At 40.0% G+C, this 58,840-nt stretch overlaps 1 protein-coding gene and 1 pseudogene across 1 annotated transcript; one reads left to right on the forward strand and one right to left on the reverse strand.

Annotated features, from left to right (window-relative positions):
* Positions 1-9,164: 9,164 nt before the first annotated feature.
* Positions 9,165-33,925, forward strand: SLC25A30 (solute carrier family 25 member 30). Its single transcript, XM_016205439.2, has 10 exons — positions 9,165-9,615; positions 15,515-15,635; positions 17,351-17,498; positions 20,655-20,749; positions 21,622-21,707; positions 25,800-25,895; positions 26,525-26,649; positions 28,640-28,778; positions 30,100-30,180; positions 31,101-33,925. Exons 2-10 carry the CDS (start codon positions 15,572-15,574, stop codon positions 31,140-31,142), a joined length of 876 nt encoding a protein of 291 aa, XP_016060925.1. The 5' UTR covers positions 9,165-9,615; positions 15,515-15,571; the 3' UTR covers positions 31,143-33,925.
* Positions 33,926-38,128: 4,203 nt separating this feature from the next.
* On the reverse strand, positions 38,129-38,690 carry LOC107531342 (tRNA-splicing endonuclease subunit Sen15 pseudogene; annotated as a pseudogene).
* Positions 38,691-58,840: the final 20,150 nt, after the last annotated feature.

The raw sequence follows: 58,840 nt of genomic DNA on the forward strand, positions 1-58,840 counted from the left end.
TGGAAGATATTTTCTCCATGGATTTTTTGAAGAGAGTGGAAGGGAGGGAGAAAGAGAGAAACATCATTGGTTGCCTCCCGCACGAGGCCTGGGCTGGGGACCAAACCTGCAACCCAGGTACGTAAACTTGACCAGGAATCGAACCTGCAACCCTTTGGTGTGTGGGCCGACACTCTAACCACTGAGCAACACCTCCCAGGGCAAAAGTCGCGTACTGCTTTCCTTACACTAGACAGGAAAGCATTCCAATGACTTTTCCCACATGCTGAGGATTGGCCTTTTTTTAAAAAAAACCTTCTGAATATTTTTGAAGAATAGAAGCATTGATGATCAATTTAATAACAACAGACTTACATCATTCAATTATCCAAATTTTACCTTTCAAATCAAAAGTCACCTTGGTTTTACAACTTCTTAGCTACATTTCAGAAAGAAAAGCTAATTTCTGGGAAAACAATAAAATATGAAAACAAGCCTAATATAGATACATACACATTTTATAATTTTTATTTACTGAAAAAAGTTTTGAGAGAGAGAGGAAGGAAGAGGGAGACACACACACACACACACACACACACACACATACACACATCAATTTGTCGTTCCACTTATTTATGCATTCATTGGCTGATTCTTGTATGTGCCCTGACCGGGAACTGAACCCAAAACCCTGGCATATGGGGACGACACTCTAACCAACTGAGCTACCTGCCTAGGACCATACGCACAATCTTAATAAATGCCAGAAGTATGATTAAACAAGTTTAATATGAAAGTAAAATTTTAAAGGGTACTTGCTATTAATATGCTTAAATTTTTTTTTTCAATTATAGTTTACATTCAATATTATTTTGTATTAGTTTCAGGTGTACTGCATAATATCTGAAATATGAACTTCTTTTTATGGCAGGATTCAAATGATACCTCAAATGGGTCCAAATTATTGATTTCAAAAGACTGTGTGGATGTCTGGCCGGGCGTGGCTCAGGGATTGAGCATCGACCTAGGATCCAGGAGATCGTGGTTCGATTCCTGATTAGGGCACATGCCCGGGTTGCAGGCTCAATCCCCAGCCTGGGGCCTGCAGGAGGCAGCCAATCAATGACGACTCTCTCATTGATGTTTCTATCTCTCCCTCCCTCTCCTTTCCTCTCTCTGAAATCAATAAAGATATATTTTTTTAAAAAAGAAAACCTCCTCAGAAGAAACACCTTTACAATGCATATATCAATCATTAAAGCATTAAGCAAAATATTAAAAAACAAAACAAAAAAAACAGGGTGTGGACTAAGCTCCAGGGACTCAGAGTTCAAGTTGGAAAGTAGAAGAGGGGTCGTTGAAGCCCAACCTGAGGTCTGAGCTGGAGAAATAGGAGAACAGGAGGAGAGAATGAGAACAAGATGGCCCTGGACCCTGGTTCTGGCAGAGGCTAGTTAGCTCCTGAAATCTCAGTTCCCTCTTCTGCAACTTGCAGATAACGCCTCTTTGGTTTGAGTAAACCATTGCATGTAAAGACTGCTGGAGGAGCATTTGGCATCAAGAGATGCAGTTTTTATACATATGCATTTACTCTTTGACCCAGCAATTTCACTTCTGGGAATTTACCCTGAAGCTATACCTCCTCCAATAGAAACAATAAATGCAAAAGTTTATTCATCATATCATTATTTGTCATAGCAAAATATTGCAAACAACTTATATGTCACACTGATTAGCTTTCTATTGCTGCACAATACGTTAGCACAAGCTTAAAGCAACACCCATTTGTCAGCTCACAGTTCTGTGGATCAGTGTGGCTGTGTTCTCTGCTCAGGATATCACAAAGCTGAAATCAAGTAGTTGGCCAGGCTTAGTTGTCATCTGGGGAACTAATGTGGATGCACCTGCTTCTAAGCTCATCCTGGCAGAAGTTAATTCCTTATGGTGGCAGGGCTGAGGTTGCTTTGACTTAATGGGTGTCAGCCAGGGGCCACTCGCAGCTCTTAGAGGCCACCTGCATTCTTTACCATGCAACTCTCCCTCTTCAAGCCAGTGTGTCAGATCCTTCCTGTGATTTGAAGCTCTGATTTTCCTTCTGAGACCATCTAGAGAAAACTCTCTGCTTTTAAAAATTAGGAGAGGGAGGCCTACTGGACAATCTCACTATCATAGGGTCAACTGATTTGGGTCTTTAATACATATGCAAAAATCCTTTCACAGCCATACCTAGATTAGTGTTTGACTGAGCAACTGGGAGAGGGTATGTGTACACCAGGGGCCAAGAATCTTGGAGGTCACCTTAGAATTCTGCTGTCACACCATAGAAAGCTGAATGAATACCTCGAGTCCACCCACACAGTGGAGAACTATGCTGCAGTAATAAAGGGCAAGAAAGGTCTTGGTGAACTGCTCTGGAGTGATTTCCAGGATACGTTATATATTGTTATGTGAAAAAAAGCTAGGTGGGGAAAAAAAGTGCTGTCTTTCATGCAAGAAAGGAGAGGTAAGAAAAAAATATTGTGGTAGGCAGCCTCTAAGATGGCCTAGTGAACCTTGCTAATTGTTTTTTATGCCCTTATGTAATCTTTTGCCTTGAGTGTGGCCTCGACTTGTTTCTAGCAAACAGAATATATATAGCAGAAGTAGTGGGATGTCACTAGTAAATTAGGTTACAAAAAGACTGTGGGTTTTATCTTGAAATCTTGTTTTCTCTCTCTTTCCTCTCTCATGAGGGCAAAGCAAGCTACCATGTTATCAGTAGTTTTATGGAGAGGCCACAGTGCAAGAAACTGGTATCTCCAGCCTTTGTGGGTTGAATTGTGACTCCTAAAAAGGTATGTTGAAGTCCTAACCCACCCTGCACCTGTGAATGTGACCTTATTTGGAAATAGGGTCATTGCAGATGTAATTAAGTTAAGATGAGGTCAGACTGGATTAGGGTGGGCCTTAATCCAATGCCTGCTGTCCTTATAAGAAGGAAATTTGGACACACGGAGACACAGATACAGAGGGAAGAATGCCACGTGAAGGCAGATGCAGAAATTGGAGTTATGCTGTTGCAAGCCAAGAATGCCGAGGATAGCTAGCAACTGCTAGGAGAACGCCAGGAGAACAGCAAGGAAGCTAGGATAGCTCTTGAAGCTAGGAGAATGGCAAGGAAGGATTATCCCTTAGAGACTTCAGAAAGAACATGGCCCTGCAGACATTCTGATTTCAGACTGCTGGTCTTCAGATCTGTGAGAGAGTAAATTCCTATTTTTTAAAGCCAGCCAGTTTGTGGTAATTTGTTATAGCAGCCCCAGAAAACTAAGACACTGGCTGACAGCCAGTGAGGTCAGCCAACAGCCACATGAGTGAGCTTGAAAGAGGATCTTCTGAGGTACCTGCCAAGAGCCGGGGTGAGTGAGCTTGGAAGCTGATCCTCCCCCAGTCAAACCTTGAGATGACTGCAATCCCAAGTGCCACCTTCTTTGCATTCTTGCGACAGACCTGGAGCCAAAGGTACCTACCTAAGTTCCTCTGGATTTCTGATCTGCAGAAACGATGAGCTAATAAGTGTTGGTTGTTCTAGGCTACTAAGCTTAGTTGTACAGCAATAGATAACAGACATATATATAGATATCTATTCTTAATTTGGGGAAGGTGGGAGAATAAACTACGAACTAATGACAATGGTTGCTGCTCAGAGGTGTGTAGGAGCAGAATACAAAGAAAAGAAAGGGAGTACTACATTTGAGAATGAAATTGAACAAAAAGAATGAGAAAAGCAAACTCTAAAATTGATGCGAATAGCCCGGCCGCCATGGCTCAGAGGTTGACCATCGACCTAGGATCCAGGAGATCTCAGTTCGATTCCAGGTCAGGGCACATGCCCGGGCTGAGGGCTCGATCCCCAGCAGGGGCCTGCAGGAGGCAGCGAATCAATGACTCTCTCATCATTGATGTTTCTCTCTCTCTCTCTCTCTCTCTCTCTCTCTCTCTCTCTCTCTCCCCCCCTCCCTTTCTCTCTATGAAATCAATAAAGATATATTTTAAAAAAATAAAATAAAATTGATGCAAATAAAAATAAATCTAACAATATATCAAATTAATAACATAACTATATTAAAAACAAATTAGTTTAGGTAAATTTTGAACACACTTCATACCATTTAGGAGGATGTATCTAGGGGTTCAGAGTGAGTTACCTCGAGATGTGCCTCTGTAGTATGCAGACTGTTTTGAGCTAAGGGCATCTAAGACCCTGCTGGCACAAGAGCAAATTTTGCTCCCTACTCACCCTTAACTACCAAGAAGAACTTGAATTAGGGCCTTGCCCATAATAAGGGATTATCAGAGATAACGTTTTTTAGGACCTATCTATAGGGCAGGGCAGGCTTCTAATTACTGAACTGTTTTGTTTTGTTTTTTTTTAAAAAGAATAGTTTATTGAGTTTTATAGAGAGAGGAAGGGAGAGAAACATCAACGTGAAAGCCCAATGTCGATTGGCTGCCTCCTACATGCCTCCCACCGGAGATTGAGCCTGACTGGGAATCGGTTCGTGCCCGGGACAGTGCCCAACCAACTGAACCACACCGGCCAGGGCTGAACTGTTCTTTTTATTTACTCTTCTGCATGACCTTCCTTGCCTCTGAAGCTCCAGGGCACCTTACACCATCCTTAGCTCAGAGTGCCATATTCACCTCATTTTCCTCTTCTGCCCCCAAACTGACCTTGTATATGGGGTCTCTGACTCTCTCATGTATGTGGGGTTCCCATACATATGCAATTAAATTTGGTCATTTTCTCTTGCTAATCTGTCTCGTGTCTTTTTGATTATTTGATTATTAGACCCTTAAGGGTAGAGGAAAGTTTCTTCCTCCTTCACACATCATCAAGATAAAAAGAACTGAAAGGAACTCTTGAACTTAGGTTTGTTGCTGGTGGTAGTCCTGGTGTGTAATCTCAACTATTTTGTGTATATTGTAGGGTAAAATAAATGAGAAAATCTATTGATGCTGACACAAACCAGGGCTTTCACTGTGGTAAAAAGAAGATATAAATATAGAAAGGGAAAGTTTAGAATGAACCCTGCCAACGTAAGAAACGTCCAAATTTGTAGAGAATTTTTATGAGTTTATTTCAGCCAAACTGATGACAATTTCCACATACTTCTTTTACATTGGTGGGTATAGGATAGTAAACAATTAACATCTACAGCACATAAAGATGGTATTTGGGCAACAAGATAGCAGTGAGGGTGAGACAGGCCAGTAAGCCAGGACAAGTGGAATAGGGAAACTGAGACAGGTAGCTGAACAAACTAGCTGAGCAATTTACAGCCAGATACAGAAGGTCACCTCCATAGAGGTAACATCTGGGCCTCAGATGTATTTCAGCTCCAGGCCCACAAAAGCAGCAAAACCAGGTGGGTGGCACCAGGACCAGCTGCACTGACTAACGACCCCCTGTCTTGACCTGACCATTCAGTGAAGATCTCGACCCTGAAAGAACACACCTAGACAACTGTTGAATATTCTGCTAAAACCCTCCCCTGAGACCTCCCTTAAAGTTTCCACCAGGAAGAGAAAGATAAAACCCTTGAGACAGCCCTGGCCAATGTGGCTCAGTTGGTTGGCCTGTCATCTTGTACACCAAAAGTGCGGGTTTGATTTGAGACAAGGGAGGCTTCCCTTACCATTCCCTTCCCTCTCTTCTTCCCCCACAGGCACGCATCTCCTAAACTCTAAGGGACCCCATGAGACTTGCAACCAGGGGAGCAATAGGCAGAGGCAGCTTGTCCCAGGCTTACCCCCCGAACCTGTCTCCAAGGCTCCTTTGTCTCTCTCACTTCTCAGTGAGCCAAAGCAGCCCAGCCTAGACTCTCCTGTTGCTTTTTCTATGCTAAGCCCTCCCTTGTTTCACTGTCCCCAGCTTTAATAAACATTCTCTATAGTCACCTGGACTCGTGCTGTGACACAAAGCCAGGAACCCACACACTACAGCTCGGCCCTAGGCTGACCCACTAAGGGCCAGGTCCCCTGTCAAGTCAAAAGGGGTTCCTGTGGTCTAGTGCTCTGGTGGGAGATTGTGCCCTGAGGGGTTTGGAAAAAGGGGATTACTCTGACATTCTAAAGGTATGTTATCATACATGCAAAAAGACACTAGACTGGCTCAGTTAAGGTAAAGATTGACCTTTGTGACAGAAGATATGGGCCTAGAACATGATCCCCATCCATGACTCACTTATAGGTAGGAATTTTTATGTTCAGACCATCCTATGTAGTTACTTTAGTTCTTTGAGTTTGTAAGGCCTGCCATGCAGGCCTTCTCTGAGCTCATTAGGTTTAGTATGTGACCCCTTTTCCATCCACAACCCCATGGTGCTGCATTTTGAATGGGAGATATCAGTATGAACTCATGATTTAAAACTATATCCAGGTGAAGGGCATACTGTTTACTGTTTTATATCTATATGAATATATATAAGAGAAACTAGGGTTTCTCTGCCTAGGACAGAGAAAATGCAATGAAAGCCCGTAGGAATTTATGTCAGAAAGCAAGGAAGTACTCCACTGGCCAAATATGGGCAATTTGAACACCAAAAATAATAGTATTTAATTATGATAACTGAATTAAAAAGAATCTAGAAGTCCACACCATTATTCAAAACGAAGGAAGAGGGGAGAGGAGGAGAAGAGGAAAAAAAGAGAAAGGGAAAAAAGGGGGAGGGTACACTTCTTTAGGCAGGAATGACTGCTAATAAACACAGAAGGAATAATGGAATTAGAAAATTACTTTAGCCCAGCCGGGCGTGTCTCAGCGGTTGAGCATTGACCTAGGATCCAGGATATCGGGGTTCAATTCCCGATCAGGGCATGTGCCTGGGTTGCGGGCTCGATCCCCAGTTGGGGGCATGCAGGAGGCAGCCGATCAATGACTCTTTCATCATTGATGTTTCCATCTCTCTCTCTCCCTCCCTTTCCTCTCTCTGAAATCAATAAAGATATACTTTTAAAAAAGAAGAAAATTACTTTATAACCAAAGCCATGTATTCAGCGATATGTGTTACTTCCACCTGGTTTCAGCCTATCACTGCAGATACTGTCTGTTGCAGAGGGAGAGAGGTATTTTTGTGGCGAGACCTGCCAGACCACACCTTGACCAAGTGATTGAACTTGGCATCATGGGTAATGGGACAACGCGATGCTGTGCTTCCCTATGAAAGTACACATCACCTTTAACTTTTCTTAGTAAAAAGTTTAACCTGAATCTAATCATAAGGAAACAATTTGATAAATCCAAACTGACACAATCTATGGGACAATTGTCCTGGGCTATTCAAATATGTCAAAGTTAGGAAAGATTTTTTTTTTTTAAATGAGAGGTAGTAGACTAAAGGAGTTTATATAAAGAGGTGTGAAATCAAATGTAACAAGTGACTCTTGGGTAGATCCTGAATTGAAAAAAAAGTGTGTGTTTATGACATTTTGGGACAGCAAAGGAAATTTCAATGTGGATGGTATACTGAATAATATGATGAAATGTTATAAAGTTTCTTGTTTGTGATAATGGTGAGGTATTTAGGGGAAAAGCAGTGTTGTTTTCATCTTTCCAATGGTTCAGGAGAAACAAAACCTGTATAGTGAGAGAGGACACAAATGTTGTGAAACATTAGCATTTAGTGAAGGGTATACTGTTCATGGGACTATGCTTTCAACTCTTCAGCCAGTTTGTAAATTTTGAAACTAAAAAGCTGGGTTAAAAAAAGCCCAGCCCAACCTGTGTGGCTCAGTGGTTGAGCATTGGCCTATCATCCAGGAGATCAAGGTTTGATTCCCTGTCAGGGCACAGGCCTGGGCTGTGGGCTTAATCCCCAGTAGGGGGCATGCAGGAGGCAGCCGATCAATGACTCATCATTGATGTTTCTATCTCTCTCTCTCCCTCTCCCTTTCTCTTTCTTAAATCAATAAAGATATATTTTTAAAAAATACAAATAAAAAAAAAGCACAAAATTGGTGTAACTACTATGGAAAACAGTATGGAGGTTCCTCAAAAAATTTAAAAATAGAAACACTGTATCACCCAGCAATCCCACTTTTGGGTATTTATCCGAATAAATCCAAAAAAATAATTCAAAAGACTATATGCACCCCTATGTTCTTTGGAGCATTATTTACAACAGCCAAGATACGGAGGCAACGTAAGTGCCCACCAATAGATGGATGGATAAAAAAGAACTGGTACATATATATATAATGGAATGTTACTGGGCGATAAAAATGAAGGAAATCTTACCATTCTGGACAACATGGATGAACCTAGATGGTACTATGCTAAGTGAAACAAGTCAGACAGAGAAAGACAAATACCATATGATTTCACTTACATGTGGAATCTAAAAAACAAAAGAAAGGAACAAACAAACTCATGGATACAAAGAACACACTGATGGTTGCCAGATGGGAGGGGGATGGGGGATGGTGAAACAGGTGAAGAGATTAAGAAGTACACATTGGTAGTTACAAAATAGTCAGGGGGATGTAAACAACAGCCTAGGGAATGTAGTCAATAACACTGTAAGAACTGCAAGGCGCCAGGTGGGTACTAGACTTATGGGGGATCACTTCATAAGTTATATAAATGTCTAACCACTATGCTGCACACCTGAAACTGATATAATAAATGCCAACTGTAATTGAAAAAACAAACAAAAAAGAAGTGCAAGTTTACTGTTTCCAACTGGGGACGTTCAGTGGACAGAAAGAATCAGCACCCTGAGGAGGCTCCTTTTCCGTGGCTCCCGTACAGTCCCTAACTTTCTATTTCACCGCCAGCCGAGCTCAGAGGCCGCAGGAGGCGCCCCCAGATCCCATTCCTGCGAGCGGGGAGCCGGCTACAGGGGGAGCCCGCTCCGCGGTGCCCGGCACCTTCGCCCCAAGCCGCCCCCGGCTCCGGTGGGCGTGGCTGGGCGGGGCCGAGTCGAGAGAGGCCAATGGGAGCCAAGCTGCGGGCGGGGCCGGGGCGGGGCTGCGCGCGGGCTTCCGGGCCGCCCCCTGCGCTCCGCAGCCTCTCCCGCAGCTTCCGGGCAGTCGCGGTCTCCCGCCACCCGGTAAGGCCCAGGGGAGGGGAGGAGAGGGCGCCGGGCCGCCGCCGAGTTAGTTCCCGGCCGCTCCGAGCGCGCTCCGGGGCGCCCCCTCCTCCAGCCCGTCCCCCTTCCCTGCGGCGCGGGGAACCGGCTGGCGCTACCCCTCCGGGCGGCCGGGGCTCGGGCTGGGACTGTGGTTGGGGCTGCGGTCCCGGAGAGACCCGGCGCTGCCTCCGACCCGCGGTTCGCGGGCAGGGCCGGGCTCGGCGGGGCGCGAGGTTCCGGAGTCCGGCCCCGCTGCTCTGGCTGCCGCGGCTCGCGGTCGGGCGGGTTCCTCAGGAGCGCCGGCGGCCACCCTCCGCACTTCGTGGTGTTGGGTGACTTCTGTTCCAGCGCCCCTGAGATGCAGGTGTGAGGCCCGCCCGGCGTGTCCGGCCCCCGCCGTGCGTCTCCTGCCTGTGCATCCGTCCCGCTCGCGCTTCGTTCAGCGTGTGCAGCCCGGGCGCCGGCGAGCTTCTGCTGAGGCAAAGGGCACGCTGTACTTTGAATTGCCCCGGGAACACGCCAGGTTGGTTCATGTTCGCAAGGACGGGTTGCATTAATTTGCTCGGGAAGTTAATGCAGCTCTGGATTTTAGCGGCTTTTAGGTGTAAGTAATTTCACGTAAAGCAGTTGTGATGATCAGCATTATTGTTCCTGCGCAAGAATAGCAAAGCAGTGTCGGGACTGCCAGCAGATTCTAGATTCATCCAACTCAGGTAGTGAGAAAGATGGAAAGGCATGAGTTTTGGTCTTGGCTTTGTGGCTGCCAGGTTTTGTGATCATGGGATCAGTTAATTCATGCGAGAGGAGATACAGTTTCTAAGATTCTCACATTTGCAATCTGTGATGAGCTTATTTTTGGTCCTGTACCCTTGAAAAGAATGGCAAGTAGGAAAAGTTCATGGAAGGCAGTACTGCAGGGCACAAAGATTTATGAGTGCACTGAACTTTAGAGACTGTGGTTACAGTTTAGGACTGCAGACTGAAAAGGGAACACAAAATCAAAAGAACTTATCTAGAACTAATTATGTTAGAGAAACTTGGAAAGCTTTCAGAAGTTCTGGTAGCAATGACTGTATTTAATTACCTCTCTTTGCAGCTGTACAAATATGGTAAGGAGAAAATAAATGCTAAGTAAGAAAAAATACAGTTGAGAGGATATGTAACTTAGCATATTTCCTAAGTGTAGGAAGAATCCTTCAGAATTCATAATTTGTATGGACATTTGCACTCAGGAAACCCTTTTTTAAAAAAAACAGTTTTGTATTTCTCCTGCGAGAAAATCTTACATTTATTCTGAATGTTCAGAATTCCCTACCCTTCCACTGGCCAATATTTTTTAACAACCTTTGGAAAATAGTGATTTTCTTTGTAGTACATAGAGGAAAGAGCTTGCCTTGTGTTCTTTCCAAGACCTTAGTTTGATGCTTTGTAGTTGTGTGACTAGGGAAAGTCACTCCTCTCTCAGGTTGTATTTCAGTTGTGAAATGTGGATAATGATACCTGTTTCATGGAGTTGTGATAATTAAATAAAATCCTTTAAGTGGAAAACGTGCAGCAATGCCTCACATATCAGATATTCAATAATGACATCAATTGTTAGTATTGTGTTTAGAAGGCAGCAAAGAGAGGTGGTCTCTGGGTGTTAGGCTAGAGTGTATGCCTGAAGAGAAGTGCAAAGTGGAAAGTGATCGACAGCCACTGCTATCTATCCCTGACACTGGAATTTTGACCAAGTTGTAATCCCTTCCCTGAATCTCAGGCAGAGATGCTTCCCAAACACAGGTGATTGCTAAGAACACATCAGTCTCTCTGTGTTAGTCTGTCAGTCGTTGCACTTCATTAGAGTTGGACTTTTTCCCAGAAATTGTGCTAGGAAGTTAAGGAATGCGTGTGACAGTGAACCCCTCCAAAGAGAGCTCAAAGACAATGGCTTAGTTTACCGAACAGAGATTTCAGCCTAAGATAACTGAAGCCCTGTCACAGCTGGCTGTGGTCAGTATAGTTTACTGGACATTGCAGTCTTTGCTAGAACCTTTTCTTGTTAGGATGTTTGACTATCTACCAATGCTTTCTGGTTATCTAAACCAAATTCTTCCTCCACTTAACGAACATTAACTTGGGAAGGCACAGTAGTCTTAACTGCTCAGGAATCTAGTCTTAGCATTCGGAAAGGAAAGGAAAAGAATTCAAAAGTTTATTTTCCCTCCCTTCCTAGCTAATTTTAAAAAATTATAATTGAACAGAAAGTATTTTCTTAGAGTTTAACTTGGGATGCAGTAGTGGACGCTCATTTGTGGAAGACACATTTATTGTGGTGGTACATTTGAATAGGTACTAATGGGTGGGTGAACCATCCCACGTGATTAAAAACCATGGGGGTGGGGTGGGGCAATTCCACAGCAGTTTTGAGCTCTAGTTGAGTATTTACAGATGAGTATAACGCAGAACCTGTGGGTTGTAATCTAACTAAAAACTTAATATCAAAACCAACAGAAGAAAAAGTAGCCAAATTGCATTAAAACTAAACTAGCAAAAAAAAAGTAGTGGCAGAAAACCAGGAAGTTAATCAGTGAGATGGCATGAGGTCATATGACAATGTAGTCTTTAAAAATTGTTTGCTTTTTTAAATGTTTCTTTATCTTTATTGTTGAGAATATTGTTGAGATGTCCCTTTTTTATCCCCACTGATCCCCTCCACCCCACATCCATCCCACCCCCAGGCTTTCCCCATACCAACGTCTGTGTCCATGGGTTATGCTTATAAACATATAAGTTCTTTAATTAATCTCTCCCTACCCACACCCCCCCTCCTGGCCTTGCCTCTGAGATTCCTCAGTTTGTTCCATGCTTCTTTGTCTCTGGATCCACTTTGTTCATCAGTTTATTTTGTTTATTATATTTCACATATAAGTGAGATCATGTGGTACTTGTCTTTCTCTGACTTGCTTATTTCACTTAGCATAATACTTTCTAGTTCCCTCTGTGCTGTGCCAAAGGCTAAAACGCCCTTCCTCTTTATAGCTGCATAGTATTCCATGGTATAAATGTGCCAAAGCTTTTTTAAAAATTGTCTTGTTTTTAAGTTAGAAGTTAGTATAATCCTATTTCCCATAAATATTTGCTGACATTTTAAAGGATATCTTTGTGTATATATGTGTGTGTATGTCCATATAAATGAATACATAGACACACATAATGTATTCATTGTAGAAAAAGTCATTATTTAATAAGATGAATAAAAAGAATGAACAATATTGTCATCTTCGACAATTTAAGTGATAAGTATTCCAAGGTGTGAATGGGCCACAGTATATTTAACCCACTGATTTTCAGTAGCAAAAATGATGCTTGGGGTGTCCCTGAGATCCTTATTCTGTAGATGGGGCCCTGGTGTCTGTATTTTTAAGAAGCTCCGCCTCCAGGTTAGGAACAACCAATAAGCAGTCCTCTGTGTTCCACACAGATGCTTGATGAATATGTAGAATCACAGCCAAGAAAATAATCATGTGGAGGTTAGGGAAAGGGAGTAATGGGGAGCAACTGCTTAATAGTTTTCTTGTGTAGTGATGGAAATATTTTGGAACTAGATAAAGGTAGTGGTTGCATAACGTTGTAAATGTAGTAAGTGTCACTGAAGTGTTCGCTAAAGTGGTTTATTTTATAGTATGTGACTTTCACCTCAGTAAAACTACCCTGAAAAAAAGAACCATATGTGCACTGCCTTTGTTGTTATGTTGGAAAATAAATTATCCCTGTTTAGATTGACTACATTCTGAATATTGTATTTTCTCTTAATGCTTTTCTCTTAAATTAAGCACATTTGTATTGTTTATAAGATGCATCTTATCAGTAGTACCTTTTGAAGCTTAGTAATATTTCCTCCTTAATTAAAATGCCATCACTCCTTTATGATATTGGAGAGCCTCAGGTGGCAACAGAAAGAGCCCTGTACTTGGAAGCAAAACACGTGGAGTTGGAAGCTCAGCTCTGTCCCTGTCAGCTGAGACAGCTTCCTGGTCTGTTTTTTAGTCCTCCTATCCCAAACTTATTGGGGGGATCTACTGAAATTATTTATATTGAACACTTCCATATGTCATTGTTACGTAGTTACCATTTTTTAATTGATTTCTTAGAGAAAGAGAGAGACATTGATTGGTTGTTTCCACTTATGCAGTCATTGGTTGATTCTTGTATGTAGCCCTGACCTGGGCTCAAACCCGCAACCTTGGCATATCGGGGCGATGCTTTAACCAACTGAGCTACCTGGCCAGGGCCTGTAGTTTCATTTTGTTTTTTAACTTGGATTCAGCAAAGTTCAACAATGGGTTGAGGAAGGTACTACTGTATAGTAAATGAATTATTAGACAGTCTATAACCTACAGTGTTAATCATTATATTATGAATTTATTAAGGCTAAGTACATATAATATCAAGTATTTTAAAGGATAATGGGGAGATGAATTTTCAAGGACGGCTTGTTCGTTCTCGGTAGTGAAATGCATCAAGTATATGATGATTTTCTAGTTCCATGCTTAGGGAGCTTTCTGCCTCACTTACAACCATTCTGAATTTGATTGATGTTCATAAGTGAGGAATAGCTATTGGTAGGTCTATTTAGGGTCCCCTTTGGGTTCCTTGTGTTTTCTCTTAGTTCAAGTAAGCCCTTTGACTTTGTTGAGAACTGACGATCTTGTCAGTAGTAACTTATGGTAGGCCTCTCCTGGGAAATGTAGACTTGGGAAATTCCTAAAACATTCAAAGTAGAAACATTGGGCATTTTGCTTGCCAATAATAACTCTAATAAATTAGAAGTTTTGCCCTGGCTGGTGTTGCACAGTGGTTAGAGAGCATCAGCCCTCGCTCGCACCAAAGGGTCATGGGATATGATTCCCGCTCAAGGGCATGTACCTGGGTTGCAGGTTCATTTTCTGGCCTAGTCAGGCGAGTGCAGGAGGCAACCAGTCGATGTGTCTCTCTCACATTGATGTTTCTCTTTTTCTCTTGCCATCCCTCCCTCCCACTCTCTAAAAAAAAATCAGTGGAAAAATATCCTCTGGTGAGGATTAACAAACAAAAAATAATGCCTCTTATATCACATAATTATAAATAAATTCTACCACATATTAATAAATTAGAAGTTTCTTTTAAACCAACACTAATTATTCTTGATGATATGTATATACACAAAAGTGTGTTAACTTGCATGTATTTCCTGTTAATGAACATGACGCCATATTTACCGACTGGCATGTAAAACTGCAGAACATATAATGAATGTGGGGGGCCTGGCTGTGGCAGGCATGTGAATATATGTCAGTGCACTAGGACCTATAAGGGGAAGGAGAATGGAAGTCAGCGTTTGGTGAGTGTCTTTTGTGCTAGTTTAAGAATATATGTTTAATCCCCACAGTAGGTCTGAAAGATAGGTATTTAGCTTAGTGATTAAAAGTATGGGCTCTACCCCTAATTGATTTTGTTGGCTGCTGTGATGATGACGATGTTGTTGTTAATGAAGAAAAAACAGAGGTTAACAGGAATTTCCCTTGGAAGGAAGTTGTGTGGCTCTGACCCCAGAATCTGCCTCTTTCCTTCACACCAAACTGCCTCCCAGCTGTTACATAGTATGGGTACGAGAAGAGAGCTAACATTTATAGAGTGTAAACTAGAAGTACATTTTGGTAATTTTAAGTAATTGTTATTTTACCTTGCGACACTGGACTGCAGCATTTTTTAATTTTTTGCTCCAGTGCACCTGAGGGACTTTAGTGCCTCTCAGGAGGGACTCACTAAGACAGTGACAAATAGCAAATACTGAAGAACAGAAAGTAGACTACCCAGAATATAGCCTCCATTGTACCACCTTGAATACATATACACATATCAAGGTATCAGTATATTGGATTACTTAAGGCCTGAATGAGAATTAGGCAACTGATAAAGTGAGAATGGTAGTTGCTGATTTGGGGTTTAGTAGATAGGGGTGCTTTGCTTTATTAAGGCAACGTTCCTATTCCACACTCGTTGGGAATTGTTGCAGGGGAGTTTCAGTGATAGCATCTGATAGCATTCTCCAAAGGAAACACAACTCTATTTATTTATTTATTTATTTATTTATTTATTTTTTATTTTTAAAAATATATCTTTATTGATTTCAGAGAGAGGAAAGGAGGGGGAGAGAGAGAGATAGAAACATCAATTATGAGAGAGTCATTGATCGGCTGCAGCCCGCAACCCGGGCATGTGCCCTGACCGGGAATAGAACCCCGATCGCCTGGGATCCTAGGTCGACGCTCAACCGCTGAGCCATGCCGGGCCGGGCGGAAACACAAGTTTAAAGAAGAAACTGCGCCTCCACCCCTGGATACTGGTCCTCATTGGTGTGAGAAGTTCCAACTTTGAAACATCTTTTTTTTTATTTTCAGGAAAAACCCTGTTGGAGGCTGTTTCTGTGAATTAAAGGAGAAGGAACAAGAGTGAGAATGTCAGCCCTCAACTGGAAGCCCTTTGTGTATGGAGGGTTGGCCTCCATCACAGCCGAATGTGGTAAGGAGCCGGGTGCTGGAGTCAGGTCAATTTACCTGCTGTATGTGGCGATGATTAAAATTTAAGGTCACGATTGGTGTTTGATGTGAATGTAGTTCAAGCATAGAATGTGAGATTATGAAACAATCTCAGAATTCAAAATTTTCTACTTTTAGTATGCTTTTTCAGACAAAAGAGTCATTTTTACTACTTATTGGCAGTTTACAGTTCAAAGTTTAGTGGAGAGGAAGTTGAAGTTGTTGATCAAACAGAAATTTTATGAATCACTTTTTAATTACATCAGTACCTAGTTTCCTTGTCTGTTTCCCTACTTTACCCCCACCTTTAACACATTTGACAGTAAAGAAGTTTGAAGAGCCCCAAGGTATTCCCCGAGCCAGAATTGATTGACTGTCATTATGCCGTCACTTTATGCACATGACCCATATCCTATTCATGACTTCTTCAGATTAGTTGAGGTCCACATCAAGTCCTGTTTATTCTTTGTTTATTCCCTGGACTCATTTATTCAACAAATATTGATTGAGCAGCTGCCAAGTGCCAGGTGCTGGGCTGGCCTTTTCATTTGCTTCCAGGGCTCAGTCACTGCTGTCCTGGGACGAAGGCTGCCCCTGAGGAGCCAGTGAGGACCAGTGTCCATGGGTGGAGGCGCAGTAACCACCCACGCACGTTGCTTGTGCGAGTGGGCTCTCCCATTGACACAGTAAATCACATTTACTGAGTATGAGTTTCACATATATGGGTGGACTGCTAGGCATTATGTTAAACTCTTTAATAGATTTACTTTTAGACTGTAGAACACACAGTGAGAACTCCTTTGAAAATGAACTTATCTCTCTTTATTCATAATGAACCCAATTTTAGCCTTCACGTAAGTAAAAAGTAACATTTTATTTTCTTAATTTTTATTTTTTTATTTTAATCCTCACCCGAGGATGGATGAATACACACACACACACACACACACATTTTATTGATTTTAGAGAGAAAGGGAGAGAGGGAGAAAGAGAGAAACATCAATGTGTGAGAGAAACATTGATCAGTTGCCTCCCCACCAGGATTGAACCAGCAACCCAGGTATGTGCCTTGACTGGGAATCAAATCTGCAACCTTTTTGGTGCACAGGATGATGCTCAACCAACTGAGTCACGTAGCTGGGCAAAACTAACTTATATTTTATTTTTTAAAGTTATCTTTATTGTTGAAAGTATTACAGATGCGCCCCCCCATTGACCCCCTCCTTTTCACCTGCCCCAACACAGGCCTTCCTCATACTATTGTCTGTGTCCATGGGTTATGCATATAGGTTCTTTGATTAATCTCTCCCCACCCACTCCCCCACCCCTGCCTTCCCTCTGAGATTCATCAGTCTGTTCCATGCTTCTATGTAAAAATAACTTGTATTTTAAAATGGATTTCTTGGTTGTCTAAATCATTCCATGTATCTACTTTTTATAGCAATGCAGTTTCCTCAAATCTTATGTAGAATAAGATGAAACATAAGTAAAAATGTAAAGAAAGGAAAATATATTTATGCCTTTTTAAAACAAATTTTTTGGTTCCTATTTTTTAATAGAAAAAAGATTGCAAAGTATCTGTCTCTGTTTCTTCGTTTATGTTCTACTTTAAATGTCTCTTCAGTAATATGTCATATGCATCTTTTATTTAGTGGACTTTCTTTTTATTAAATGAAAATATTTCTTTAAAATTTTAAGGTACATTTCCAATTGATTTAACCAAGACCCGGCTCCAGATTCAAGGCCAGACGAATGATGCAAACTTTAAAGAAATTAGGTATCGAGGAATGTTGCATGCATTAGTGAGGATAGGCAGAGAAGAAGGCCTGAAAGCGCTGTATTCGGGGTAAGTGGCCTTTGTATGCTCTATTTTACTGCTGACCTTTCAAATGAAAGTCTTTCAGACTAAGAGTTCGTAGAGAAAAAGTAAAAGTTTGAGTTGTATTTTTAAAAAGCAAGTAACATGGTAGGTTTTTCATTTTTAATATCAACTTTATTGTATTTATAAGTATTTGACATACTGAATATTGTGGTTAAACTATTTTATTATACTTAAATACAGATTATAATATAAAGTTACATTTGTTTTAAAAAATACCCTGTAATTTAGTTTTTTACTCTGAAAATAGCCCTCCCCTGTGGCTATTATGAATTACCAAGTTCTTTGCCATAATGGAAATGGTATAGCATTCCCCATGGGTAAGAATTGCAGTAAACTACTTTTCTTTAATCCAATTTTTAATAAACAGTGTGTAGTAGGTACTAGATAGGAAAGTGAGTAAGACAAGGTCCTGCCTATGTCAGTCAGAGTCCCTGCAAGAAACAGAATTCATTTGGGTGTTTTAAATGGAGAGAGTTTAATTAGGGACTACCTAAGAGTTAAGGGGACAAATGAAGGATATTGAGAACCTAAAAACCAGCAAAGTGAGAAATTGTTACCAACCCAAGGAAGGGAATACTTGAGCAGAGCCTACTGTGGCTGGAGCCTTGAAGGAACAAACAGTAGCTGTCAAGGGATGCTTTGGTAGTGCCCAAGTTGAGGAAGAAGCACCTCTGCTTCTTTCTCCTCCCTCCCCCCCTCCCTCCCATCTTCTGCTGGCTGAATCCCCTTGAAAGTCAGCTGACAGAGGAGACTGGGCGATGTAGTCCATAGACACCAGCCTCTCAGGGCACAGAGCAGAACAGAGAAGGGTGAGAATGGATCTGGGGGAACAAATAGGGATCAGTAGCAGCATGTTGTCCCGAAGGAACTATTGTTTACTGGGGGCTGCAGATGACACACATGGGATTACAGTGGAGTCTGGTAAGTACTAGAGCCTGATAGAGGTATCAGTCCTAGACTGTGGGGATAAGGGAGGAGGCGGGTTTTCAGGAAAGCTGTTTAATTCAGCAGACACTGACTCATCTTGAAGGATCAAGAAGAGTTAGCTAGGTGAAGTTAGAGAAAAACTGTACTCCTACAGAACCAGTAGTATGTGCCAAGAGAGCATGGCACATCTAGAAACTGCAAGTAATTCAGCATGGATTTCATGTAGGAGTAGGTTAATAGCAAGAAATGGAGTTGGAGTGCTAATAAGGGGTTAGGACATGGACAACCTCAGGCCGTGCTAAGCATCTGGATTTTGCCCCATATACCACAGATCACAGACTGGTGCACAGTCCTCCCACCCACCAGTCTCTGAAGGATTTTGCTTTTCAGTTGAGCCAATACTTTTAAATATGAGAAACTGTATATAAAAACCTGAGATTCCATCTTCTCAAGAGAAAACATCTGGGACCACGTTCATTCACTTATGATAATTGTAACTTCAGTTAACAATGCTTTCTCTGATTTTCCAAAACCTCTGCCACTCACATAGTGTGTGTGTATGTGTGCAGTTAGATCCAGCCCACTTTGCTCACTACGGCTTCTATCTAGTACCTGTAAGTACTTGAGTTTGCTACACCTGTGGCAGACAGGAGGCACTGAAGGGTTTTGAGTAGAGGGACTGCTATGATTAGGTTCCATTGTAAAAAGATGCCTGCCTGCCATGGGGAGAAAGAATTAGAGACTAGTAACACTGGAAACAGGTCATCACGTAGGAAGCAGAGACGACAGGGATCTGATCTGGGGGGTTGTCTTGGAGATGGAGAAAAAGAAGACAGCTTAGAAAGCTAGTTAGGGCATAGGATTCACATATCGTTTGACCTAATATATGAGGGAGTTTGTGGGGAAGGAGGAGACACAGCTAATGTCTCGATTTCTGGTTTTGGCCATTATCTAGATGGAATGGAAGTTTCATTCCCTGTCTAGGAAACAGAAGAGGAGAGGTGATTGTTTAGACAGGGAAGATAATTAGTTCAGTGTGGATCACTTGATTTGGAAGTAGGTATATTATGTATGAATTGAGACATTAGGAAGGAGTTGGAAATGTATCTTTGGATCAGTGTTGGAAACATGAATTTAGGAATCATCAGTTAAAGTCATGGGAATAAATAAGCTCACCCAGGCAATATGTGGAGCAAGGGGAAATGAAAAGCATAGGACAGATTCTGGGAAACCCCAGAAGACAGGTAGGGTGCTGTAGAGAAAAGAAAAGAAACAGGAGAGGGCGATATTCTGGCAGCTCAGGGAGAGACAGCTGCAAGTAAGACAAAGGGTGGACTGACCTAGCCAGTTTGGCTCAGCGATTAGAGTGTTGGCCTGTGGACTGAAGGGTTCCAGGTTTGATTCTGACCAAGGGCACATACCTCGGTTGCAGGCTTGCCCTGGTCCGGGTGTATGCAGGAGGCAACCTACCAATGTTCCTCGCTGTCTCTCTCCCCCTTCCACTCTCTCTGAAAAAGCAATGGAAAAAATGTCCTCGGGTGAGGATTAAAAAAAAAAAAAAAAGACAAAGGGTGGACGGTAGTAAATACTGCAAGATGTTATATAAGACGCTAATTGAAAAGCATCTTTTAATTTAGCAACACAGATGTCAGTTGGCCACCTGTTTTGATGGAGAAGGTAGAGGGATGCCAGATTGCATTTTGAGAAGTGGGAAGTGCAGAAAGAGAGCTAGGAGTACAAATGCCACAGGGTGGTTCTAGGGTCAAGGAGGGTAATGGGAAGGAGGGGAAATAACTGAAATGGCCCCCAAGGAGGTAGGAGGTGAGCTCCAGAACATCAGTGCAAGAACGATAGGTGCTTCCAGAGGCCAGATTTCACCAGGCGCATCATATTGAGAAAGGAAAGCTTTTACATTTTAACATGAATGGGCATATAGAGCCACACGTTCACTTATAGTTTCACTGAGATTAAATATGAGGGGCTGAGCTTTCACTTAGTGAGCTAATAATATGCTCAAGTGTTTATTTCCTTTTTGGATTATACCTATGTATTTTTTAAAAACTATGTTTTTGTTGGATTTTTAATTTTCAGACACCTTTTTTAGAGTAGTTTGTGGAAGGCAAATGGGTGATTGTATCTCTGCATGTGAGCCTTCTAGAATTATTTTTGTCCCTTTGTACATTGGTTTGACAGGATTGCCCCTGCGATGTTACGCCAGGCTTCCTATGGCACCATCAAGATAGGCACTTACCAGAGCTTGAAGCGATTATTTGTGGAACGCCCAGAAGGTCAGTGGGAAATCTTTTTTCCACTTATGGACAGGAGATGGGTTGTTGGTTTTTTTATTCAAGTGGTTTTGTATCAGATTTACTTGTGACTTGACTGCTGCTGAGGAGAACTGTAGGTATGAAGTCTAAATGAATTGTGCTATAGCAAGTCAGTTATCAGCTAAATCTAGGGGAGTAACAGTTAAAAAGAGCAAATGTTTTGATTAGTTATCCTCACCTCTAAAATGCCTAGACTATGAGGCTATGTTATAGTTTTAGCCAACTTAAAATTTTCTAAAATCATAGGAATTATCACCTATATTTCAGAAAAACAGTGAATACATTTCTTAGTATTAAGAACTGAGTTCTAATACTCTATTGCTGGTTGACTCTGACTTTGCTTTTATCCGTAGAACGTTATCTGTTTTTACAGAGGGGCAAGCACCAGCTAGCTATTCTGTGAGAGGGGTGAACAGGAGCTAAGATGCCTTGAAAGTCCTTTGTTATACTTCAAATTAAATATATTAAATGTTTTTTAAAACTTTGTCTGCATGTTATCTCATAGGAATATGTCTTTTTTATTCCCCTACCAGACATACCTCATCTTAATTACTACAGCGGTCTGCATTTACACACAAAAGTGAATTGGTAGATGGTTACTCACTTTGTGTGATAATTCATTACTCCTTTTCAGATTGCAAGCAATTTTGCTAAGTAAAATTCCTTTAGCCAACAAAATTCCTAATCCTTTTGAAATTACTTGATTCATAAGGCATAAATTTCTTTATTTTCTTAAGAGGAACAAGTGGTATGTAAATGAATTACACCTGTATTTGTTATTCACATAAAAAGCTCTGTACGTATGAAAAGTTACATAATGTCTTTGTTTACAGATGAAACCCTTCCAATAAATGTGGTCTGTGGAATTCTCTCTGGAGTCATATCCTCAGCCATTGCCAATCCAACTGATGTTTTGAAAGTAAGCAGTACCCCTAGTATCTTCTAGGCACAATCCACATTTTCTTACTGAGAACAATGTTCAGATAATGAAAATCTGCAAATATACCATACGCTGCTGTGTATGTGTGAATCTGTTTATAATTTAAGTGTTGTCAAGACTAACTTATAAATATCCACTAGGTGGATTTCCCACTGATACAGATGAGCTCAAAAGTAGAGCTCATTTTAGAGAAGAGTTTTTTGGTGATTAAGCAGAAAAAAATTTGGGTTTGGATGCATTTGAATTTTTCATTGAAAACCTCCCTTGTTTTATTGGCTCATTAAAAAAAATAGATGGGCTTCACGTTTTATAGAAGTATGCTTATTAATGACCATTTCTGAATGCATTATTTCAGGAAATACTGATGAAAATATTTACTTAACCACAATTAGACATAGCATATTAGACAACCCTGTTGACAATACCAGGGATTATAGCATTCTTAAATCCTGTTTGGAATAAGGCAAGGGAATAAACTAATTAAATAAAATAAAAATTAGTCATGAGTTACTTTAAAAAATTTTTTTATCTTTATTGTTGAAAGTATTACAGGTATCCCATTTTTTCCCCCCATTGACCCTCTCCACCTCGTTCCCACCCCCTCTCCAGGCCTTCACCCCATTATTGTATGTGCCAATGGGTTTTGCATATATGCATATAACCTCTTTGGTTAATCTCTTCCCACCTTCAGCCCCCTTCCCTCTTCCCTCTGAGATATGACCGTCTGTTGCACGCTTCAGTATCTTTGGGTCTAGTTTGTCAGATTCTTTTTTTCATTAGCTTCTTCTTAAAGAAGACCCTTCAACATTTCATGTAGTACTGGTTTGGGGGTGATGAACTCCTTTAGCTTTTTCTTATCTGTGAAGCTCTTTATTTGACCTTCAGTTCTAAATGATAGCTTTGCTGAGAGAGCAATCTTGGTAGTTTCTTGCTTTTCATCACTTTGAATATTTCTTGCCACTCCCTACAAAGTTTCTGTTGAGAAATCAGCTGACAGTCGTATGGATGCTCCCTTCTAGGTAACTAACTGCTTTTCTCCTGTGGCTTTTAAGATTCTCTCTTTGTCTTTAACCTGTGGCATTTTAATTATGATGTGTCTTGCTGTGGGCCTCTTTGGGTTGATTGTTAGGGACTCTCTATGCTTCCTGGACATGTAAGTCTATTTCTTTCACCAGGTAGGGGAAGTTTTCTGTCATTTTTTCAAATAGGTTTTCAATTTTTTGCTCTCTTTCCTCTCCTTCTGGTACTTCCATAATATGAATGTTGGGCTGCTTGAAGTTGTCCCAGAGACTCCTTACAATATCTTCATATTTCTGGATTCCTTTTTCTTTTCGTTGCTCTGATTGGGTGTTTTTGTTTCCTCATATTCCAAATTGCTGATTTGATTCTCCATGTCCTCTGCTCTACTGCTGATTCCCTGAAAATTATTCTTCATTTTAGTTCATGTAGCCTTCATTTCTGATTGGTACTTTATTATTTCATTGATGATCTCACTAGTTTCCTTAATAGTGTTACTGAGATCCTTGAGCATCCTTATAACCATTATTTTGAACTCTGTATCTAGTAGCTTGCTTGGCTCTATTTCATTTAGTTCCTTTTCTAGAGATTTCTTCTCTTCTTTCCTTTGTGACATGTTTCTTTGCCTCCACATTTTGGCTGTTTCCAGGTGTTTGTCTCTATGTATTAGGTAGAGCAGCTACGTCTCCTGGAATTGGTAGAGTGGCTTTGTGTAGTAAGCGTCCTGTAGGAGGGTCCAGTGGCTCAGCCTCCCCAGTCACCTGAGCTGGGCCTTCTAGGTGCTCCCCTGTGAGGGCTGTGTGCACTGTCCTGTTGTAGTTGAGCCTTGGTTGCTGTTTGCGTCACTGGGAGGAATTGGTCGAGTCTGACCACCGGGTGCACTGTCTCTGGGGCCTCCTGGGAGGTGCAAAGTCAGCCTCTGCCTATTCCTTGCCCAGGGCCACCCAGCTTGAGCTACACAGCAAACCATAGATGGCTGTTACTTGTGCTGGGCTTGGAGGTATCCAGGAGAGGCCAAGCTATGAACCAGTCCAGCCTGCCACTAGTGCCAGGCCTGGGGCCACTTATTAAGAGGTATGGGGCATGCTGAAGCCAGCTGCTGCTTGTTTGAGACATTTTAGTAAAGTCCTAAGCATGAGGCTAGAGAGGCCAATTGCATAGAAAAGCCACTGGAAATGGCTTTCATGAACTTGTAAGTAGGGAGGGGTGGGGTCTCCAGGAATCACCAGGGCGGGGCCAAAGGCCTGAGTCAGGTTGATGGCGATTCAGATACGGCACCTGCCTGCCAGCTATGTGGGGAAAGGACTCGCCATAGGAGCAATGGCCTCTGCCCGCTCTTCTCTCTGGGAGAAAGCTGCCCCTCCACCTCTCACCCTGATTTCAGGCAAGCTAGCTCCTCCCTGAATGTCCCAAGTTCCTTTCAAGCTGCTGCCCAGAGTCAGAGCTGAGAGGGTGTGAGTCTGAGTGAGTCCATGTGCCGGCCCTTTATGAGGAAAGCCTGGGACTCCTGCAGCCTCTGCGTCTGTCAGTGACAGTCTCCGCTGGTTTCACAGCCTGAAGTTGTGGGACTTTTCTTCCCAGCCCTGAAGCCCTGAGCTGGGGGCCTGCTGTGGGGCTGGGACCCCTCACTCCTCCGGGAAACCTCCACCACCGAGGTGTCCCTCCCAGGTTTAAACCAAAGCACCGGGTGTGGGCCCTTGGCGGCATCTCCATGATTCAGCCCAGATCTGCCCCGAATCTCCGCCCCTCCTACTGGTCTTGATGCTTCTTCAGTTCCCTTGTTGTAGGGCTTCTGTTCAGCTAGATTTCAGGAGGTTCAGAGTGAAGGTTGTTCTCTCTTTTAGTTGTAGTTTTGATGTGGTTGTGGGAGGAGGCGGGTACCGCAGGTACCTACGCTGCCATCTTGTCTCTCACCTCATGAGTTACTTTTTGAACCCTCTAAGATACTCCTGTTTCTCCCTCTGTCTCCTTTTTTCCCCATATTATTTAACCAGAATTCACTATGCTTGTTCCTTGTGCCAATTAGAGTACTTTTGGTGTTTAGAATCCAAAAATGAGTAAGACAGAGACCCTGCCCTAGGAGTCTTCAATCTGATAAGAGATTCTGACAGCATCAGAACTTTAGCAGCAGCACGTTGAGTACTTTACAGTTATGCATGGTGAGGGGACAGTGTGGGAAGGCACCCTTACCATAATTTTACCCAATGTTGGGGTAAGATTGCTGGAGAAAAATACCTGTACTTCTGTTAATCTCTTAAACACATATCAAGGCTCCAGGAAGGCAGTTCCTGTATTTTGGTTTGTTTTCACTTGTTAGCATGGCAATAACTGTTCCTTTTAAGAAGTTAGAGGTAATGTATTTGCTCCCTAAACCAAAATAAGGTACATATTTTTTAGTAAGAAATATCTTTTCATTAAAAATGCAGAGTGCTACCTGAAACATTATTTTTATGTTGGAATCTTGGTCATGTGAATACTGTGGCTGTTGTAAAGTTCATATGTAAGTTCAAGTGTAACCGAGTGTGACAGGCATCATGTGACTGTCCCCTGGCAAACTCGCCGGCATACCTTTTGGTTCAGAGGGTTGAAAATAATAGTGGGTTGGAGTAACTAAAGAAATATGTTTGTTCTTGCTTAGTGTTGCCAAGTACACTGGATACTCTTACCAATAATGCTAAATTTTTAGAATTACCATCATATTCTCTCCTTCCTACTTAGTAACCTATAGGGGAAAAAGCCATTTTAAAAAAAATAGCCTTTTCAAAGACCATTTTAAAAAACTAATTTCTTTTTGACACTTAGTGAGCTATTTATTATATGCAAGATGTTCTAGACTCTTTTCGATGCTCTTTGTTGAATCCAAAGTGCCTAAGAACCAATCCATATATATTTTAGTCTACTGAGGATATTTTAAACTACCCTTATAGTAATATTTATCATTATAGTTTTTTTCTTTTAATGGTTATTAAATAAGAGATTGGGTGATTTTTCAGAGGTCTGTATTTGGTGAGAAATGTGATAGTTTCTTTCTCATGTTTTTAAAATAATTTCTAGATAAGAATGCAAGCACAGAGCAACGTCATTCAAGGAGGAATGATAGGCAACTTCATTAACATTTATCAGCAAGAGGGAACAAGAGGACTGTGGAAGGTAAGCTTGAAAATGTATCCAAATATTTAGTTCTTTTTTTCCTTTTTGAATTTATTTTTTTTCTATGTCCATCATTTTATTTAATCCAAATGGTATAATGGAGTAAGGGAAGAAGAGTGACATCTGCCCCTGAAGATATTTTATCTGTAAAATGGAAATTTAAGGAATATGTCATGATTTGAAAATATCTTTTGAATAATTCATATATAAGAAATTCTGTGAAAGTTGAACACTTTTTTGTTTGTTTGCTTGCTTTTTTTTTTTTTAAGTTCTTATGGAGAAGGGATTTCTAGTTCCCAGATACGTTGAATTTTTTGATATATGTGGTTTCATGCCTTTTAAGTGAAGATTGTTAATTAGCTTTTTTTAGTATTCTAATGACTTGCCAGTTGCTAGAATAGACCCTAATGGTCACCCAGAACAATCCTGTCTGTACAAGGAAACTGGAGGCTCTGAGAGGTTACTGTCCTGGCCAAGGTCTGGCCAAGGTCGTACAGTTAGTGACAAAATCAGAATTTAACTTTGGAGCGTCTGACTTTTTACACTCTGTTTTTTTCTACTGTGTCTGTATATTTCTACCCACCAGCAGGACAGATGTCTGAATCTCTGTTATTAATGTTTTTACTCAGGGCGTGTCCCTTACTGCTCAGAGGGCCGCTATCGTTGTTGGTGTGGAGCTACCAGTCTACGACCTCACTAAGAAGCATCTGATTCTCTCAGGCCTGATGGGAGACACTGTGTATACTCACTTCCTGTATGTTTATGGATTTTTAAATTAATATTTTAGATACGCATGAGTTTAGGGTAGAAATTTGCTACAGATTTGTAGAAATTTTAAAGCTTATTATAAAAATACTGTATGCTCATATTTGAAAAATTACATTACAGAAATGAACCAGGAAAAAGGAAAAGTCCTTATCCCTTTACATAGGTAGCAGTTGTTAACAACTTAATAAATACCTTTCAGGCATTTTTATGCATATGCAAATATTTCTACAAAAGTATATTACATGTACTTTATTATGCAAAGATTATGCTTTGCATTCCCTTCCTTGATTTTTTAAATTATTTTTATTTTTCGTCTTTATTGAGGCACAATTAACATGTAAAACTGGAAGATATTTGAAGTGTACAATGTGATGATTTAATATGTATACATTGTGAAAGGATTCTTCCCATCAACTTAATTAGCATATCTATCGCCTCACATGTTTACCCTTTTGTGTGTGTGTGAAAACATTTCAGTTCTATTCTCTTAGCAGATTTCAATTATACAGTGCAGTGTTATCAACTGTAGTCACCATGTTACACATTAGACCTTATTCATCTTACAGCTGAAAGTTTGTACCCTTTTACTGTCTCCCTGTTTCCCCCACCCCCTAACCCCTGGCAACCACTTTTCTACTCTTTGTTTCTATGAGTTTGACTAGGTTTTGTTTGTTTGTTTTTAAATTCCCCATATAAGTGATACTATGCAGTAGTTGCCTTTCTTACTTTTTAATCCTCATCCAAGGATATGTTTTTTTATTGATTTATTTGAGAGAGAGAGAGAGAGAGAAACATTGATGTAAGAGAGAAACATTGATTGGTTGCCTCCTGTACTGGCCCCAGCTGGGGATCTAACTCACAACCTAGGTATGTGCCCTGATTGGGATTCGAACCCACAACCTTTTAGTGTGTTGGACAATGCTCCAACTGGTTGAGCCACCTGGCCAGGGCTTGCTTATTTGCTTTTTAAAATTTAATAGTAGCTTTCAAATATCTTTCCATAGCAGTACAAACAAACTTCATTTATTTTCAGTGGCTGCAGATCATTATGGATGTATCATAGTTTAATCCATTGAGGAGTGATTTAGCCCATTGGGGACATTTGGCAGTGGAGACTGGAGACTGTTCCTATAGTTGTGACTAGGGGAGTACTGTTGGCCAAGGAGCTGCTAAACATCTTTCAATAAGACCGACCTACACAGCGAAGAATTATCTGATTCAAAATCTTAGTAGTGCTAAAGTTGAGAAATGCTGCTCTGAGTTAATTGATACAAGTGTGGTGTGTGGCAGTCTTATGAGACTGAAAGTTTAGTAGAACCTAAGACCCTGGTGGACATTATAGTGAGGAAATCTTTTACTCTGATCTTGAAGAAAAATGTGGTTATGATATGGCTAAAGTTACTCTGATATCTACCTGTAGGTGAATAGATGCAGTAGGTCAGCAATTTTCAACTGGTGTGCCACAAGAATTTTTAGAACATGCAGTACCTGATTGTTTAGTCAGGGGTACTGACCTCCATTCCCTTAGATTGTCAAATAAAAAAATGACAACAGCCAGTACAACATTAGCTGTCCGGTGTGAATGAATCAAAATTATACCTATTTATATATTTAATATATATATAATATAATATAATATATTTTTTGGTGTGCTGCAGAATTTTATGTGTGCCATTAGATGAGTAAAGTTGAAAATAGCTACAGTAGACCATCCTTGGAGGATGTTCCTTCATGTTCTATGATTCTTTGACATTTCAGAACCTAAAAGGTATGCTTAGCTGAGGGTGGAATTTATAAGCCAGTATAATCAGTGCTGGTGTTTAAGAAGTTTGTGTAGCTCCCTAGATATGGTCCTCATTTTTGATATATGTCTCCTTATTACATGTTACTTTAACACAGTTTGGGAGGAAGCTGTTTCCTGCCTTTGATAGTGATGGTGGTGACCTTTATGTTTTTCAATGGTATTTTCTTCATAGTTCAAGCTTCGCCTGTGGTCTGGCTGGGGCACTGGCCTCCAACCCTGTGGATGTTGTGAGAACACGTATGATGAATCAGAGAGACCTTCGTGATGGCAGATGCTCTGGGTACACAGGTACCCTGGATTGCTTGTTACAGGTGAGAATGAATGTCCATCTGTGTAGTGTTGGGAATTCCTTTCTTAGCTCATTAGCTTCCATCTGACCCACTTATCATGTTTCTTATCATGATTTAAAAACACAGGGTTTATAGCAAGATAGACCTGTGGGTCTGTTACTTGTAATTGTGTGACTTTGGTCAAGATACAGATTCTATACTTCAGTTTCCTCATAAGTGAAATGGGACAATAATAGCACCTGTATCATAGGATTATTGTAAAAATAATTAAGATAATGCCTTCAAAACAGCATAGTGCCTAGAATAATGTGGTAAGCCCTGTTAGTATAATTCATAATAATAAGGGACAGTATTGTGAAATAAGCAAGTTTATTTTTCTTAATCTTCAACATTCTAGTGATTGCTTCAATCAATGAAACTGTGCCCCAAATTTATGTGTTTATACTTACATACTGTTTATTTACTTAACCTAAGAAGTAACTAAACTTTGAGGCTATTGCAACTAAGATGAGTGATGCTCTAAAGCCCTGAAGTGATAAACAGTTTTTGCCACATGTGCTAACTTTTGTAAATACAAAATCAAGATGAATGTTTAGAAATGAAAGCTCATTTTCTTTATACCTTTGCTCTGCTGTGAATGGTGAAAAATCATATTTTCTGTGATCATAGTAGAACTGTGTCTCCTTCCAAAATATATATCTTTTGTGTTGAGTCAAAGTGGAATGAGTGTCTGTCATTCAGACATCTCACAAAGGAACACATCAATATTACCGTAATTCTTAGTTTAAAAAATAGGGCCTATTGCTCACGAGAGGACAGAAGTTTGCCACTGTCTCCCCTACTAGACTACCAGCAGCCAAAGATTAGGGGCCACTTTTGTGGTCTTAATTTTCCAGCATGATGCTGGCACATTCTAGACTTTAGATATTGCTCTAATGAAGCAAAGATACTTATTTGTAATTCATCCAACAACATGAAATAGTGGTGCTCTGAGTTATATTTTTACCACCATTGGTTTGTTTCTTTATCCCTGAGTTGTTTGTGGACTCAGATGGAAAAGAGGCAAAAGATTCTGGTTGGAATTAAATCTCATTTCTTATTCATTCAATTGTTGTTTTCCTGCTTTGGGTTTGGGATGGTTTGACATGGAGCCTTAGTCTTGAGTCACTTATGCAGAAACCTTTAAAGACCAAAAAGAGGCAGAGGGCAATGATTTCTTAGTCCTTGCAGACGGGATTTTATTTTTAAGAAAAATAGATTGGTTCAGTCAGGATACTATTATTAATGCATTTGACATAAGTGGAAAGTTGGAAGTTAAGTTTTTTTTCTCCCCTTATAACAGACATGGAAGAAAGAAGGATTTTTTGCTCTATATAAAGGGTTTTGGCCAAATTGGTTGAGACTTGGTCCTTGGAATATCATTGTATCCTTTTCTGTTGCAGGAGATCTGAAAAAAGATATAGTTAAAAGAATATTGTTTGTGTAAACTATCATGTTATTATAATTTAGAAGGTTTTTAGTCTTTTATGTTCCTCTGATTCAAGAAATAACTTCAGTTTCTTTTTCAGGAGGTATAAAGTCTGTGCTAGGCCCTATGAATCTTGATTCAATGATGGTGTTATTGAAAGGTAATGATATCAATAAAAAGTTTTATTTAGACTCTGTTCTAAAAGCTGAGAGTACTTAAAATTTCAGAGAGAGCAGGATTGGTTTTATTTCCCCAGCCACCGGTGGGAAGGATGTGGTTTGGCTGCAGTGTTATTTTAGAGAGTGCCTAAAGATAAACAGTTATTAGCTCTAGAATTATTGGGCCTTTCGGCACTATTTCCTATATCCCAAAGTGGGAGGTAGGAAAGAAGTGGCAGTTTATTAGACATGAAAGGGCAGAATTATAAGGTAGGGAATATTGGTGTCACCATCTTCTTGTTTCTCTTTATCTGTGCCTCCCCTCTATGGAGGCCTGCCCAGCAGAAACCCTGGAGGAGAGCTTCCCAGGGCTTGCTGTGTTTCTCTTTCATACAGAACTTAGAGTTCAGTAAAGTCTTCTCAGCACAGTAAAGTCACAAAAGCTAGGCAGTGTGGGTGTAATCTTAGAAAAAACTCCCAGAGCTGTTGCTGGGGGATTTATATATCTCAGCTGTGATCTTTCTGTTCCAAGCTGACTTTGGGAAGGCTAATGGGTAGATCTCTTGGGATGGTTAGGATGGAGCCCCTCGTAGTTAATCATGTTCATGGCATGTGGTCTTCCCAGATGTATTTGCTTGTAGGTTTGCTATTTGTAGATCTGTTTTTATGTGTTAGGGTTCAGATGGTATCTTTGCCAGCCTTAACTGATAACTGTAGTTCTTTGTGACATACGAACAGTTGAAGAAATTGGATTTATGACAAGTCAGGGCTGCATGAGACATGCCTCTGAAAATGCTAACTTCCAAAACAGCAAAGCTTCCTGTGTTTCCCACTGCTTCTCACTGCTTCTCACTGCTTGACTCGTCATGGATTCTGGGGTGTGAGCAACAGATGAAGACTGGGTTAGTTCAGACTGCTGTGTGTTGGCATCCGGCAGTCTGCGTCAAACATTTAATGGCATCAACCGTAACATTCAGACACTAGTCCTTACCATCAAAGTGCCCTTCAACATCAAAGATAATGTGCAATGCATGTTTTTGTTAAAGAAAACTTGCAAGAAGATCAGGAACTGTGAACTGTTTTCTTCAGGGGAGAGTAGCACCTGATGCATCTCAGCTCATAGCTGAGAGTACCAGACTGCTCTGAAGAAGCTCACTGGAACCGTGGATCGAGCCTCCAAGAGGGTATTATTGTTCCTGAACTTGGAGGCTTCTGCTTCTTGTCAGCTGAAGAAATCTCACATGTGGAGACCTAGACGTTTCAGCCTTAGGTATCACCCAACAGTGCAGGAAATAGAGCCCTGGAGTATTGCACTGCTTTATAATTTCCTATTTTGGCAGGATCTTTCACTTATAATAAGTGACTTTAAGCCTTTGAAGACTTGACCTTTGTGAGGAATTGTTACAAAGTATTAATATCATGTTGTCTGTGAAGGTGGCAGTTGTCTATGTTGATGGGAGGTGTTTCAAGCAGCTTGGGCTCTGTCTTAGGTCATGTTAGTAATTTGTTCTATGACTTTTAGCAAAGTTTATTTCCCAGTCTGGAAATGGGGATAATAACATCTACAGAAGTTGAGGGTCAAATGAAGAAAATACTAGTTGCTACTACTGGACTTGTTTGGTAAGGGTGTTTACATGCTGTCATACAGCTGCAATCTGAGAATGTACAGTCTTTGTGTGTGGCAGAGAGTCATTTTATCACGGACTGCTCATAATTCTGAGTGAATCCTGTTAAAGGCCTTGTGAAAAAAGAACACTGTATAAGTTAAGGTTTTATTATGTTTTCCTTAGCAAAATGTTGCAAGTGAATTGAAAAGTTGATTTTTCCAGATTTCCTACTTTTTACTTTAGTTCGGGTCATGTTTGTTAAAATATTTCCTACTTAGCTTGAATGGAAAATAACTTGCGTGAAATTTTAGAAACTATTTCTTTCATACTGCGCCTGTTTATCTAGTTTCTGATAAGAGGTGTGTCTTCCTTCTCTTCTGAAGACAAGATAAATCATTCTTCTTCTTCTTTCTTATCTTCATCTTACTCTTTTCAAAGTAAAAAGTGACTCTGATAGCCCCAAGAACTTGACACTTCTGCAAGACAGCCCCAGGATAGAGAATATATCTATGTACTTGGGTACCTTGTGTTCTACCCTTTGAGAACATTAAATACATACTAACGGGGGCTCTAGGGTACACACTTCTGCAGACATTTCTGTTCCAGTTTGTCTAGATCCTGGGCTGCTTCCTTCCTTGAAGCGCAGTAGAAGGAACACAGGTGTTTCTTGTGGACTGGTCATATTTCCTTCCAGTCACTTTCACCTTCTTTATTAATGTTGATTTTAAAAATTTTGTGAGGCAGAATTTTTTTCCAAAAATAAGAGGTAAGACCAAGTCATTAAAAAGAGAAGTGAAGAGTCTGGGCGGTGTGGCTCAGTGCATTGAGTGTCGTCTCATGCACCAAGAGGTCACTGGTTTGATTCCCGGTCAGGGCACATTCCCAGGTTGTGGACTCCATCCCTAGTAGGGACCATTCGGAAGGCAGCTGATTGATGTTTCTCCCTCACTGATGTTTCTGTCTCTCTCTCCCTCTCCCTTCCTCTCTATCTAAAAATCAATAAAAACATATTTCTTGGGGAAAAAAGAGAAGGGAAGAGTGAAGGGTGGTGGAGTAGCAAGTAGATGTGAATTGCTTCAAGACTAAGATGAAAGTCCAGATCTCCCTGGCACCCTCTAGAGGTGACTCTGGAGAGCTAAACTTGCTCAGTTCTCACTCCTGGTACTGAACCATATCTTCATAAAGAGGAAATTTTTCTTACCAAAACATTCCATGATGTGTTTAGGGCTTTCTATAGAAAGGCTTTCAGTTTTGAGTTCCTTGAGAAATAATTACTTATGAACCACTTTTTTAATGTAGAAAACATTTTCTTTTTTAAGTGTACATATCATTTCTAAGAGTAAATGTCATGCAATATTCATTATATTGATTTATTAAAATTGTGTATATCATACCAGAATGAAAAAAATTCAAAGCTCACTGTAAAATTATGTTTTGAAGAGAAAAATACAGTATTTCTTCAGTGTAAATTTATTAAACACTTTATAAAACAAGATCTTAACCTGTTTTGTTTTTTTTCTGCTTTCTGAGAGCGTTAGTGTTAATTGTTGAAGCTTCTAACCAAGAAAGAACTTAAGGACCTAGCATACTTGCTCCCCTTGTTTTCAGGGATGTGGCTATAAGTCTCCCTGCCCCCTTGTATAGTACTTAAATATGGCAAAAGGATTTTTAATTTTTACGACCTAAATGAAAAAAAATAGATTTTTTTTTGTTTGCTTGTGGGTATGTGTATCATTGATGCTAAATGTTGCTGATCTGTGATATAAAAAATGCCTCCTATGCTCTATATTTATTCTTGGGCTAGAAATAGTATATATCATATAAAAATTATAAAGTTTTCATAAGCCTTTATATTTCAAGCTCTTTATTTAAACATTGTTGGAATATGTGGCATAAACCTTGTTTCATTATTTAATAAACTGGAGTAATATATAATTACAAAATTGATTTGTGGTTATTTCAGATAAATAGAAACATTTGAACTAAGACACGCTCCAGAGAGTCCGGAAGGCTGGAGTAGAAATAGCATTTGTTAAAATGGCTGCAGACATTCCTCTCTGCCTAGAGAAGTTATTGGGATTATCTTATTGCCTGGATACCTGTGTGACTTCCTGTTATCTGAAATACTCTGTAGGTCAGTAGAGGCCAGTGAATTTGCTTCATGGACTGGGTTGGCAAGGCACTGTGGAGATTGAGAACACCAATGTGATGACATCAGTGCCCTGAACTTTCAAGTCCTTCTAATATTTGATGTTAGCTCGAGGCAGGAGCTAGGGTCCTTGGTTAACTGTAGACCAGGCAGAGATACCTCTGGTTGGCATAAAATAGCCAGCAAATGAAATACAAACATGGTTCATTAATTTTTTTTACTTAAAAGTATTTTCTAGGTGCCTGTTTTCTTAACATTTGAATTAAGCATAGTAGTTTATTGAAAAAATTGAATTGGAAAAAAGAGGGAGACTTTGTTTCAGTTCTCCTACCTAAGAGATTAAATGACATACCCATACATGATTGACTTTGTATGAAGGTTAGTGAGAACAGCTGGCTGATAGTGTGTCTCAAATGCCTGAATAGAACTTGCACTTTGATCATTGCACCTGTTAAACACATTTGGCTTTAAATCCAGGCTATTTGTTATTAAAGTGTTAGCTGGGAAAATCTATAAGGTAAATTTTCAGTAAATTATAAGTAGATCATTTGGAAGCAAAGCATTGGAGTAAAAGACAAGGGTTGTGTATAAATCTGTTTCTTGAAAGCTTGATGCAGATAATGGAACCAAAAGCATAGAGAGCAAAAAACTGAAAACAACGTCTACGTCTACATGTCCACCCCCTTCAATAAACAGTCCATCCATATAATGGCTTACTGTGTGGCACATGAGTAGAATGAGTTAGATCTCAGCTTGCTGACCTGGAAAGATGTCCATGACACGTTATAAAGTAGGAAAAAGGTGAGGTGCAGACTCCCATGTATAGCATGATCTCATTTCTTAGAAAAAAAGCATAAACTTTTGTAAGTAGGGAATGAATTTAAACGGTGTGCATTTGGGGTCTCCAGAGAAACAGAACTAATAGGTGTGTGTGTATGTGTGTGTGTATACACATGATTTATTTTAAGGATTAGGCTCATGTGATTGTGGGGGACTGGTAAGTATGAAATCTAGGGCAGTAGGGCAGGTTAGCAGACTGGAAACTCAGCAGGATTTCTATATTACAGCCTTGAGTCAGAATTCCTCTCTGGGAAACCTTGGTTTTTCCCCTTAAATCCTGTAAGTGATTGAATGAGGCCCACTCATATTATGGAGTATAATCTTAAAGTCAACTGATTGCAGATGTTATTCAACATCTATAGAATACCTTCATAGTAACATCTAGACTAGTGTTTGCTGTACAACTAGGCACCTAGCCTCGCCAAGTTGATACAAAATTGAACCATCACAGAGTGGAAAAATTATTAATATTTTCTTTATGCAGAATTGTATTATATTGGTTCTAAAAGCTTACATTTTATGTATTTTTTTTCCAGCCACCACATATTTATTGAGTTTAGTATATATGCCAGTTACTGTGGAAGGTGATGGGATACACAGATGTTTAAAAGAAGATCCAAATGTAAATACAATTACAAAACTATTTGATCACACACCGAAAATCACTGTACCTAGTTTTCCACTAAAATGAAACAGACACAGCTGGGTTGTCTCCCTTTCCAAACTGTTCTGGACCTTTATTCACTTTAGCGGGCTTTGGACAGAACAACTTTGGTCAAATATACAGGGAACATTCTGAAACAGAGTCAACATTCTGAGACATACAATTTTAACAGTTTCTATGAGAAGGCTTTCAGTCAATCCGAAGGACACTTCTGGTCTTGTAGTAATCTGGGAACCACTGGTTATCAGATAGGACACAAATCTAACATTCATTGAGCTTTACATTTCTTTCTAAAGGTGCATCATTTTCCTAGCACTGTGATGGAAAGCCTCAAAAGGAATCAAGTGGTAGAAATCCTAATTAATCGTAAACTATTTTAGACTTCTTAGATCTGAAAACTGACGACTAGAGTTACAGAAACATACTGTTCTGACTTATTACATCTTCAGACTTTCTGGAGGAGCAGAGGGAGTCTAAAAGAGCTGCCAAGGCCTTCCATCAAGAGATTAACCAAAGAACATATATGCATATAAGCATATTCCATGGGCACAGACAATAGTGTGGGGAAGGCCTGGGATGGGGGTGAGCTGGGTGGAGGGGGGCAAAGGGAGAGAAAATGGGGGACATCTGTAATACTGCCAACAATAAATTAAAAAAAATAAACGTGAAATTCAAATGCCATCAAAGGAAAAAAGAAACTACTACAGACCAAGAGTGATGCTTTGATACCATTTTGTAATATTTCTACTTTTTGCCATTTTCCATTTTTGTTATTTTCGTTTTTCTAGAGTAATTAGCCATGACTTGGTTCTAATCAGTAGAATATGGCAAAGGTGAGAGGATGTGTAAGATCATGTTATGTAAGATTATGAGGTCTATCTTGCTGAGAAGCACCTTGTTGGCCTTGAGGAACCAACCAGTTGTGCTGGCAAGGCCCAAATGGCAGAGCTGAGAGTGGCCTCTTGCCAGCAGCCCACTAGGATCTGAGGTCCTCAGTCCAACAGCCAACAGGGAACTGAAAGCTGTTGATAACGGGTGAGGAAGCAGACCCTTCCCCCGCCAAGCCTCAGATGAGACTGCAGTCCTGGCCAGCACCTTGACTGCAGCCTTATAAAAGACTCAACTTTGAGATCTTAAATGGGTGCTGTTTTAAGTTGCAAAATTTGTTATATTACTATGCAATGATAGATAACTAATACAGATCTCAAGATACTTTTTAGAAACATGTTTATTATAAAAGTAATACAAGTAAAAACTCAAGTGTTGAAGAAAGACCAACTCATCCTTTTATTGCCTGCCATCCTGTATAACCATAGTTAGTAATTTATTTTGTCAACTTTTTATATGCTTGGTGTGTTATTTATAGCCACAATCATACCCATTTATACACTTTTATATTTTGCTTTTTTTTACTTAATATTTTCTCATGTTCATTATATTCTTTACTAATTTTTAATAAGTACGTAATGTACCATTCATTGGAGATATACATATGGTTGGCAAACTATGGGCCTGCATTTGTAAGTAAAGTTTTATTAGAACACAGTCATCCATGCCGATTTGTTTACCTATTATTTATTATTTTTGTGCTACAAACTGTAGAGTTGAGATGTGACAGAGACTCTATGGCCTGCAAAGCCTAAAATATTTACTTTCTGGAAAAGTTTATTAACCCCTGCCCTAAACTTTTAAGTGGTTTAATTTGGGCAATTACAAGTAATGTTACTTAGAACATCTTTGTGCAGATAATTTTTATACTTTAGGCAACTTAATTGGGATATAACAAAAGTGGAATAACTGGGCCTACTTCCTAAAGATGTTTTTAAGGCTTACACTGTCCCCCATTGCTTCTCTTTTAATAGTCTACTATGATATAGTGTTGTGGTAACAAGAAGGAAAGGAAGGCTCAGTACTCTGGTAGGTAGCACTTTTTCTGTTCCTTATTAATCCAGACATGTAAGTTAACACTCTGGATGACCATATTTATAGTTCTGATTTAAAGTAAACCAAAGAAGAATGTAACAGTAATTGCAATGGTAAAAACAATTAAAATAAATATTTTACTTTCTATTGGGATGAAAAAGCAGACTGAAGTAAACTCTCCAGGTATCGATATGTGTGTGAAAGGCATTCCAAGCTAGCTGCAGTGGCCAAAGGCATTGAGAGGCTGAGTGAGGGAAAGAGTGGCAGCCTCTAGGATGAGCCTGCAGCAGCAGTGAGCAAAGAGGCAGCTATGAGCGGGGGATGACAGAAGAAACATGAGTTCCACCCCTCTTACCACACTCCAGGCATAAACTTGTACACAACTGTAATTAAACTGTCTCCAGATAAGAAAGTTTTAGAGCAACTACCTCATATATTTGAACAACAAAACATTCTCCTATCTGGGAAAGTTTTATACTTTAGGAAAAAAATTGATGGAATGGGACTAGCTAAGTCAACCCTGACTGTCTCTGAGATAAAAGATTAAGCAGGTTGATGGGTCTCAAGTCCAATCTTGTATAAATAGAGTGAGCACCGGGAAGTTTAGGTGTCCTCTTCTAAGGGAAATATTCTGAGGGTCTGGCAGCATGAATCCATCAGTAAGTTTATAATAGACTATTGTGGAATCGGACTCCACTATGGCCAAAGTAAAGGACATCAGCAAATCTGGATCACCTTGCAATTTTCAAGACCCCTTCAAGATCTCTCTTATCCTATAATGGCCAAGGGAAGCACTGATAGATGTAAGCACCACAGTCTGTAACCCTTCTCCTATCTCAGTACCCACAAGGCAGATGAGCTGGAGACCTGGTAATCCCACACAGTTTACTTCATGCCAACTTTTACTCTCCGTGAGGTCCAGGTAAACCAAGAATGCTATATAAACTTGGGTAGTATCTCCTATGTATAATTCCATCATTTCTAAATACTTTGGGTGGGTGCCCATCCAGCGTCCTCCAGGGCCCATGGGTGGGCGATGCCACTGCTCCACCGCGAGCGCCGCCTGGGCCCACACCGCTGCAGCCCGGGGTTGGCTCCAGCTTGGAGTCGCCGCACTCTTCCATGCGTTACACCTTATATTTTATAAGAAAATCTTTAAAGCAAAAAAGACCTGCTTGGAATTCAGATGTCCAAATTATGGTAAGTGGGGGAAAATGGGAGTTGCAGTAAATATACGATTTATATTTTAATGATATAATATTTCTAAAAGTATATTAACTATCTGTCAAACTTAAAATTGAGCTGAAAGAATAAATGTGAAAGTTTTGCTTTTTATTTCAGTTTTTAGCTATTTTCTTTTAATTCAATGAACTTAATGTTTTATAATTAAAAATTTTTTAACCTTTATTTTTTTTTACAGTGGGGGGAAACCTCTAGATAGAGTCGATCATGTGGACTACGTACCTACCCTGTAAACTCCTGGGGTGTTTTACACAATACTTAGTCTCCCTTTGACTATACTACTTTCAGATTATACTGTTTTCATATGGTAGAGAGAGCTACATTTTCTCCTACGAGGTTTTGCTTCATTAATTGTAATCTTGCAAATATATTTCTGAAACATTCCACAGTACTTTACGGAAAGAGAAGCTGACTAAATATAAGCTATTGCAGATCTCCACAGAATGTATGTGTGAGAGTTCTGATGATTCTAGATTTAAAAGGAATCCACATCTTAGAGGAGAGTTACAGATATCCAAGAACTGCTTAAGGCCACTGGCAGACTTCATCTTGAATTGCATCACTATTCTATTTTGTGCTTTTTAAACAATAATTTGCAGATAGTAGATAATGCAATAAATACTTGTTGCATTAAATGGAAGCAGCCTACAAGATTTGCCCATTACTTCTGGGATTCTTCTTCTTCTTTTTTTTTTTTTTAAGTTTCTTTACCTTTATTGTTGAGAGTATTACAGATGTCCCCTTTTTACCCCCATTGATTCCCTCCACCCCACATCCATCCCACCCCCAGGCCTTCCCCAGACTAGTGTCTGTGTCCATGGCTTATGCTTATAAACATGTAAGTTCTTTGATTAATCTCTCCCCACCCACTCCCCACTCCCCACCTTCCCTCTGACATCCCTCAGTCTGTTCCATGCTTCTATGTCTCTGGATCCATTTTGTTCGTCAGTTTATTTTGTCTATTATATTCCACATATAAATGCGATCATGTGGTACTTGTCTTTCTCTGACAAGCTTATTTCACTTGACATAATACTTTCTAGTTCCCTCCATGCTGTCCCAAAGGATAAAAGATCCTTTTTTATAGCTGCACAGTATTCTATGGTGTGAATCTGTCACAGCTTTTTTATCCACTCATCTGCTGATGGGCACTTGAGCTGTTTCCAGATCTTAGCTATTGCAAATTGTGGTGCTATGAACACAGGACTGCATAAGTTCTTTGCGATTGGTGTTTCAGGTTTCTTAGGATATATTCCTAGAAGTGGGATCACTAGGTCAAATGGCAGATCAATTTTTAATCTTTTAAGGAAACTCCATACTGCTTTTCATAGTGGCTGCACCAGTCTGCATTCCCACCAGCAGTATACTGGGTTTTCTTTTCTCCACACCCTTGCCAGCACTTGTTGTTTGTTGATTTGTTGATGGTAGTCACTCTGACATGTGTGAATTGATACCTCATTGAGGTTTTAATTTGCATCTCTCTGATACTTAGTGACGTTGAGAATTTTTTCATATGTCTCTTGGCCATCTCTATGTCCTCTTTGGAGAAGTGTCTATTTAGGTCCTTTGCCCATTTTTAAATTGGATTGTCTGTCTTCCTTTTGTTAAGTTGTATGAGTTCCTTATATATTTTGGATATTAACCCTTTATCAGATGTGTCCTTGGCAAACATGTTCTCCCATACAGTGGGCTCCCTTTTCATTTTGTTGATGGTTTCTTTTGCTCTGCAGAAGCTTTTTATTTTATTTTAGTCCCATTTGTTTATTTTCTCCTTTGTTTCTCTTGCCCTAGGAAATGTATCAGCAAACATATTGCTACGAGAGATGTCTGAGATTTTGCTGCCTATGTTTTCCTCTAGGATTTTTATGGTTTCATGTCTTACATTTAAGTCTTTTATCCATTTTGAATTTACTTTTGTGTATGGTGTAAGTGGGTGGTCTAGTTTCATTTTTTTGCATGTACCTGTCCAGTTTTCCCAACACCATTTATTAAAGAGACTGTCTTTACTCCATTGTATGTTCTTGTCTCCTTTGTCAAATATGAATTGACCATAATGGCATGGGTCGATTTCTGGGTTCTCTGTTCTGTTCCATTGATCTATATGTCTGTTCTTGTGCCAGTACCAGGTTGCTTTGATTACAGTGGCTTTGTAGTGTAACTTGATACCTGGTATTGTGATCCCTCCAACTTTGTTCTTCTTTCTCAAGATTGCCATGGCTAGTCGGGATGTTTTTTGGTTCCATATAAATTTTTGAAGTGTTTGTTTTAGATCTGTGAAATATGCTATTGGTATTTTAATAGGGATTGCATTGAATTTATAGATTGCTTTGGGTAGTATGGACATTTTAATGATGTTTATTCTTCCAATCCATGAACATGGTATATTTTCGCATTTGTTTATATCTTCCTCTATTTCTTTTTTCAGTGTCCTGTAGCTTTCCGAGTAAAGGTCTTTTATATCTTTGGTTAAATTTATTCCTAGGTATCTGATTTTTTAGTTGCAACATTAAATGGGGTTATTTTTTTAGCTTCCTTTCTCAGAGTTCATTATTGGTATATAATTTTGTATCCTGCTAACTTGCTGAATTCATTTATTAAATATAGTAGTTTTTTGGTGGGGTCTTTAGGATTTTCTATGTACAATATCATGTCATTTGCAAATAATGACAATTTTGTTTCCTCCTTTCCAATTTGGATGCCTTTTATGCTTTCTTCTTATCTGATCGCTGTGGCTAGGACTTCCAGTACTATGTTGAATAACAGTGGTGGAAGTGGACATCTTTGTCTTGTTCCTGTTCTTAGGAGAAATTATTTTAGTTTTTGCCCATTGAATATGATGTTGGCAGTAGGTTTGTCATATATGGCCTTTATTATGTTGAGGTATGATCCCTCTATTCCCATTTTGCTGAGAGTTTTTTTTTTATCAAAAATGGATGTTGGATTTTATCGAATGCTTTTTCTGCATCTATTGATATGATCATGTGGATTTTTGTCTTTCAGTTTGTTTATGTGATGTGTCATGTTTATTGATTTGTGCATATTGTACCAGCCTTGCATCCCTGGAATAAATCCCACTTGGTCATGGTGTATGATCTTTTTAATATATTGCTTGATCTGACTTGCTAATATTTTGTTGAGGAATTTAGCATCTATGTTCATCAGGGATATTGGCCTGTAATTCTCTTTCTTTGTAGTGTCTTAATCTGGTTTTGGAATTAGGCTAGTGGAATTAGGCTAAAGAGTTTGGAAGTGTTCCTTCCTCTTGGATTCTTCTGGGATTTTTAATGTTCTGTTTTCTCAAGGTCACAAGGAGTCTGTGAGAATTGGGATGAGATTGCTATAGGTAGCATTTTCAACTGATTGCTTTATTCTCCAAGTTGCAGAGAATTCAGAACCTCTGTCAGCCAGTTCAGTTCAGGCTGAGATTTTTAAAAAGTGTGGTAAAATAAATTTATCATTTAAGCCATATTTAAGTGTACAGTTCTGTGACATTAAGTACAGTCACATTGTTGTACAACCACTACCACCATCCATCTCTAGAACTTTTGAGATGATTTGTTTTGAGTGGATCTTGGTCCTTAGTTCATTAGCAGTGTTCATGTTTATGGTCCTGTTACAGGCCCAAGCTGGAAATTAAGATCCCAGAACTTGCATCTGGATACTTTTTTTTGTATGTAATACACGTAACATAAAATTTACCATCTTGGCCATTTTTAAGTTACAGTTTAGTGGTATTAAAATACATTTACATTGTTTTGCAACCATCACCACCATCCATTCCTATAACTTCATTTGTAGCACTGACACCCCATACCCAGGAAACAACCCCTCATTCTCTCCTCCCATTACACTTTCTGTTTTTATGATTTTTGACTAATTTAGATACCTCATATATGTAGAATCATTCAGTATTCGGCCTTTTGTGACTGTCTTATTTGACTTTGCATGATGCCCTGAAGATTCATCCATGTTATAGTATACTACCAAATTTCCTGCCTTTTTAAGGCTGAATATGGTATGTGTGGACCACATTGTGCTTATCTATTTATTGTTGATGGGCACTCGGTTACTTATACACTTAGGTACTGTGAATAATGCTGTTATGAACATGGTGTACTAATATCTCTTTGAGACCCTGCTTTTACTCTTTCGTATATATACCCAGAAGGAATTGCTGAATCATATGGTAATTTTATTTTGTTTTTGAGGAACTGCATACTGTTCCATAGTGACTGTACCATTTTACAGTCTCGCCAAGTGCTGAAGGTTCCACTTTCTCTACGTCCTCGCCAACACTTGTTGTTTTCTATTTTTTTGATAGTAGCCATTCTAATGGGTATGATATGGTATCTCACAATAGTGTTGATTTGTATTTCCTTAATCACTAGTGATGAGCATCTTTTCATGTGCTTACTGGCCATTTGTATATCTTCTTTGGAGAAAAGTCTGTTCAATTCCTTTCCCAATTTTTGAATTGGGTTTTTGTTGTTGTTGAGTTTTAATCCCTTGATAGATACATGATTTACAAATATTTTCTCCCATCCTGGTTTCCTTTTTACTCTGCTGATAGTGGTTTTTTTTGTGTGTGTGTGTGTTTTTAAAAAAATATATATCTTTATTGATTTCAGAGAGAGGAAAGGAGAGGGAGAGAGAGAGATAGAAACATCAATGATGAGAGAGTCATTGATCGAGGCCACAACCCGGGTATGTGCCCTGACCAGGAATCGAACCCTGATTGCCTGGATCCTAGGTCGACGCTCAACCTCTGAGCCACGCCCAGCCAGGCTGCTGATAGTGTTTTGATGCACACATTTTTAAAAAATTTTATGATGTGCTGCAGTCTGTCTATTTTTTTGTTACTGGTGTCATATCTAAGAAATTATTACCATATCCAATGTGAAGATTTTATCCTATGTTTTCTTCTAAGAGTTTTATTGTTTTAGGTTTTGTATTAGGTCCTTGGTCCATTAATTAAATTTTGTATATGGTGTTAGGTAAAGGTCCAACTTGATTCTTTTCCATGTTTATATCCAGTTTTTTTAGCACCATTTTTGGTAAAGATTGTCCTTTCCCCATTGAATAGTCTTGACACCCTTGTTAAAAATTACTTGACCATATATGTGAGGATTTATTTCTTGGCTCTCTCTCTATTCCATTCTTTGGTCTATACACCTATCTTTATGCCAGTACTACAGTGTTTTGATTACTGTAGCTTTGTAGTAAAATTTGAAAGTGGGAAGTGTGAATCCTCCAATTTTGTTCTTTTAAAACGATTGTTTTGACTATTTGGGGTCCCCTGAGATTCCATATGAATCTTAGTATGGGTTTTTCTATTTCTGCAAAAACTGTCATTGGTATTTGGATAGGGATTGCACTGAATCTGTAGGTTGCTTTGGGTAATATTGATATTTTGACAATATTAACCTTTTTAATTCATGAGCATGAGATATATTTCCATTTATTTATCACTTATTTAATTTCTTTTAGCAATGTTTTACAGTTTTCATTGTACATGTGTTTCACTTCCTTGGTTAAGTTAATTCCTGAGTATTTTATTGTTTTTGATGCTATTGTAAATAGAATTTGTTTTTGTAATTTCCTTTTCAGATTGTTCATTGTTCATGCATAGGAACCCAAGTTATTTTTGTGTGTTGACTTAGTATCCTGTTACTTTGCTAAATTCATTTATTAGTTCTAGTAGTTATTTTGGTGGAATCTTTAAGGTTTCTACATGCAAGATTATATCATCTGCAAACAGAGATACTTCTTTTACCTCTTTCCTTGCCTAATTGCTCCATTTAGAACTTCCAATACTATGTGAAATAGAAGTGGTGAAAGTGGACATCCTTGTGTTGTTCCTGAAGAGGAAAGGCTTTCAATCTTTCACCATTGAGTATGATGTTCATTGCGGGTTTTTTTCCTTCCTTCTGTTGACATGGTGTATTAGATCGATTAATTTTCATATGTTGAACCATCCTTGGATTCCAAGAATAAATCATACTTGGTCATAATGTATAATCGTTTTTTTAAAATCCTCACCCAAGAGGTGAGGATATTTTCTTCCATTGAATTTTAGAGAGAATGGAAGGAAGGAGGGAGGGGAAAAGAGAGAAGGAGAGAGAAACATCAATGTGAGAGAGACACATTGATTGGTTGCCTCCCACATGTGCCCTCCCCACCCCCCCAGGGACAGGGATTGAACCTGCAACCCAGGTATGTACCCTTGACCGGGAATCAAACCCATGACCCTCTGGTGCACAGGCTGATGCTCTAACCACTGAGCAACACCAGCCAGGTCTGTATGATCTTTAATAAGCTGCTGAATTATATTTGCTAGTATTTTATTGAGGAATTTTGCATCAATGTTTATTAGGAATATTGGCCTTCAGTTTTCTTTTTTGAAAAAAATTTATCTTTATTGATTTCAGGGAGAGGAAGGGAGAAGGAGATAGAGAGTTGAAACATCAGTGATGAGAGAGTCGTCACTGATTGGCTGCCTCCTGCCGGCCCTTGACTGGGAATTGAGCCCACAACCCGGGCATGTGCCGCAACTGGGAATCTAACTGAGATCTCCTGGGTCCTAGGTCGATGCTCAGTGGCTGAGCCATGCCTGGCTGGCCCAGTTTTCTTCTTTATAGTGTCTGTCTCTGGCTTTGGTATCAGGGTAGCGCTGGCTTCATAAAATGAATTAGTAAGTGTTCCCTCTTTTTCAATTTTTTTGAAAAGTTTGAGAAGGATTGGTATTAGTATTTCCATGCATGTTTAGTACAGTTTACCAAAGAAACCATCAGGCCCAGGGCTTTTGTTTGTTAGGAGGTTGTTGATTACTGATTCAGTCTTCTTACTAGTATAATCTATTCAGATTTTCTATTTCTTTGTGATGTAGTCTTTGTAGGTTTTGTGTTTCTAGGAATTTGTCCATTTCATTTAAGTTATCCAATTTGTTGGTGTACAATTGTTCATAGTACTCTTTTATAATCTTTTTTATTTTGTAGAATTTATAGTTATGCCTCTACTTTCATTTATTTATTTTATTGATTTTTGGGAGAAAGAGGAAGAGGGGAGGGAGAGAGAGAGAATCCTTGATTTGTTGTTCCACTTGTTTATGCATTCACGGTTGGTTCTCATGTGTGCCCTGACTGCGACTGAACCCACAACCTTGGCGTCTTGGGATGATGCTCTAACCAAATGAGCTACCCGGCTAGAACCTTTCATTTCTGATCTTAGTAATATTTTTTTCTTAATTTATTTAAAGGTTTGTGAATTTTGTCGATCTTTTCAAAGAACTTTTTGTTTCATTGATTTTTCTTTATTATTTTTCTATTCTCTATTTCATTTATCTCTGCTCTACTCTTAGTACTGTTTCCTTTATTCAGCTAGCTTTGGGTTTAGTTTGTTCTTATTTTTCTAGTTCCTTAAGTTGTAAAGTTAGGTTGTTGACTTGAGAATTTTCTTATTTTTAAATGTAAGCATTTACAGCTATAAATTTCACCTTTAGTACTGCTTTTACTATCTCATATGTTTTGGTAAGCTGTGTTTTTACTTTCATTTGTCTCTCTGTATTTTTAATTTCCCTGTGAGTTCTCCTTTGATTCATTGGTGGTTTAAAAGTGTGTTGTCTGTCCCTAGCTCGTGTGGCTTGGTTGAGTGTCATCCTGTGCACCAAATGGTCGCTGGTTCCATTCCTAGTCAGGGCACATGCCCAGGTTGCAGGTTCAATCCCCGGTTGGGGTGCATGCGGGAGGCAACCAATTGATGTTTCTCTCTATATTCCTTTCTCTCTAAAATCAATGACAACATATTTTTTAAAAGTGTGTTGTTTAATTTTCACATTTTAACGAATTTTTTAGTTTTCTTTTTGTTACTGCTTAAAAAAATTTTTTTTAAATCCTCTCCTGAGGATATTTTTTCCATTGCTTTTCCGAGAGAGTGGAAGGGGGAGAGAGAGAGAGAGACACTGATGTGAGAGGGACACATCCATTGGTTACCTCCAGCACGCACCCCCAACCAGGACCAGGGATTAGCCTGCAACTGAGGTATGTGCCCCTTGGCTGGAATCGAACCCAGGACCCTTCAATCTGTGGGCCAATGCTCTAACCACTGAGCAAAACTGGCTAGGGCTTGTTACTGCTTTTTAACTTCATCCCATTGTGGCCCAAGAAGGTACTTTATATGATATCTATCTTTTAAAATCTATTGAGACCTAATTTGTGGCCTAACATATGGTCTCTCCTGGAAAATGTCCCATGTGTGCTTGAGAAGAATGTGTATTTCATTGTTGTTGGGTAGAGTGTTGTGTGTGTGTATATATATATATTTTCTCATTTCCTTTTGTGTATATTCTACAGCAATTTTTTGTAGTTACCATGGATATTACACTTAACATTCTAAAATTCTAACACTCTAATTTGAGCTTATAGCAGTTTAGCTTTACTGATGTACAAAAATTCTGTTGTTTTTCAACTCTGTCTCCAGCCCTTTTGGTCACTGATATCACAAAATTATACCTTTATATATGTGTACCCCAAAACATAAACTAACGATTCCTTTAAATGCATTAGCCTCTCAAATTATGTAGAAAACAAGATTTGGCATTACAAACCAAGGTTATAGTAACACTAGCTTTTACACTAACAATTACTTTTTATTTTCCTTAAATGTATTAGTTTCTTAAATCATGTAGAAAACAAAAATTGCAGTTATAAACCATAGTTACAATATTAGCTTTTTTAAAAAAGGATAACTTATTGATTTTTAGGGAGAGGAAGAGAGAGGGAGAGAGAAACATTGATGTGACAGTATTAACAACAATTGGCTGCCTACTGCAAGCCCCCTACTAGGGACTGAGCCCGAAACCCTGGCATGTGCCCTGATCGGGAATTGAATCAGCAACTTTTCAGTGCAAAGGACAATGTACACACTGGCGAGGGCAGTAATATTAGCATTTTATTGCCTGTGTATTTACCTTTATTGAGATCCTTATTTCTCCATATGGCTTTAAGTTACTATTTAGCATCTTCTCATTTCACCTTGCAGGATTCTCTTAAGGATTTCTAGCAGGGCAAATCTAGTGGTCATGAACTCCCTCAGCTTTTGTTTATCTGGGAATGTCTAAATGTCTTCCTTACTTTTGAAGTACAGTTTTGCTGGATATAGGATTCTTGGTTGACAGGGCGTGTTTTTGTTTGGCTATTTTAGCACTTTGAATATACCAGCCACTTGAATTCTGGAATCCAAAGTTGCTGTTGAGAAATCTGCTGATAATCTTATTGAGGATCCTGTGTTTGTGATGATGTGTTTCTTGCTGCTTTCAAGATTTTGTCTTTGTCTTTTAAAAGTTTGATTATGTTTTGGTATGGGTCCCTGAGTTCCTTTTTTTATTTTTAAGTGTGGTTTGTTTTTTTTAATTGATTTCAGAGAGAGGAAGGGAGAGGGAGAGAGAGAGAGAATCATCAATGATGAGAGAGAGTCATTGATTGGCTGCCTCCAGCATGCCCCTTGCTGAGGACTGAGCTCACAACCTGGGCGTGTGCTCTGGCTGGGAATCAAACCTGGTATCCTGGATTGTAGGTTGATGCTCAACCACTGAGCCATACTGGCTGGGCCCTGAGTTCATTTACTTGAAGTTCATTGAGCTTCTTGGGTGTTTATATTCATGTCTTTCATCAAATTTGGATGTCTATATTTAAGTCTTTCATAAAATTTTTAGGCATTATTTCTTTAAATAACCTTCCCACCTCTTTCCCTTTTCTCCTTCTAGGACTCCCATGATGCATGTGTTGCTCTGCTTGTTGGTATCCCACAGTTCCCTTAGTTTCTGTTCACTTTTCTTCAATCTTCTTTCTTTCTGTTCTTCTACTTGATGTTAGTCATTGTCCTTTCATTAAGTTCTCTGACTTTTTTCTTCTGCCTGCTCAAATATGCCTTTGAATCCCTCTAGTGAAATTTTCATTTAACTTATTGTACTTTTCAGCTCTAAAATTTCTTTTTGGTTTCTATTTAGGTTTTTTATCTCCATATTGATGATTCTATATTGTTCTCACATCATTTTCTTATCTTTCTCCACGTTCCTTTAGTTCTTTGAACATCTTTAAGATAGTTATTTTAAAGTCTTTGTCTGGTAGGTGTGTCATCAAGTCTTTTTCAGAGATAGCTTCTGTTGATTTAATTTTTTTTTCTTTAAATGGGACATACTTTCCTATTTCTTTGTATGCTTTGTGATTTTTTTTTTTTTTAAATTGACCACTGGGCATTTGAATCTAATAATGTGACAACTTTGTAATCAGATTTTTCCCCTTTCCCAGGGCTTTTATTTTATTTTATTTTGATTGTTACAGGCTGTCTCTGTGCCAAGGATCAGCCTAAGGTGTAAACTTAAGGTCTTCTAAAATTTTTTCTGAGCTTTTTCCTGGGCATGTGTGGTCACTTTTAATTTTCTCCATTATGTGCAGTTGTTTTTGAGTGTTCTAGTCTTTGACACGTGGCTCATGAAAGGGGTAAAAAAGAAAAATAAAGTGTGAGGTAGTAGGTTTTGGTCCTTTAAATTCCCTGAAAGTCACTTTAGCCCTACAGGAAGGGGCCTGCAACAGTGGGGGAGAGTACAGCAACATGGCTGTTAACCTCTTTGTCTATGCCTCTGTAATCAGGTGTAGCAATTAGTGATCATAGTACAGATCCTTGATATTAGGAGGACAGGATTCTTTTCTCCCTCCATCCTGTGCTCCTGTGGCACTTTGTACTTCCTCTTGTTAAGGGATAATTTTCAGAAAAAGATAAAAGCATGACAGTTATGTAGATATAAATTAATAAAACAAAAGGAGTAAACCAAACTGGGAAAGACTATAGAAAATAACCAGGCAGCCCAGACCCATGTTGCTCTGTGGTTAGAGCGTCAGCCTGCACACTGAAGGGTCACACTTTTAATTCCTAGTCAAGGGCACATACCTGGGTTGTAGGTCGATCCCTGGCCTCTGTTGGGATGCGTTGGGAGGCAACCAACTGATGTGTTTCTCTCAATTGATGTTTCTCTCTCTCTTTCTCCCCCTCCTTTCCTTCCTTCCACACTCTCTAAAAATCAATGGAAAAAGTATCCTCGGGTAAGGATTAAGCAAAAAACCAAAAACAACAACAACAAAAACAAATACATACACTGGGTAGATTATAAAAATGACCAGATTTTAAAAATGATAATATTTTAAATATGCAATCTTTAAAACTAAAAAATGTTGTTGAAATTAAAATACATAATCAAGTAGTTGAAGAGAGACTTAATAAAACTGCATATTAGATCTAAATAAAAATTTCCAAATACAGCATGAGACAAGAAGATGGAAAATATGAGAAGTTGAGAAACATGGAGGATAGAATGAAAAGATTGTACCTGGGCAGGGTCCCATCAAGGAGCAGAATGTATCTGGGTTGTTGGTTCAAATGAAGAGATTTTAACTGAAGGGAATAATTATAGAGGTGTGGGCAGAGTTAAGGAAACCAATGATGATTTTTGGTACACCTAGAGATGAGCAACAGTGGGAAACCATTACCACCTCTAAGGTTGAAGAAGCAAGGTTAGGAAATCTTGTTACCAGAGCCCAGTGACAGTTGTAGCTCTGGAGAGGGGGCCATTGGGTGGGGGCTGTGATCATAGAGGGACACAGTTATTGCCAGGGACACGGAAGTGAAACAGGGAGAGCATGAGAAAAATATCCTGTTCCCTCTTCCTATCCAATTTATTGCTGGGGTTTTATTGGTTATAACCAACTGGAAACCAGAGGGTAAAGGAACTCGAGTAATGCAGTCTACATGCAAGGAGTCGTCATACAAAAGCAGTGAGCCCAGGACACAGATATATTAGATCTGGGCGGCAATTGGGGATTAACGGCCTTGTCCATTATTGTGGATTCAAGGCTTCCAGTCCTGGTAGTACAAATGTACTGTTGAAGTCTGAGCACTTGCAGGATTTTCTTTCTCAGTTTTTTTCCAGTGACACCACTAATTGGGGCTGTCACACTGTATCGGTCCATTTTTAGTTTATGCCTGTATATTGTTCAGAACCATCTATAAATCAGGCCTAAGTTTTTTCTTCCTCCTTCAGCTGGCCATAGAGAAATCCCAATGATGCCATAGTTGTGGTCTGAGGGAAGGAGTGATACAGCAGAGCTACATGCCATGGAAGTCTGAGCTACCTACTCATGCCTTCAAGACTGTTTGTGCAAGATACTGTATATGCTATACCATTTCTACTTACTGCCAGATGCCCTGACTCCTCTCTGTTCATATTTAATTAAACCATAAGCCCTGTGGACTTTATCTTCTTAATATCTCTTCCATTCATCCTCCGTTTTCCATCTCCACTGACACTCCTGAGTCCAGGCTTTCTAGATGACTGAAACAGTCTCTACTCTGGGCTGGCCCCCTGTCAATGCATTTGTTTTCCTGTTCATGACCTTTCTACAAGTTCAATGTAGTAATGTCCTTACTGCCCATTCTCGTCAGCATAGTGGCCAGATTCCTTAGCATGACATTCAGGGGTTTTATAGAGTTGTCCCTACTCATCTTTTTGGCCCCCGGTCATGTCATTTTTTCTGTCTTCAACTCCAAATTCCAGCCATATTGAACAATTTTTTACTTCCTAAAAATGTTTTATATTCTCACTTCTAGGTGTTAGCAATTGTTCCCTCTGGCTTGAAAGGGTTTCTCCTTCTCTCTTTGTCTTATTGCCCTTCAGATGCCATTCATTCCAAATATATTTATGGAGCATCTACTGCATGCCAAGCACCATTCTTAAAGGTCCCTTCCTCCAAAAATGGATTAGATACTTTTATTCTGTGCCGCCTGTATTACCTTATGCTTATTTCAGTGATGCTACCTTTTATGTTGTATGACACGTTCCAGCTGTTTTACCAGATCGTTAAGGTCCTTGAAAGCAAGAAAGGCTCTTATTTAGTATTGAATACTCAGATCAACACATAGCCTGGCAAATAGTAGGTACACACTAAGTATTTAATAAGTGATAAGTTAATAAATGAATGGATAATTGGTTATGTTTTGAGATCCCTAACACTATACAACACACACACACCGCATAACAAAAATATATGGGAATAATTAATATATGCACATTATTATAAATAGTATATGTTCATTAAAAATTTATAAAGATACAGAAAATACAAGTAAAATCTGAAGATAATAAATTTATCATAATTCTATACTTAAAATTTTCCAAATGTTTGTTAGTATCCTATGATGAACATAAAGCTTACATAAAGCTTTTTTAAATATTTAAGATTATAACTTTTTGAAAGAACCCACAGGAGATGAAGTAAAAAAAAAAAAAAAGCAGAACATTTTAAAGCTACTGATAAATCTTTCCAAAGATCTTCTACCCATGTTGCTAGAGTTTATTCTCAACACCAGCATGTGGTAATTTTTTATTGCATTCGTTTTAATTTTATTACTAGCAAAGATATGCAGTTCATAGCTTTTTGAGGTTGGAATACTGGAAGATAATTATGCCTTTCTTCAAAATATGCCTTGATTCTAAATATTGATTCTAAATTCTAATCTGGGGAACCATTTGTCTGATCCAGGGCAGCAATTCTGTTAACATGAAATAAAGCCTTAGTTACTGTTTAAATAAATTGTCAAGATTTAAGGTGATTTATACAGTTTACTGATATGGTAATGAGAAACCAATACAGTGAGTAAGCAAGGAAATACTTTGAAAAGGGAAACAGATCTTCCAACACTTGATGAGACTATAAAGAACCAACACCAAGAACAGTGGTTCTGATGATAGACTAGAGGATCACACGTGAAGAAATGCAGCAATTGCAAATTAACATGCTCCGAAAATTCAAGAGGGAGTTGCAGACATGCTGGTGTGCTAAGAGTGTCTTCTCTTACATTATTTCATTTTGTGGCCTCACTGTGTTTTGAGCAACCAAGTAAAATGCAGTATGATCTGTGAGCCCTGGTGTTGTACCCTTCCTCCTCTTCGATGCCGTGATTTAGTGTTTTGGCACTAGAACTATTCCTGCCTAGTAGTGGAAAGGAATGTACCAAACCCTTTTTCCCCCAGAGGTGTTTCTTTGAGCCCGTAATGCTCACCCTTAGGAATCATGTTTGCTGAAATGCCCAATTACAAAAAAGTACTATCGGGTTGAAATGTACATCTTCATGTCGCTTACTTGCATCATATTTTAGTGTAGAGAGCAAGGAGTGTCAGGCATCCTGATTCCAACAGGTATGCCCTTTACTAAGGGTTATCCTGGGCAAGTCACAAACCTCGCTGGGGTTCAGTTTCTTCATTCATTAAATGGAGATAATAATAATATCCACCATCTTCCTCCTTGGGTTAGAATGAGAAGATGAGAGGAGCTTTGTGGGTATTACATTAGCTATTTTTGCAATTAGCAGGGGTCCTTTTGCAGTGTTCAGATTTTAGTCGTTGACTAGGGCTGATCAAGGTGAGTCTGTGAAGTACCCACTGTAAGGAGGTCTTTGGATCCCTATCTCTGTCTCCTCTGCTTTTTCCCTCCATGCCTGACCTGGGACATGTCTGCCTCTTGTCCCTTTGGTGTTTTTCCATTTCCAGGTGATCTATTTTCAGACAATGGATGAAAAGCCTTAAGAAGCAAAGGCATGGCTCTGGAGTGTGGAGTTTCATATACTTGTAGCAGATACTAGGGAACTCACCACTGTGTATGCATTTAGGGCAGCAGACAGTAGGATATGGTACAGCATTTTTCAAACTAGAGCCTATGAAAAGAAATTTAAATGTGTGTTTTGTTTTTTAATCCTCACCAGAGGGCATGTTTTTTAAACTGATTTTAGAGAGAGAGGGGCACTGATCGTATGCCTCCTGGATGTGCCCCTACCAGGGATTGAACCTGAAACCTAGGTATGTGCCCTGACCAGGAATCAAACCCACCACCTTTTGGTGCATGGGACGAAGCTCCAACCAACCAAGCCACCTGGCCAGGGCTAAATGTGTGTGTGATATATATATATCCTGGATCACCAACGTGGCTACTTTATAGCTTAGGTGTGCCATGTGACTTCAGCTTCCACCCTCCTTGTTTGTGTATATAGACTATTGTAATTAAGCTACTAAAAAAGAACAGGGATTGATTTAATATGCAAATGATAAGTACAAACCAATTAAAAGCAAGGTGATATTAAGAATCTCGCCCGAGAGAAGGTTCCCTGGCAATTCAGATGGCAGGGGAATGGAGCATGTTGCTGGTATAACATAAGCAAGTGAACCAAAGTGGCTGTGTGGCCGCAGTCAGGACCATCTTCATTTTACTAGCAGCAATTTAACTTTCCAGCAAGACAATGCCATCCATCTCATTAATGTTGTTAATTTTAATGTTATTGGTTTTACACTTTTATTGGTATGTAACCTGTAAGTCTATTTTGATATAGATATACAAAGTTTATGTCAGGTTTTCTGCTTGTTCATCCTTAAGCAACATAATACAATTATTTACATCAATATTGGGAATCTGCAATTTTTTTAAAGGGCTTTGTACATCACTCAACTTGGAGAAATTCTGGGATGGTGCAGAGAGCATCAACCACAGAAGTCAGGTTACCTAAGTAAGTTCTAGTCATGGCTTTGACATGAGCTGCCTACAGGACTTGGGGTTGGCCATCTCATCTCTGTACACTTCAACTTGTTCATCTGTAGAATGAAAGGGTTTGACGATATGATCTTTAGGTTCTCTTCCAGCTCTAAATTCTATACTTAAAAGGTCAGAGTCCTCATTTGGGAGCATGGCCAGGCACCGGTGCTATTTGTACTATGAAAATAAAGTCTCAGTGTGACTTTAGCAAGAGACTGTCAAGATCACCGCATAGCTGCTTCTAGCTGCCCTGACTCCCGCCGCAGCTGTTGTTGGCACAGACGCAAAGCACACAAGTGGATGTCTTTGGTGTATGGCAATGATTCTTTATGGGGCATGGGGAAGAGGATGGGGGTGTTCATCAGAATCAGGGCTTCTCAATCCAGTGAACTTCTCTGTCTGGAGCCCCCCCCACCCCACTTGTGAAACAGGGTGAGAGACCCCTGTGGCTGTTGAGACTGGATCAGATCCCTCTAGGGTGTGGCACAAAAACTGTTTGGAAAGCAGTTGAGGAGGCTGTCCTTGAAATGTGCTCAGTGCATTTTTGGAAGATGCCCACAGACAGAGGTATAAGCTGCGACCAAGTCCTAGAGGTTTTGGAAGATCAGCCTGGAGAATTCCAGAGGGATTAAAATCTAAACAACTTGAAAGGTTTTCCCCCTCCCTCCCTCCCTCCCTCCCCCCTCCCTCCCGTCTTCCTCCTTTCCCCACCCCTTTCTCTAATACCTAAACCTTACCGAGCACCTCCCACAGTGATTCTAAGTCACCTCATTTTGTGCTCCCCACATAGCCTACGCACAAGTGCTTTGTTTTATTTAGTACACATTTTCACATCAGGACACTGAGGCACAGAGGTTCAAGTTGCCCATGTTCATGTGTAGAAGAGATTCATGGTATACCCTGCGGCTGTCTGACTCTGGAGCCTCCCTCTGACCATTGTATCCGCACAGCCACAAGGGCAGGCAAAGGCTGGTGAGCACCCTGGATGAATTTTGGGCTCCCTCACAGATATGAATGATTGGGCTCAACCAACAATTGTGAAATATGTAAACCAAAGAGCCCTTAAGCCTGCGCTCTCCAGGGAGAAGCTGGGCGGTGGTTGCCTGGAATGCGCCTTCTGTGGCAGAGACAAGAGTGTCCTGTTATTTATTTAATTTTTAAAAGATTTTTTTATTGATTTTTAGAGAGAGAGTAAGGAGAGGGAGAGAGAGCGAGAGAGAAACGTCAATCTGGTGCCTCCTGCATGCTGCCCACAACCCTGGGCATGTGCCCTGACCAGGAAGCAAACCAGCAACCTTTCGGTGCACAGGACAATGCTCAACCAACTGAGCCACACCAGCCAGGGCAGAGCAGCCGTTATTTCAAAATTTATTTTTATTTTTTGCTAATCCTCACCTGAGGATATTTTTTCCATTGCTTAAAGAAGGGAGGGACGGAGGGAGAGAGAGAGATCGGGAGTGGGAGAAAGGAAAAAAAAACCCCATTTCGACTGATTGCCTCCCACACGTGCCCGAACTGGGGTGGGGAATGAACCCACAACCCAGGTAGGTATCCAGGTACTTGCCCTTGACTAGAAATCGAAACTGCGACCCTTCGGTGCACCCACCGGAGCTCCAGCCGTGGAGCCACACTGGCCAGGACCAGAGCAGCCCCTTAGACCTGGCCTGGCCCCAGCGCTCCTTACACAGAGTTAGCTGGGGTTGCCCTGGGCCTGAGTCGCAGCTCTGGCCCAGGTAGAGCCTGGGGCTCTGCCTGGCAAAAGGTGCACAACCACCAAGCATCCAGCGTCTGAGGGTCAGCAACTGCTACCCTGGCGCGGCCGTGAACGCAGCGGCCACCATCTCAGCCCCTGCAGCTACTAAGCACAAATGCCCAGAGGTGATGCTTGGGAGAGGGAGAGGAAAGGGGAAAAAGACAAAGGAGGGGAGGAAATAGTTAACAAATATTTTTTCTCCTCCTGCCCCTATTTAGGGTTGCCAGTTGGATCAAAAAAATGCTAGCTTCACGTGATAAAATTTGCAGATGAAATTTAAAAAAATATAGGTATCCCCCTAGCTGGTTTTCTCAGCGGTTAGAGCATTGGCCTTCGTACTGAAGGGTCCCGGGTTCGATTAGGGCTAAGGGCACATACTTTGGTTGCAGGCTCCATCCTGCGTGGAAGGCAACCAATCTGTATATCTCTCTCACATCAATGTTTCTCTTTGTCTCTCCCATTCTCTCTGAAAAAAGCAATGGCAAAAATATCCTCGAGTGAGGATTAAAAATAAATAAGTAAATAAATAAATAAAATTGATTTATACGTATAGGTTATTCTGGGTACCCGCATGTTATGTCACGACACAGTAATGAGAGTTATTTAATTTGAAAAAAAGAGATGTGCTTTTGTTTTCTTGTTTTGTTTTTATTCACACAAAATGTTCCCATACCAGGCTGTTAGTTTTAAAACAGAAAGCTGGAAGCCCTGATCCAACCCAGAAGAGTCCTTCAAAATTCACCGATAATTCCCCTTCTTCATCCTGCTGAGGGCAGCAAGGAGAGAACCAGCTTTTGGTGAGTGTTTTGTTGAGGGTGGGTCCCCATTTCAAACCTCATTTATCTTAGACTTACCGCTAGTACATGTTGACGACTTTTACGTGTTTTACATGCATAACCCTCTGGTCCCTTGGCGGTGGGAATGCAAGTTGAATGAGTATGTATGGGGGATTAATATTAGCAGAGGAAGTTGGTGGGATGGGTTTCCTGCACTTGGTTAACCCCCTGAATTCCTAACATGCTTCCAGCCCTCTTCTCTTCTTTTTTCTTCTACAGTTTCCACAGCTGTTGTGATGTCTATGCTGCTGTTTGGTTCTTTTTAAATCCTCACCTGAGGATATTTTTTCCATTGCTTTTGCAGAGGGAGTGGAAGGGAGAGAGAGAAAAACATCAATGTGAGAGAGACACATCAATTGGTTGCCTCCTGCACCCGCTCCAACCTGGGCTGGGGATCAAGCCTGCAACCAAGGTACGTGCCCTTGGCTGGAATTGAACCTGGGACCCTTCAGTCCTCAGGCCGATGCTCTAACCACTGAGCCAGCTGGCTAGGGCTGTGCTGATGCTCTTAATGTCAGAAGACAATCACAAATCCCAGTCAGGAAACTTTTCCTCCACCCTTTTCTGAAAGGCTCCTCAAATCATTGGAAAACTTATTTTTTTATTTACAGCAAGTAAACTTTTCTGTTACTTTATGACAGATCCACAATAATAGTTGGACACATTTTAAAGAACATTATGGGTTAGGACAATCCCTGAAACACAAATTAGGTGGCGTGAAGAGAGGCCCAGTAGAATGGAAAACATAATCAACTCAGAAAGGAGCAGGAGAAAGCTCACCTGCTGCAGGTGATTGCTTGTGCCTACTGGCCCAGAGCTGCCCTAGGCCTCACCAGGCTGGGGATTGGGGACACAGAAGGGTATTTGTGTGATTCAGGTAAGTGTTAATAGGGTGCTCAATGGAGTGTTGCTATAAGCAAGTACATTTTCTTTTAGGAAATTAAGATGTCAACTCAGAGCTAGTTAGCAGCAGAGGTAGAACGAGAACTCACTTTGATCCCCAATATTCATTCTTTGCCCTGGCCAGCTTGACTCAGTGGTTAGAGTGTCGCCCTGCGGACTGAAGGGTCCCGGGTTTGATTCCGGCCAAGGGCACATACCTCGATTGCAGGCTCCAAGCTTGTTGGGATGCTTATAAGAGGCAACTGATCAATGTGTCTCTCTCACATCGTTTCTCTCTCTCTCCCTTCCACTCTCTTTGAAGAGCAATGCAAAAAATATCCTTGGGTGAGGATTTAAAAAAAACACACAAAAACAATATTCATTCTTTAATAATTCTTTTTCAATAAACAATCTTAAAATAATGAAGACCTTGTCCTACTCTGCCAATCCTACTCCTAGGGGATAATTATGAATAACAATTTGCTACTTAAAAAAAAAAAAAAGTCTTTATTGATTTCAGAGAAAGGAAGGGAGAGGGAGAGAGAGAGAAACATCAATGATGAGAGTCATTGATTGGCTGCCTCCAGCACGCCCCCTGCTGGGGATTGAGCCCGCAACCTGGGCATGTGCCCTGACTGGGAATCAAACTGATCTCCTGGATCCTAGGCTGATGCTCAACTGCTGAGCCACACCTGGCCGGGCTCTATGTGTAATTTTTAAACTAAATATGGGATTATATTCATATCGTTCAGCAACTTGCTTTCTTAATTCAACAATATATGATGAACTTTCTTCCATGCCATTACTTACAGACCTGCCTTATTCTCCCTTTCCCCTGTCAGTGAAAGAAATTCCAAACCTAAAGAAAGGTTTAAAGAGTTTTTCTGAGCCAAGTCTGAGGGCCAGACCCAAAAGGAGAATCAAAGGATTGA

Source organism: Miniopterus natalensis, chromosome 2 (genome assembly GCF_054644295.1).
Source record: "Miniopterus natalensis isolate mMinNat1 chromosome 2, mMinNat1.hap1, whole genome shotgun sequence".
NCBI classification, from domain to species: domain Eukaryota; kingdom Metazoa; phylum Chordata; class Mammalia; order Chiroptera; family Miniopteridae; genus Miniopterus; species Miniopterus natalensis.

Excerpts from the sequence above, each read along its gene's own strand:
- SLC25A30 (XM_016205439.2), top strand. The coding sequence starts at position 15,572 with ATGTCAGCCCTCAACTGGAAGCCCTTTGTGTATGGAGGGTTGGCCTCC. Across the intron at positions 20,750-21,621 it reads ATTTGTGGAACGCCCAGAAG|ATGAAACCCTTCCAATAAAT; the intron begins GTCAGTGGGAAA and ends CTTTGTTTACAG. Across the intron at positions 26,650-28,639 it reads ACTGTGTATACTCACTTCCT|TTCAAGCTTCGCCTGTGGTC; the intron begins GTATGTTTATGG and ends TTTTCTTCATAG.